Source organism: Ammodytes marinus (genome assembly GCF_949987685.1).
Source record: "Ammodytes marinus genome assembly, chromosome: 1".
Classification (NCBI taxonomy): domain Eukaryota; kingdom Metazoa; phylum Chordata; class Actinopteri; order Uranoscopiformes; family Ammodytidae; genus Ammodytes; species Ammodytes marinus.
In genome coordinates this window covers 16,514,828-16,584,436 of record NC_137230.1, presented here as the reverse complement: position 1 = coordinate 16,584,436, position 69,609 = coordinate 16,514,828, and the positions used below count along the sequence as shown (strand labels likewise).

Genomic DNA, 69,609 nt, shown 5'->3' with positions numbered 1-69,609 from the left:
TATAAGACTGAAGCGCTGGAATTAAATTGCTTTAATGTTAAATTATGACAAAACGTACTGTGTAACGTGTGATTTATTATCTAATAAATTAGCATATCTGCATATTTTATTTATACAAGCCAGAGGAGAAAAATGCAATTATGCAAGTCAGTGTTTTTTATGTGCTTTGACGTTAAATTTGCAACAAATGGCAAAGGATTCATTGCAGATAAAGGGGAATATATCATATTCAGGTATAAGAAAACTGAAACTTTAAGCTAGCTTTTATACAATGTATATATTTAAAACGACTCCATAACTGAGGTTTGCTTAAACACTGCTACAGTTAATCAATGATACATGCAAAGAAAAAATGGAAATACTCCTCACATGGTAACCAGCCCAACTCTTACCTAGTTCTCAATAAAGAGCTACTTGGCACATTTTCAGCTGCTTAATAGTAGAAGCAATTCCTGAAGGCATCAATATCAATATAAAACGAACATTATATTTATACTTTGTTTGGCCACCTGATGTCTGCTTCAAAGTTACTCTTTATGCTGACTTCTGAGTGCGTGTGTGCATTATATTATACTGTGCTGCAGGACACAAGGAAGGATGTAGGGAGAGTAGGGTAAAGGAGATCTCGTAGGAGTACCAATCTTTTGACGTTGAATTAATCAACATAAATGTTTAGCAGGAATCTATTTATTTAATGAGAAAGAAAAAAAGGGCATGTAGGCCTCCATTGATGTCTTTGTCTGCACGTGCCTGGTGTGAAACCATTTTGGACTGTGACCTGACAAACAAGACAAATAAAAACTGCTTCATAGAGGAGGTTAAACAACTCCACACATAACTTCTTAACAGAATAATAAAATAGGTAAAGCCAACTAATTGCAATGTCATTATTGTGAAAATCTCTTGTAAACTAAATTTGTAATAATCTTGTTGTCTTTTTATAGGTTCAACTTCATCTATAACTAACCTGGGTGAGCAGAAGTGCATCTAGCTGTCTCTGTGAGTGCAGCCCGGTCTGAGAGAAGACAAGAGACAACGTGGTGAAAAAATACGTCTCACCCTTAGCTCAACTTTCAAAAAAAGAAAAGCTTGTAATGTCAAGTATATTGACAGTTCACAGGGGTGTTTATACTCTTAGTAAAATTGTCATATGTTTGTTTTGTTTAGTCTGTTTTGATTTTTTTTAAACTTGTGAAACTGCTCATTTTTGTAGTATGACAGTCTGTATTCCAGTGTGCTAAGATCTGATTTTATTTCGTCTCGGAGAAGAACGATGTTTGATTAAACAAACTACATCATTGAGTCTCCTGTTGTTTTAACCTGTAACAATGCTGTGGGTTTTTTGTTTTCTTTTTAATAAAGCAGTCTTTTGAGTATGTTTTTATAAATCTCGGAGAGCAAGTGAGTGGCTGAATGACACTTAAGAAGTTCAAATGTAACTTTAAAACTCTTATCTGGCAAGTTGCTTTTGAATTGTCTTTTTTCTTTTTTTTCTTTTAATTTCTTATTTATTAAAATGTTGAACTGTTGTAACATAAAAAAGGAAAAAAAAGGTCTTATGTAACATGGTGATCAAACATCCAGTGCATATGCATCAAGTGAATGTGAAAACCAAACTATTTCTGCTTAAATTACCACTGAAAAACAAAAAGTATTATTTTGTGGATGTAGTCGCAGATGGGGAACATTTAATTGCATCGCTCAAACTGCAGTATAAATGATTAAAAAAATTAAGGAACCTGCAAGCAAAAAGTTGCTTCACAAAATACAATCCTACATAAAATAGGTGCAAAGATAGCAATTCAAACAAGCATTTAAAAGGATATCGTATAGAGAAAATGAATAAGAAACAGGGAAAATTCATGAGAAATGCAATACAACAGTAGCTATCTATTTTTTTTCCCGTTTTCACCTGTCATTTTAAAAATCCATTTCTATCTTGTGTTATTTGTGAGAAGATATCACAAGAAATTAGAGGTAAATTATGGAGACACAAAAATAATATGCATAGTAGTTGAATGTGAATGTTTGAATTTGAATTTAATCCTAATGTTAATATGAAACAAATTATTATTTTGTACTGTCATTTGCACAAATTGTATTTTGATGCATTGGCACAATTTTTTTGTTGTTGAACTTTTCATGCAAATAAAGTAATTTGGATTATAAGAAAAGCGGTTACACAGATGTCTTTGTTAGATAAATAAGGTTTGGAGGAAAGGGGATGAGGGCCCCATGTGCCTTTGTTTGCCTTTGGAACCAACTAACTAAATCCGCCACTGGTAGTATGTGTCACGCTTTAACCATTTTTATTTACAGTGCTTTAGCCAGGTCCAAATAATGACAACTTTTTTGCCTGACAGTCTCAGCTCAGGGCAAAAAAATTAGGTCATACTTCCTTAACGTCATTTCCACGCGTCGAGCGTGCTACTACACACGTTACTGAAAGTGTAGTCAAAGCCATAGCTCTCATGTTTTTCAGGTGATACATTCTCACAATGTCCTCTAAACGACGACCAGGGGAGAGCGTGAAACCGGAGAAGAGGAAGAAAAAGAGGAAGAGCGAGGAAACTGCTGAACTGTGCTCGGTTATAGGAGACGAGCACGTGAAACGGGCAGTGACGGAGGCGTGGAGCCGGAAGAGCGCATGTAGCCATGGTCAGTGTAACATCTGGGTTCAGTGTTGATTGTGACACATTGACATTTGGAGAAATCATAAACATGAACAGCAAAGCAAATAAAAAGGAAACGCATAACTTGTTGATGTATTTCTTTTAACTTGAAATTATCTCATCGATCCATCACTGTATTTGAATGATGTGAATGTGTGTCGCTCCTGTCTAACAAAATAATTTTTGACACATTTTTGACTTTTGTTGGTGTTCAGAGTTTGTTAACCGACCGTCCAGTTATCTTTAGGTTTTGTTGCCACAGTTGAGATCATGTTGTTTAATTGTTCCATACAGTGCCGGCGCTAGCCAGGGGCCCAAATGTTTTTTTTTTTTTTTTTTTTTAGGTGGAAGTCCAGGCCCACTATCGGACGGGCCTGTTAATTCGCTGTCCAAGAAAATGTCAAATAAAATTCAGACAATTAATTAATACTAAAGAATATACTATTACCATGCATTGCTTCTAATTGTATTATTGGGTGGGCAGGACAGCCTGCCTCCAAGTTACCCACCCGCTTATAGTGGTCACTGGTCAGCAGAGCCGGCCCGAGGCATAAGCGAATGAGCGGTTGCTTTTTTTAAGTTTGTGTGTTTGATATCAACATCATATTATGTAAATGTAAATTATCATACAATAAAAGGAATGCAATGTTTTGGTAGATAGTTAATAGCTTAATAATTGAATCAGTTCATCTGGGAGGTAATCCGAGGTTAACTGATCATGTCACGTTCACATCCATGGCATGCACAGTGTGTATTGAGTTTATTTAAAAATATTTTAAAATGGGGCTGCCCTCAGTTGCCCATGCACTGTGTATAGTCTATAGCTTATTTCAGCCTCGTCTGTGGAAAAAAAGATAACTGGACAACAGAGTTCTTCTGCTTCGTTCCTCTCACTGCATTTAAATGTACTCACTATATTACAGAAAAATATGTCCTGTAAAAGAAAAAGAGCACCAAGCCCATCCCAGAGGACCCTGCCTAATATTTTATTTCAAATTTATATTTCTGTGGAAAATGTATGTGTCTTTCTTCAATAGCTTCTAATTCATCCGACCCAGTGTGTCCAAATTATTTGTTCACACAAAATTCCTCAGATTTAGCCTCTTAATTTTCCTCTCAAAGTGCACCAGATTCATGCATTTCACTTTAAAAAGGTAAAAAAAAATCTCCCGGGGGAGGGGGGGGGGGGGGCATACCCCCGGACTCCCCTAGAAGGGTCGTGACCTCGGCTGGCTACTATTTTCACCCAGCTGGACCTCGGAGGCAATAGTGGATACACTACAGTTAATACTGCGATAAAAAAAAGATACATTATGTTGTATATAATATGTAATTCATAAACATTTTGGAAAAAAAACATGAAGAATCAAATCTCCCACACAGCAACACTCAAAGTTTATTTGCATATTGTGTTCTACACAATTAACAGTAAATGTGCCAAAAAGCAGACGCAGAGATCTTACAAGGGCAAAAAAATTTGGCTCGCGCGCTCTGCGCACGCTCGCATCTTCGGTCTCTCTGCCCAGTGTGCCCACCTAAAATTTCTACAGGCCCACCCTAATCTGACTGTCTAGAACCGGGCCTGGTTCCATATCTTTTTAGAAACAATCATCTTTTAGTTTTTTTCTGTGCAGGGGATCTTGAGCTGGACTGCCACCCGTTTCCCCACTGCATCATCAGGAACTTCCTAAGCAGCGAGGCCTTCGTAGAGAACCTGCAAAGGGAGCTGCTGGCGCTCAACTTCCACGAGAAGTCAAACGATCTGTACAAATTTAAACAGGTGTCTATGCACTCGATGTTCTCTCACTGTCCTGTTCCTGTGGGTTTATGTTGCCGCTTTATAATCCTCACTTTTTTTTGTCGTTTCCAAACAGTCGGACGACTTGAAGAAGAGAACAGAGCCACATATCGCAGGACTGAGGTGAAACATTGTGTTCTTTTTGTACATATCCTTAAAATCTTAAAATGCAGTAAATTCATTCATCTTTAATAAGGCGGTAATTGGTGTTAAAATGTCAGCACGGCCTGATCTGATATGTTCACATTGGGACATTTAAGTGACACATCATTATTAATTTTGGCTTTTTAGTTGTTTTATTTGAATGATCTAAAATAAAATAATGAAAAACCAAATTTAAAAGCATATTTTTCAACACTTGAAGTAGATCTCATCACTTGACAAAATATGTCAAGTGTTTTGTATAAATTGTCCCTAAAAACCAAAGTGAGTGTTGTTGTTTTTCTCTGTCATTTTTCTCTGCTGTCATTCCCTCATACTCTTTTTTTAATTCTTAAAATACTCATGCAGGAGACGCACAAGTCCTGTATTCGTTGTCTGTGTCTCATTGTTACGCAGTCAGCAGCATCGAAAATCTCAAGGGTGAAATGCTGAAGTGGTAGCCAGCATTTTGGGGTTGTATTTATCAGCTCCACCAGGTGGAGTCAGAGATTACATCTGCCTCCTAATTATATTTCCTCCATTCTGTGCTGCTGTTTCTGAAAGGTAGTGTTGACATTTGGCAGGGTTCAGCTGTTGTTAATCACCTGTGAGCACGGGGTGATGCTTATTAAAGCAGAGAGGCTGCATCTCATTCAGTCTGGTGACAGAGCTGAGTTTATTACAGCAGTGAATACGTCAGGGCTTTTAAACAAATGACTAGAAACAAAGCTGTTATTGCAGAATTATGGAGCTGTAAGAGCTGCCAAAACTTGCTCAGACGTCCAGTGTTTGAACCCAGTCCAAGAGACATTGGATTTGTATAAATCAAGACCGGAATGAGCTGTACACATTGAGACTCATACATTATGCATATTGTACTAACCGTTCCTTTATGTAGTATATAATAATGTGCAGCTTAAAAATACAATCACAAATATGACGAGCTGTGTTTACAGTGGAGAAACATGCTATATCTTTTTAAATACATATTTGTGATTATACAGTGCTACACCTACATAAGAAATAGAGCCCAGGAGAATAAATACCATAATAAGATGCACAATAACGGCCTCCTCTTGTGATCATCTATTATTTATGTCACAACAAAATGTCATGGAAGGTTTGAGCAGTCCAACAATCTCACTGTGTATGGTTTAAGCCTATAAGAGGTTAAAGGTGCTGCTTTATTGTCAACACGATACAGGATTTCTTAGTAAAGTTGACATTTTTCTGTTTTTAGGGCGGCGCTGTTTGGTCGTTTCAATTCCTGGCTTGGGGAAGTGTTGGGGGTTGTACTGGAGCCCACAGTGGATATTTCTTGTGCCAAATATGAATACACAGGTGAGCTTTGTTTTAAAGGACTGATAAATATATGTAGACATACACTCACTGGCCACTATATTAGATTCACCTTGTTAGTACTGGTCGGACCCTTTTCTGCCTACTACATTCATTGTTTGGGGCATAGATTCAACTTGGTGTCTAAAATATTCCTGAGATATTGGCCCAATTTTACATGATTAGGCAGTTGCTGCAGATTTGTCAGCTGCACAATCTTGATACAAATCTCCCATTTTACCACATCCCAAAGCTGCCCTATTGGATTGAGATCCTCCACAGTCACTGTGTGGAGGCCATCTGAGTCCAGTGAACTCATTGTCGTGTTCAAGACAGTTTGTGGCGTTTAAACAATGCTCACTTAGTGCTAAAGTGCTCAAAGTGTTCATCCACCACCAGCCTCTGGATCCATCCTCCTATTCTCTAGTCTCAGTTTCCTGTTCTTAGCTGAAAGGAGTGGCAACTGGTTTGGTCTCCTGCTGCTGTACTCCATCTGCTTTGAGGTTTGATGTGATGTGCGTTCAGATATGCTTTTCTGCAAACCTTGGTTGCTTGAGTTACTGTTCCTTTATTCTCCTCTTATGTCTGCCATCAACCAGGAATTTTCTTTTTATCAGACCATACCCTGTCATGTGATTGGCTAATTAGATATTTGTGTTAACAAGCAGTTGAATAGATGTACAACAAAGTGTCCAGCGAGTCTGTGTTTGTACATACAGTCAAGCCTGAAATTATTCATACCCTTGGCAAATTTTATATATTTTTTTCATTTTTAAGGGACAACAAGAACATACACAAAAAACAGCTGCCTCCAAGCTCAAACAAAATCAAAATACATCACACAAAAAACAACAAGCTTTCACACAAAAATGCGTACAGACATGAAAAATTCCAACAAAATAAAAACAAGCAGCGACTAAATAACACAAATAAACAGTTAAAAGAAAATAAATAAAAAAAGGGGGGGAGGGTTTCAGTCTTGGGCCAGGGTTGATAAAGAATTGAAAGAAGTTATAAAAGAATCCCATTTTTTTGTGAATTTATTAGCACAGCCTTTCACTGTTAATTTTTTAAAAGAACATAACGTCTTTGAGCCAGATTTGAATTGATGGGGGATTAGGGGATTTCCACATAAGTAAAATACGGCGTCTTGCCAGGAGGGAAGTGAAGGCAAATTTTTCTGATTGTAAGGCTGTAATATGGGGTTGTTGAGATGGGGTTCCAAATATTGCAATGAAGGGGTCTGTTTTAATTTGGGCTCCTAGAACCTTTGTCATGATCATAAAAAAAGTCATTCCAGAATCTGTATATTCTGGGACAATAAGAAAACATATGACTCAAGTTACAAGAGGAGGCGTGGCATCTGTCACATTGGTCCACAACATTTGGATACATTTCAGATAGTTTAGCTTTGGTGAAATGGACTCAATGTAACACTTTAAACTGTATAAGCTGCAGCCTGGCACAAGGAGAAGATGAGCGTATACTATGCACAGCCTTATCCCACCATTGATCTGTCAAATCTACCCCAAGCTCATGCTCCCAAGCATTTTTGCTTTTGACAGCGGAATTGTTTTCCAGAGCCATGAGTTTGTCATAAATCTTAGATATTAGTGATTTCTGCTGGGGTTTTAAGGTCAGAAGGTCTTCCCATAGTTGGTTAGAATACAATTATTCATACCCTTCTCAATAATCAATAGAAAAAGCCGTTATTGGCTATTACAGCAATCAAACGCTTCCTATAATTGCTGACCATCTTTTTGCATGTCTCCACTAGTATTTTTGCCCATTCATCTTTAGCAATGAGCTCCAACCCTTTCAGGTTTGATGGTCTCACTGCCATCACCCTGATCTTTAGCTCCCTCCACAGATTCTCGATTGAATTCAAGTCAGGACTCTGGCTGGGTCACTGTAAAACGTTAATGTATGTATGTTCGCTAACGATTTCTTCACAACTTTTGCTGTGTGTTTTGGGTCATTGATTTTTTTATTAAAAATACATTTCTGCATGGTGGGAAATCTCAGAGGACGTGGTCGGAAGCCAAAAGCTACACCTGTACTGGCCAGGCGGATAGTGAGAGAGGTGAAAAAAAAATCCCAGGATCACCACCAAAGCCATCCTGGTTAATCTTGGCTCTGCTGGAGGCAACGTCTCATGGCAGACAAGCCAACAGACACTGCACACTGCTGGGTTCCTTGGACGCAGACCAAGGAGGATGCCACATCTCCAGATAAGGCACACAAAAGCCCGCTTGGCCTATGCAAATGCTCATCTCGACAAGAAGAAGACTTCTGGTCTTCTGTTTTATGGACAGAGGAAACTAAATTGAATTGTTTGGCCACAATGATGTATCCTTCATTTGGCATAAAAAAGGAGAAACCTTCAACCCTAAGAACACCATCCCCACTGTCGAACATGGAGGTGGGAACCTAATGCTTTGGGGGGTGTTTTTCAGTCAATTGACCAGGGAACCTAATCACAGTAAACGGCACCATGAATAAAGAGCAATACATCAAAAAAATTCGAGAGTTGGAGAGAAACTCGGCCTTGGGCACCAGTGGACATTGTAGTAGGACAACGACCCAAAACGCACAGCAATACTGGTGAAGAAATGGTTAGTGGACAAACACATTAATGTTTTACAGTGGCCCAGCCAGAGTCCTGACTTGAATCCAATTGAGAATCTGTGGAGGGAGCTAAAGATCAGGGTGATGGCAGTGAGACCCTCCAAACTGAAAGAGTTGGAGCTCATTGCTAAAGATGAATGGGAAAAAATACCACCGTGGAGACATGCAAAAAGCTGGCCAGCAATTATAGGAAACGTTTGATTGCTGTTATAGCCAATAAGGGCGTTTCTATTGATTATTGAGAAGAGTATGAATAATGTTGGACATGTAATAACAAAAAACGTGTTCTTTAGCCGGATATGTAAAGGAAAAATACCATGAAAAAGGTTTAAAGTTCGGGCCTGTATTTGCAAGGCCTTAGTTTTATTTAAGGTAAATCGACAAGGCAAGATGATGTGTACAGCATCAAAGTACATCAATAATATTGGATAATGTATTTTTCTAACACATGCCACTTTTTTTCAAATGTAAATAAAAGCTGAAAAATATATTGTACATCGTCTTATTATTTTCTGGGTGTTATTTCCAATCAAGAAAAAGCTTGCTGGGGGTGCCCTTAGCTCAGTTGGTAGGGAGTCCCCCCCCCCATGGGCCTCGGCCAGCAGCGGACCCGGGTTCGATTCCAGCCCGCGGTTGTTCTCTGCATGTCACTCCCCTCAGCCCCATTTCAACTCTGTCTCTACACTATCAATAAAGCATAAAAATGCCCAAAAAATATCTTGGAAAAAAAAAAAAAAAAAGGTTAAATAAAAGTAACTTTAAGTCAAAATTTGCCAGGGGTATGAATAATTTCGGGCTTGACTGTATGTCTTTATCAGATTTTATTATGACACTCCTGTAAATTTTCCTTATTTATATATTTGGAGATTTATCTCTTGTTTCTAGATGTTCTCCTGTGTCACGATGATGAGTTGGAGGGGAGGCGCGTCGCTTTCATCCTGTATCTCGTTCCTCCGTGGCAGAACAGCGATGGAGGAACTCTCGACCTTTTCACAACAGACAGTAAGTATCCGACTGTGTGTGTGTGTCTTTATTTCTGCGCTGTCAGAAAACAGAATTAATAACTTATATTTGTGTTTGTCATCAGGTAATTTCCAACCGCAGAGCATTGTGAAGTCGCTCGTACCCTCTTTGAACACGCTCGTCCTGTTCGAAGTGTCTCCGATCTCCTTTCACCAGGTGTCAGAGGTCTTGACACAGGACAAGTGTCGTCTGTCACTGAGCGGCTGGTTTCATGGACCGTCTTTAGAGCGTCCCCCTCGCCACATCGAGGCCCCCGTCCCACGGAACCCTCACTTACCGAGAGATGTGAGTTTGGTCAAATTTTCACAAAGATGTATACGATTTCTTTTAACTATCTCAATTGGAATAGTTTGAAATTTTTGGGAAGGACACATAGTTCAATATAGTTTTTACATTCAAAGCTTTGACCAGCAGCAGCCATTTAGCGTAGCATAATGAATGGAAACATAGGGAGGAAACAGCTATGTTCAAAGGCAACAAGATCCACCTATCAGCCCCTCTAAATCTCACTAATTAACACGTTATATGTTCTATTCCCAAACTGTGCTGAAACCGAATTGTAAAAACAATATGTGTCAGTTTTAAGGGGGTAACGTGACTATTTCTGAGCAGCAATTGAACCTCAGCTAAAAACCTCCTTCAATCGTCATCTGACTCGGCAAGAAAGGGAATATTTGGGGCGCTCCGGTGGTGTGGTGGAGGGAGCGTGTGCCGTGTTGGCTCCGGCCTTCGTTGCAGTGGTCGCGGGTTCGAGTCCGGCCCGTGACCTTTGCTGCGGGTCATCCCCCCTCTCTCTCTGTCTCCCCATTTCGGCTCTGTGCTGTCTAATAAAGCTTGAAAATGCCAAAAAAAAAATCTTAAAAACAAAAGAAAAAGAAAGGGAATATTTGAATTTCCCACCATATCAAACTATGCCTTTAACAGACAGCCCACGTTCCTTGTGACATGTGTTTTGTTTTGTTTTATCACAGGAGACGTTGCTGCTGGAGTGGGTCAATCCTGTGTACCTGGACATTTCTTATCAGGAGCAAATTCAGCAGGAGTTTGAGGACAACTCTGAAATTCAGCTCAAAGATTTTCTCAAGGTAACTTCTGACTATTTTCTGTTTTTCACGTGTCTAAGTTTTTCCTGTTTTACTGATTATCAGTCTTGTCCTCAGGAGGAAAAGTTCAGGGAGGTGAGCGAAGCGCTGCGTCTCACTCAGATTCAGTGGACAAAGAGGAGTCCTCCCAATAAGAGGTGGAGGTTGTTTCACAGCTCATTTCACTTGTTTTATCTTAGCATTAAAAGAAGAATGTGATTACATGAAGTGTGTCTGTTTGTGTGTAGATGCTATGAGCGGGCTTCTCTGGATACCCTGCCGCAGTGTGTGAGTGCTTGTTGGGAGCTGCTTCATTCAGAGGCTTTCTTCCTGATTCTCTCCAACTTCACGGGCCTTCGATTGCACTACCTGTGTCCTGCTGATGATGACGAGGAAGAGGACAAAGAACAAGAGGAGGAGGGGGGGAAGGAGAAGCAAGAGGACGTACGGGATGGAGAAGCCACGGGGTCTTCCACAGAATCACCCTCAGCAAATACAAGCGGAGAGAAAGGTATGAAATGGTTTCTTCAGCCACAACTCTGTTTGTGTGTGTATGATTTGTTTTATCATAGAATGTATAGTTTAGACCTGTGTTTGTTTTCTAGAGCTGAGCACACCTGTATGTTGTGGTGAACTGCGGCGATGGTCTCACGGCGGTTATACTCTGTTACATGATGGCGAAGCTGCGCGAGCAGAGTTCGCTCTGGACCTCGTGTTGCCTTTTGGCTGTGCAGGTGATCACACACACGCACACACACACACACACAATTTAAACGTTTCTGCTATGAGAAAAAAACATTTTAAAATCTCAAAATTTTTCTTCCACAGACTGGCAGCAGGAGTTTGGCGGCTTCACTTGTTATGTTGCTAATGAAGAGGATGAGGAGGTGAGTGAGTGTTGATCGCAGTATAAAGTCTCATTGAACCCGTGTGGGCCATTTCTTAAAGGGATTGTTACCATAATTTGCTTATGGTTTACTTCTCATTGCAGCTACTGACAGTGTATCCAGAGGACAATTCCCTCGCCCTCGTCTACAGAGACAAAGAAACCCTCAAGTTTGTTAAACACGTCAACAACAAAAGTGCCGCTGGTTCTTCAAACACTTCCAACTGCAGAACATTTTATGACTTCTCCTTTGTGTACCATGAATAAATATATTTATCTAACTATTGTGTGGGTGTCTTGTCATTTTACTTTCATCTTCTTAAAGTGTTGTGTCTCTCTCACAATTAATTCTCAAAGGTGTGATTGTCTGTTGTATGTATCTGCATATACCCGAGGAATCCCAATTGGCATCATAAATATATAATAAATTATAACATGTTCAGCACTCAAATATGTGCAGACATAAAATCGTTTTTTTACTTTCAAAGTAAAATTTCTATGATCAAGGTTTTATGATTATTGTGGCTGAACAATTATAGACAAGTTTGAAAACATTTGACATGTTTTAGTGCTTTTGTATGCTACACTATGAGTCTATACAGTTAGCACGATGTTAGCCCTAAACTGCTGCATCATTCTAATTTTTCCAAAATGCTGGGGTTGGGGTGATTTGTGCCAGTGGCATGGCTGGTCACCAAAAATAAAGTGATTGTCTACAGTAGCGCAGAAGAGACTGACATCTCCATTCCATTTAACAACACCACTGATGAGAGTTCAGATGGCCAGAAAGATAATGATGAGTCTGACTCTGCTGGTGACTTTGTCATTGTGAGCTTTGCAGGTAAAACCACCTAGACCTGCTAGGCCTTGTTTAAGAAAATTGATGTTCAATCTTTGTAAAATATTTACTTTAAATAAACCTTATATGAATAATCTTCCAATGGATTTATCTTGCTTTTATATAGTATTACAGTTTATGAGCTATATATCAATGGCACAATTTACCCCAACGTATTCGCTCCAAATGCACAACTTGCCCCTGGTGCGGGGTAAGTTGTGCTATATTTCTTAAACAGTTTATTTCAGGTCCAAAGTATTGTTGCCAGGGATGCACCACATCCTGAAATATACGCACATATTCAAGTTGGAGACATTACTGTCGAGGCCTAACTTTAAAGTCACTTTGAGTAAAAAGTTGTACAACTCACCCCACTCTCCCCTAAGTGATGTTGATATCCTTTGACACTGGTGAAATCAGTTTGATCTGACAGAAATTAACAATGAATGGATGTGCCAGAATTGGTCGTACTGAAGACTTATATTAAAAAAATAAGAAATGAGAAAAAAACGTTAAAAAGTTTGTTAAAAAATGTTAAAAAAAAACACTTAGGCTACCATAGCAAGACTTAATACACTTTAGGCCTGTTGGTATATCACAGGAAATATGAATATGCCCATGTTAAAGATAAGTAGCTAACATATTTTGCCCTACATTATTGACTTATTCATGAGAGAGAGAGACTTTCTTTATATGTCCATGGAGAGAGCGAGAGAGAAAAAATCACTTCCTTCCTCTCATGATGCTTTCCCCTTTGGGCGGCTGTAATGATTTCCTCCAATCAGAACAGTCTCTTGTGTCCGCTCAGCCAATGGGATTGCAGGAAGTGATTACTGTGTCAGTGGGTGTGATCCCTCAGGAGGAAGCGTCACCGAACAATATAAAATAACTTTGAAGGTAAGTTTGCACTCAGTTTTACTAAAGGTTTACCTTAAAGTGAATCCAAAGACCAATAAGTTAGGAACCGTGTGTCCTTTGGCTGTCAGGTGAACACTGTATCAGTCTGTTAGGTCGAAGTTTTACGGCACTTTCGTCTACTGTAGTAAGTGAGGTTTTAGCAACCCTTAACTGTACTTTCACAATAAACCACCGAAGTCCTTTCTATGTATTTGGCTTTTTAACATTCACTTTTGTTGTTTAAAGTTGGTGGAATCAAACTCTATTGCTGCTGTGATCAAATAAACGTAAACAATAATTCACACCTGAGACAGGTAGCCTAGGTCAGGGTCGCTTAGCAACCACTTATTTAGCCAGGCCTGCTAGTTAGGCCCATAGATATAGAACACGGTTAGGCCTACATGTGTTTCCAACATTTATTACTTTGTCATTAAACCACGTGAAGTTATAGTAGCCTACAATCTGGCTAGTTAAAAAAAAATGAACTAAACATAAACATTTTGATCTCCTTTATATTTGAGCAACAATAATAACAATACTAATAATTAATATTAGTATTGTTATTATTATAATAATTATTGTTATAATCAGTTACTTAAGTATTGCACCTTCACAGAAATAATACTCAGAAAGTGCTTCACAAGAATAAAAGGTAAACATCCAAACAATAAAAATAAAGCAAAGAGGTATTAAGAGAGCCTAAAACAGGCAGCAATGGAATCCATATGAAACACACAAAATACCATTCAAAGGCAATCTTAAAGTGACACAAAGGCCAATCTGAAAAGATGTGTCTTTATATGCTTTTTAAAAGCTCCTTCGTGGACCACAGGCTGTGTGTCTGAAGGAAGAGAGTTGTAGCCAATATATTAAAGGTGCAACATATAAGTGACACATTTTTTTGTTTGTTTTCTTTTTAGTTGTGTATTTCGAATGACCTGAAATTTAATAATGACATACCAAATTAAATGACATCTTTTTCAATTTTTTTTTACTTGTTTATTGAACCAAAGAAGTCACGTTTTATGCAAAATTGTCCCCAACCCAAATTAATTTATATAATTTCCTTTACAGTTTTAGTTTTTGTGATATTGGTCTTTCATTTAATTCTGAGTGGCACTAAAAGTCTTTAAAAGTCTTGATTCCAACTTGCCATAAGTTGTAGAAAAAATATATAATTGAAAGTCCAAGTCCTTTTCGTCTGAGACTGTAAAATGTAGTCACCACGGAAACGTTCCAAAAGTCATCTCGAGACCAATTTCGTGTTACAACACTATTATGCAGTGATATACTTCATATACATTTCTAAATTATTTATTTTAAGGTTATACTTGGGGTGGCTTTTTTATTCTTTATTAGATACGATAGTCAGTTGACTATATAAAAAAATACAACACTAGATAGAGGTAAATATAATCTTATCTAGTTTACTCATTGTAATTCATCACTGTAATTTACCTTCAACGGTAAAGTGGATGGGTTTGACGTAATTTCAAAGTGTACTGTAATAAGTTTGTTAATGAGAAGTTACACATCTGTTTTGTTTCACAACTTGGATTTTCATGGGTTTGCTGTTAACGCTAGAAATGCGACATTAACCATTCTTAGGTTTTAATTTTCAACATAGCTGTGTTTACCAGAAATTGTGATGACAGAGTTATGATTTTTAAGCAATTTATTTGGTAAATTAAATTATTGATTTTGCTTTTGGACTGGTGGTCGAACAAAACCTCTGGGAGATTGTTATGGGCATTTTAACAGTTTTTCTCCCATTTTATAGACTAAACGATTCCTCATAAAATAATCTGCAGATTAATTGACGCTGAAAATGCTTGCTAGTGTTGATGCTGCGATGAGGTTAGTTTACATCTGGGGCTGTAACACACCAAAAGACAACGATACAAAACCACACATTTTTGGAAGCACATTAAATATTTCTTTCACCTAAATGTCAGACGAGCTGTCCAGGGAATACTAGAGGTTGCCTTTTGGCAGAAAAAAGCTAAATGATACATTTTAAGCTGTTGGTGATCACATAATCCTCATACAGCTGTTGAACAAATCTCACAGTGTACTTCCACAGTGCCGATTGATAGGACAGTATTATAATTACATACTGGCTAAATTGTGGAGATTCCTGTACACCCAGTTGCCAAGCATACTGTGTATTAGTGATATATGTGGTAAGATTATAATCCAGCTCAGAGGATGCTCTTTCCATGCAGAGCACTCGCTGTCCGGAGACAACACCAAGAGTGAGCCGGCAGGCTTCAGTGGTTCATTCAGAGTACAGGAGTTAGGGACTGGACTGGGGGAAGGGGAGCACTGAGATTAAACCTGTTTTTATATAATGAGGGTTTCAAAAGAAGAAAAAAAAAGGCTAAAGAGGAGTGAAGCTACAACAACCAGGGTCCACTGGAACAAAAGTGGTTTTACCTTGGCTGTTGCTGGTCCAGCTCATATGATTTATTCTGTGGTGCATGTAACTTTAGCAATCATGAATATTGTGAAAAGCTGCATCCCTAATCCTGTGGCAGTGTTGATCTTTTGTAGGTCTCATGATATCATCGGAAATGGTTGCATTTTAGCTTAATAGTTGTTTTGAATCACTTATATTAAAGTCAATTCTGTTGATTAATCCCGGAGGAAAACTATACAGCAGTCACGCGGAAGTTAGAAATATACACAGAGAACAAAATAATTACTTTGTCTATCCCCGGCAGCCCTTCACTGACTGCTGGATACACAATCAAATTGAAACAAAACAGAGACAGAGCTAAAAGCCAACTGCACTTATTCACATGACACCTTGAATCGGGAATCCACAGAAATCAGTGTGTTGGTGAAAAGGTTAAGTGGAGAGGAGGAACCTGGAGGATGATCTAGTTTTTTCATGGGGATAGTTGGAGGTTGTTATACTGTATATGATGTTAGGAAGAGGAAGTAAATAATTATTCTTGTTCCAGGATATTTCACAGTAACTCAAAACCCCTAATCTACCATACTTTTAGTTTCTCTGCACACTCTTCACCTTATTTGCTCACCGGTGAAACCATGTAACAAATGTGTCAAACTGTGTGCAGATAATGGCAGACAAGACTGTGGATCGTGGGCCATGGACAGGATGTGCGGTCATGTTTCTGCAGTCCCTCTGTCCCGGTGTGGACCTGCTCTCTCTCTACAAAGACCGGGAACAGGGAAAGTTCATTGTGTTCAAAATCATCAAGCTGACACTTATAGGTTAGTTGCTATCATTAGGATGTCTAGCATACAAATAAGACATTTATTAAAACAAAGAGGTATTTTTGGATGTATTAATCAGCATTTTTTCCGTGTTCCAGATTCTGCAGGAGGTCTGGCTGGTTATGAGATACTCAAAGTCCATGACGCCGATCCCTTCCTTGGGGTGGAGGTGAAATTTGTGGATGTAGCAGCATGTCGGCAGTTCCTGGAAAGCTACAGCTCTGGTGCGGTGCGTCAGTCGCTCTGCCAACACGCCTGCAGGCTTCTTGCTCTCTCCCAAGAGTTCACAGTGGAAACCCAGCTCAAGGCCAGCACACACATCCTGGATCTGTATCTGGACAAGCTAGACCTTTGCTTACAGCACATCCACCTGTCACAGGTAAGCTGGATAGTGCCATTTGTCTATTCCGTGGGCATTTGAGATGGAGCTCGATAGTTAGTCTCCATTGCCATTTAAACTCCAGCCTGAGCTTTTCATGTTAGCGGATTTCTTCATGTTTTTGGTTTCGCCCTAACTAATATCTAGTATTTTACATAATTTTTATTTTACTTAGAAGCATTTTTCATGTTGATCAAATAAATAATTCAATGTAAGAGTTATTCAGTCTTTAGGTTGTCTCAAAATAACCTGTATAGCTGCTTCAATCTCATTTATACCTGTTGCTATGTTACATGAATGTAGCTCTCAAGCGAGCGAATAGGACATCTTAATCCCATCTATTAAACTGTGATTGGTCAGACCTATTTGAATATCAGGCAGTAGTTGTGACATTTCGGGTATAAAAGGCACATTTCAAACATGTGCTATTTTGTTCCTGTGCTGCATTAACAAAAAAAAAAAAGATAGGACAAATAGCCCAAACCTGCACTGTGTCAGTTGAGTGTTTTTGACATCACTACTACAGATACTGTCAACACATTAAAGTCTAACACTCATTTCCATTGTGGTCCTTTGTGTTTTAAACAAGCAGCATAAAAAACTATTGTTACAAAAACATTCAATAGTAATGTCCTATTCACACAGAAATATAATAAAACAGAAAGACTTTTATGACTCATTTCACTTCTCGTACACAAGTTGTTGCACAATTTAACATTTTTCTCTTAATCACCTACAATACTGTAGTTTGGAAACCATGGGCCGTGCACACAAAGTAAAATAAGTTGCAGATGTTGGTGAGACAGTGACAGGGAAATATAATTTTAATTGTGCTTAAGATGGAGCTTTAGATAGATTTAGTTTTCTCCTAACTCCAAAAATATAGTAGTTTATAAAAAGAAATGAGACACAGATTCATTGTGTGAAATTATGTCTTCTTGGCAGATCGGATAAATAAATTTCTTAATGTTCTCATTCATTTTATTCACTTCACGGGATCTTTGTCATTTTGTGTCAGCCTGAGCGCCTGGTTGATGAGGAGATCGATCATCTGGAGCAGCAGCTGCACAGTCAGGCCCTGAGTTCGGCCCCGCAGTCGGCGGCCATCATATGTGAAGAGTCTGTTGTCCCCAGCAACTGCTTCAAGTTTCAGAACAGAGTCTTTGGTGAGTCAAGACGACCATTTCTACTTCTAGTGTAGTTTGTCATTCACAGATTTGGTGTCACAATAGAGATTAAAAAGCAAAAAAAGCATTTATATCAGATAAAGAGACCCTTTCTCTTCATTTTACTGTAGGGTTTTTGGGTGCAATTTAGCATATTCAATAGATCCAACTATACTGATTGAAGTCCTTGTGTGAGATTTTCTTTCAGCATAGGAATTTACTGCTGTCTGTTTGCTGTTTCTCTAATCCCACTTTTTATAAATCGATGGTCAGTCTATGGAAGGAGATTAGCGCCAGCAGATAATGTATTTGGATTGCATTGGTTTAAATTTGTTGACCTCATATTGGACTGTTAAACAACCATTAACCGATGAGGCACTGCAATGTCTTGAAAGTCAACTTGCGTCTCTGATTAAGTTCATTTAAGATTTGATTTCTTCTGTAAATGTATTTTTTTTTAATCTTTTAGATTATATTCAACTTTATTGCTATTGCAGTAAAAGTACTGAGACAACAAAATACAGTTAAGAATGTAACCAGAAGCAAAGGAATTACGCAGTCAAAAAGGTAATGCCCGAGCAAGGTTTCTGCGTTTTATTATTATTTATTTTCAACCAAGCAAGTAGATCTGGTAAAAAAAAAATCCTTGGCCCAACCAGGTGCATGCCTATATAACCTCAGGTGGACACAGTTTAACCCAAATAACAACAAAACAAAATACTAGTAATGCAAAACTACATATACTTATCATACATCAATTATAAATAACTAGCAAAAGAAATACAATCAAAATCTAATCTAAATTATTAATCAAGTAATCTTTCTTAAACTAACAACAAATAAATAGCTCCAACTCCTGTGTTGAAAACGTTACAAAGAAAGATTAAGGCCGTATAACGTATGGAAAAAGGACAGCAGATGTGTATGTTATACTGGGTAATGTAATGTTTACTGTTTAAATGTGTCTATAAACTGGAGTTTATGTAATCACAACACTTTACATTAATGTTTTCTCCTTCATCGATTATCCTTCGGCCCGTCAGAGGACCGAATGCTGACAGCGGCAGATGTCCAAAGTTTCTCCAACGGAGTGGGTCGTCAGTGGAAACATGTAGGGAGGGCCCTGGGGAAGAGCTGCCGGGCTCTGAAGGGTCCAGCCATAGACAACCTGGCCTACGAGTATGAGAGAGAAGGGCTGTATGAGCAAGCCTATCAGTTGCTCAGCCGCTTCATCCAGGCGGAGGGGAGAGCCGCCAAGCTGAGCCAGCTGGTCAAAGCACTGGAGGACTGCAAACTCACCAGCCTGGCTGAAAATATTCTGGACATACAGCCACGAGAGTAACTCTGAGTTGGTTTCTGCGTGTACGAGTCGAGAAAACTGAGGAAGACAGGTCCTCTTCCCTCTCTACGGCTGACTTTGTCCTGCCTGCTTTTTTATACAGTATGTTCGTTCCTGATTGACGTTCGTCTTCCTCATGTTACAAATCATTCCTGTAAGTCTGTGTGTGTGTGTGTGTGTGTGTGTGTGTGTGTGTGTGTGTGTGTGTGTGTGTGTGTGTGTGTGTGTGTGTGTGCCTGTGTGTGTTTCAGACAGGTTGATTCATATTTTGATTTGCTTTACGATTATTAGCTTGATTATGGTTTTCATGTAGATGAAATTATCTGTCATCACTGTTAAATGTCTTGAGTTTAATGCACTGTCTCCATCATGTACCTCCTTTTATTTCTGCTTTAAGTCCTAATACAGACAGGGCCTGTTGCCAATGAATGCACAACTAAGGGTTATTGATTGTTTGTTTTTTCTACAAAATGGGTTCATACATATTAAATGGTTGTAAAAAAAAAATTGTGTTTTGTTTGATGCATTAGTGTAATTTAACCTGAAAACGTGATTTTGTCCAAATTCCCTCAGGTATAATTAAGTGATAATCCTCCTCTCTCTCATTATTTGCTGTCACTCACACACACGTGCACATGCTCCAATGATTAAACTGTGCCGATTACGGTTGTTGTAGCTGCTTGTGTCACGTTGTGTGTAGCTTCAGGGCAGAGAGGTGGAGATTGCGGCTGAGATGTCTATGGAGGTTTTATGTCAGATTGGCTGACATAAAGGAAATTCACTGATGGATGAAGTCTCTTCAGGTCGAGCTCCTCTGCTGGTTTCATTCAGGGTCCGCTGCCATACAAAAGCCCAACCCCCCTTTTTACTCCACTTGACCATCCATCCAGATGTGATGTGTGGATTAGAAGCTTTTATCACACACACAAATGCTTATTACTAGTACATGGCACAACCCCCAACACACACACACACACACACACGCACACACACACACGCACACACACAATTGTTTAAGTTATGATAAACACACTATTACTCTGTCCTCAGTAATATTTCAGTGTAGGGTTTGTAACTTGGTTGTTGGCATTTTCTTTTGTATATTACATATTATAGCTGAGTAACAGGATACAGAAGAATACAAAGAAAATACTCAAGTTGTCTACAGTGACTAAAAATTGGAGCCTAGTAGGCCTACAGTAAATGATTAAATGTAGTCTATTCAATTGGTAGCCTACACACATCGCATTACAAAGTCAAAATCTTACTGAAATAAAAGAAGCCTACAAATGTATCAACCTCATACTGTATATCATAATTATCAAAAGTTAAACTGCCCACAATGTAACAGAATGACAAGAGTTGTTTTATTACACAATAAATTAGGTAGGCTATGAAATTCAAAGCAGTGCTAGATTAATATACCCAGCAATACAAACATTTATTTGAGTAAAGCATCCGAATACCTTTTCCACTGATTATCATACATGTTGTAGCTAATTTAAAATAAAATAAAAACATGTTGTTCTCCTCTTCCACCACCAGGACTGTGTGTGTTTTAGGCCTATTTATGTAAAGGTCGATATTTTCATTATAAAATAAAATACATTGACGTTGCCTTTATAATTGTACAACAACAACACATTTTCCACTAATACCACGAGCCAAGAGGGCAGCGTTTGTCATTTAAACGCCTCTTTCATTTGAATAATCTTTCATAGGACGTGATTTAAGCTCGGCTGCTCTGACGTAAGCGAGATTGTCCGCGTTTAGGTGAGTCTCGCGCAGCCTCCTCTTCCTCTCGCGCCCCTCCTGCCAGGGACACGGTGAAATCGCTCGCTGCTCGCTGTCATCACCACCATCAGCGCCGCCCTGTAAGAGAGAGAGAGAAAGGAGAGAGAGATAGAGAGATCCCCCCCTCCCCACCTAACAACAACCCCAGCCCCGCAGGCTCGAGCACAACGACCCCACCCCCCAATCCCCTCTGAGAGAGGAGACGGAGCGAGAGAGAGGCACCAACGGAGTCACGGAGAAAAGACGGTTTCGGGATCCCGGCTCTGTTTTGCCCTCAATCCGGGCCTAATGCTGTAGCAGACAGCGCAGGAGGAGAGCTCGAGTGAGAGACAACGCGCTGATTGAGAGTCGCTGAGGGACAGGGCGGACCGGGGAGAGACGACGGGATTGTTCATTCGCCTTGAAACATGGGATGTACACTGAGCGCCGAGGAGCGCGCTGCTCTGGACCGGAGCAAGGCCATCGAGAGAAACCTGAAAGAAGACGGGCAGGTCGCCGCCAAGGACGTCAAGCTGCTTCTGCTCGGTAAGAGAAAAGATCCAGTCCGGCCGTAGGGGCTGCTGCGCCTCGGCTCGGTTTGGTTGTGTGGTGGGACTGCATGGGGCGGAGGTGCTCTCCGTGGTACTGATTTCACTGCCAGATCTCACTCTGCCTTCCGTTCTTTACAGGCGGCGGAGAGTCCGGCAAAAGCACCATCGTCAAACAGATGAAGTAAGTGTCTTTGATTTTTTCATTCTCGTTTCGACCAAAATCAAATCAGAGTGAAAGGCCCGAGATTGCGCCTCCCTCTATCTGTGCTAAGGCAGGTTGAGCCGCCATGTTTCAAGAGGCCGTATAGCCCTGGAGGAGTGCCGGTGACTCGAGCACCTCCTGCAGACCGACAGTGAGGCTGCGGAGGCCGCAACGGTGCGTCCCAGGGTGCTGTTCACTGCCTGGGTGCTGAAATTTAGTTAACGAGAGGTTTTACTTGACTACAGGGAGTGTGCGACTGGGAATATGTGGGTGTTGTTCCTCTGTGCGTGCGTGTGCATGCGTGTGTATGTGTCTGTGCGTGCGTGCGCGCGCGTGTGTGTGTGTGTGTGTGTGCATGTGAGTGAGTGAATTACATTGAGGTCAGTACAGCTCCATTAGTGAATACCTCTGCTTTTAATCTTAATGGCTTTAAGTGCCCGATATCGCCGGGAGTACTTTGCCTATAAAGCGGATTTACGCTGAAATATGGCATCTAAAACCGCATCTAAACCTTCCCCTGTCTAAGCTAAATCACCCTTTGATGTTTTTTAAATCACTGTTGTTTGTTTTATCTGAAACCTCTTCGGCAAGTTACGAGACGTTTCAGTTCTGCAAAGGCGCGGTCTTTTTCTAATATTATGTCTTGTGAAGCATATCTCCCGGTGCTTGTGGGTAGCAGTGTGTCTCTTTCTTTACCAGCGTCCTGCTCAGCGCATCCCGGCCTGCATTGCACTGACTGCACCCTCCCTCCCTCCTTCCTTCCCTCCCTCCCTCCTTCCTTCCTTACCTACCTCCCTCCCTCCTTGCCCTGTTTCCTCTTCTTGCCTTCACCTCATTACCCTCCCTGTGGTTTCTGCTTGTCCACAACTCACTGCTCTGCCCTGAGCACAAGACAATGGGCCTGATAGTGTTTACAAACTCTTTTTCAGGGTTTGTTTTAGCCTCAGCATGCAGCAGATGGATTGTTTTTTTACTGCACACTGTGGGCCATAAAGTTTGTGTATTGGAGACTAAGTTCTGCACGGGCTCTAAATCCTATACAGTCTATGTGTATAATGAAACCTGGTGTATAGTTTCAGTCTCATTGCACTCATTCTGTGTTTGTTTGAGTCTCAGACACTCGTAGAAACATTGACTAAAAACCTCCAGACAGTCACACAATGTTCCCTATAATAATAGAGAACCACAGCTGAAAAGGGTTGCACAGTGAAGTATTGATTATATGAATTAAACAAGAAGCAACTTCATTGATGGCTGATGTGGTGTGGTGCTGTCGTGCTCGTCAGTTGCAGCTGCAGGATAGCGTCTATTTTTACACATAACACGGGCAGTGAAATTTCATCAGTCGCGCATACTGCAGATGGAGATGACACTATAATGTCCATTCCATTAAAAATGTATCTGCAACTATTTTGAACATCAATTTATAGTAAGTTTTAAAGCAAAAGTGGCAAAAAAATCCACCGCCTTGACTTATTAAATGCAAACAGTTCTCCTAGCCCTGTGTAAGGTTGGATTGGCTTTTTTATTGACCAAAACAATGAATTGGTTATCCCAGAAAATTATCTGCAAATATATTTAATCAAGAAGGTATTTACAACCTTAACTGTGCATTAACGTACACTTCTTTTATCCCCAATCACAGTCATTTCCACTAGCAATATATGGACTAAAAACATTTTTTTAATGGTTTTCCTCAATAAATTGTTCAGCAGAGGGGCTGAAAAGCTCAATTGATAAATCAATTAGTTGATTGACAGAAAATAATCAGCAACGATGACCGAATTAGTAAATTTTAGTGCTTCAGAAATTAGAATGTTTGAGACTTTTATTAATTTTACACAAGTGAGATCAATTTCGTACATTTGGGTTTCGACTGTTGAATATTTTTTAGCCAAAGTCATTTATCAGAAGATTGATAATTAAAGCTCATCATGAGTTTCAGTTTCAGTGGCCTTTGGTCTGTGAAACTGCACTTCCACCCCCTATCGCCTGAAGGTTAATACCAAATGACTTATATGATCTTACATCTTTGTTTCAGGGCATTAAACATTATGAAAAGTTATTATTTATTTATTGCTATTTATGTATTCTCCTCATCAAACATCAATCACTGATCACAGAAGAGGTAAAGATAAGCTGCTGAAGTTTAAATGTGGATATCAGAGTCCGTTTTAGGACGTTATGACATTTCATAGATTCATCTGGATGGGGGAGGGGGTCGTGCTAATGCATAATTTAATGATGACCAGATTATAAGGAGTTTAACTGTGTCGCACTCAATGTAACAGTAGAGTCCTGCATGGTGTGATTGATTAGTGCTCTGACTGACTCCACTCCATCGCACACCATACATTATAAATGGCTTAAATATCACATTACTGTCCAATTACAGATCACAGACTGAGAATGTGATCAATGCCCATCCCATTAGACACAGACACACTGAAAGATGCCTTGGTAGAAAGTGGGAAGAAAGAATTGTCTGATATGTGTGTTGTGTTTGATGCAAACAAGGTAGGAGTTTTTTATCATGGAAAGGAAAGTCAGTTGTTGTTGGTCTGCAGGGACATATGGATATGCAAAACTCTTTTCCTGTTTAGTCCATGCTTGTGTCTCTGTGCTAATATCTGTTCGCGCATGCAGGATTATCCATGAAGATGGCTTTTCTGGGGATGACGTGAAGCAGTATAAGCCTGTGGTCTACAGCAACACCATCCAGAGCTTGGCAGCCATCCTCCGAGCCATGGACTCCCTGGGCATCGAGTTCGGAGACAAGGATAGAAAAGTTAGTCTTCCATCTCTACCCTCCACCTGAAATGTTCACTAGCCATTCATTTTCACACATCCTTAAGAAATGAAGGGTTAAAATCTGTCTGCACCAACGCAGGACTGGGTTTTATATTGTCAATATAAAGCACGATCTGTGCGGGTTAAGACTTCTAGTTGACAGCCCTCACATGGGTGCTAGTCTAATGAATCCTACATTTGACTAAATCAGTTGAGAAATATAAGACTTTGTAGTGTTCATTTAAAGAAGTTGTACACCATTAAGTGTAAATTCCCGCAACATCTTTACAACATATGATACATAATAAATATACAGGTTATGGTTTTCTCCTCCTCCCCTGATGTTATGATATCTTGTTACAGGCGGATGCTAAGCTTGTTTGCGACGTGGTCACCCGTATGGAGGACACAGAGCCCTACTCTGCAGAGCTTCTCACAGCTATGAAGCGTGTTTGGACCGATGCCGGGACTCAGGAGTGCTTCAACCGTGCCCGGGAATACCAGCTCAACGACTCCGCTCAATAGTGAGTGCAGCAAATGGACTCTAAGAACTGCCACTTGAAGGAGCTCGTAGTCTAATCCACATTCTTCTCTCGTTCTCAGCTATCTGGACAGTCTAGACCGGATCGGAGCACCAGAATATCAGCCCACAGAGCAGGATATCCTGAGAACCAGAGTTAAGACCACCGGCATCGTCGAAACCCACTTCACCTTCAAAAACCTCCATTTCAGGTACATGAGTCACTCATGACAATTTAACAATTTGACAGTTTTGTCCAAGAGTAGGGTTCAGGAATGTATTACTCCGTACCTTAATTGACTTCCTGTGACTTTCTTTTCAGGCTGTTTGACGTGGGAGGTCAGAGGTCAGAGAGGAAGAAGTGGATCCACTGCTTTGAAGATGTGACGGCCATTATCTTCTGCGTTGCTATGAGCGGATACGACCAGGTGCTCCATGAAGATGAGACAACTGTAAGTATGACTCTGTTCATTCAGTCTGAATCTCTGTGGTGCATGAGTCCCTGTGGACCTTTAAGTGAAGTTTAACACTGATATTTGGGGTCTTAGAATTTCAAATATTTTTTTACACAATATATTTTACAAATAAAATAAAACCTAGGACAAAGCATACAGCATGCAAAACATTATATATTTATCAGCCATATTAAAAACCATAATATTAAGGGGATGTTAAAAACATTATTTTCTTCAAATTCCATAGAAAACGTTTAGAGAATTACAAGATTTCAGTGTGTATCCCTTTATTTTTAGAGCATAACTATGTTCTCATTCATACAACCCATTAAGTCCCAGAGGGCTTTACAATGTCTACCTCCATCCTCAGACCCTTTCATTTGAACTAAGAAAAAATGTCCCTTTCAACAAAAGGGGAGATATCACATGAACAGCAACAGAGGGACTGATTACTCTTCTAAAACATTGATTTATTCTGTTCCTCTCTTTAAACAGATGACCCTATAAAATCAGAATTTGTTCCCACAGTGATTTAAGTGATCAGTCAAACTTGGAGGTTGTTGACTAAGTGAGATATCTTTTCTCCTCCAGTATTTTGCTGTTTCCCTAAATCCTGAAGTTACTCTCCTCACTGTAACACCAAACCACACGTTTATTCTTCCTGCAGAACCGCATGCATGAGTCTCTCATGCTCTTCGACTCCATCTGTAACAACAAGTTCTTTATTGACACCTCCATCATCCTCTTCCTCAACAAGAAGGATCTGTTTGCTGAGAAGATCAAGAAGTCCCCGCTGACAATTTGTTTTCCCGAATACACAGGTGAGTCCCGTACCTTCAGCTCTGCTCCACAAAAGTGATGAACACTACACCAGTCCTTAACTTATTTTCTCTCTCTGCTCTCATCTCTTTGTCTCCAGGTGCTAACACTTACGACGATGCTACTGCATATATTCAGGTTCAGTTTGAGAGTAAGAACCGCTCTCCCAATAAGGAGATCTACTGTCACCTGACCTGTGCCACAGACACAGGAAACATCCAGGTAGTGTTTGATGCCGTCACTGACATCATTATTGCAAACAACCTTAGAGGGTGTGGCTTATACTGAGGCCTGGCCAAGCACAGAGGTTGTCATGGAGAGTATGAGGTGTTAATAATGATAATTTTGATGATACTTAAAACACATAAATATGTAATTCTACACGTCCAAATGGACCCAAAGAGCTGCCGTCAGACACCACACTGGATTATTGCCATGATTTGTTCCCTTCCTCCTGTTTTGATTTCCGTATCCAAACCCCAGTTTTGTCTTCTACAAAAATGTGATTTTTGAGCTGAATGTTTCATGTTTCGTTGATGAGTGTGTAAACACCTGGTGAGGTGAGAAGTGGCAGCACCGGGGGTATATTCAGCTTGAGAAAAAGCTCAACATGAGGAATGTGCAATGCCATCCCTAACCACAGCATGGACCATGGTCCCATTCTCTTTGACACTTTTACCATGGACGTCTCGAGGCACTATCTCGCTCTGAATATATCCTGTTGTGCTCCGTTCAGAAGAGCTGCTGTGTGTGTGTGTGTGTGTGTGTGTGTGTGTGTGTGTGTGTGTGTGTGTGTGCACGACTGTGTGTGTGTGAAGGTGGAGATGGTGATGTTGTTGGGGAGGTGCTGTACTCGTGGCTATGGGTCATGGCTGGGAAAGAGGCTATTTTAACTTTCAGAAGGGACAAAGCCCCCCCCCTCTCCTTCAGATCCACACATGACTGAGTAGCCTGCAGGTCTGTTCCACTCTCTGTTTTCTCTTTTACTTTGTAACATAATGAAAGAGAGGGTTTCTCTGTTCAGAGTGGCGGCCCATTGCCATTGGCCTCCTGTAGTGTGAGGAAATGCCTATCAGCCAATGAGATCTAAAAAAATTTAAAAAAAATAAAAAAATTTAAAAAAAACCCAGTCACATCGGTGCCAACCATCTGAGAATGACAGATAGGGGATTAGGACCAGAGAGCATAGCTCATACTATCAACTCATGATATTTAAGTAACAGATTTTAACATTTTTATCATCATCGAATGATTTATGTATTTAAACCTCATGCCCTACATGCCTCCTCCTACCTCCTGAAATCCCGTGCCACATATTTATTTCCTGACCTGACAAACCTAGGGTACAGCGCTACCTGTCTGCGGTTCAGAGGGGAGAAAGCAGCCCTCCAATGACATCGTGTTCTCTGTGTGGGGCTTTACCCTTTCAATGTGAACCTGTGTAGAAGTAGGAGACCGCACGAGGAGAACGGTATCATTTGAGGCAGCCTCTGTCTTTGGGAGGAGTCAGGGTTTTTCCCCAAACCCTCTTCTTCCCTGGTCAGTGCACAGGGACGCATTACCCTCCTGACAACCCCCCCCCCCCTTCCCCTTCCTCGTCTGTCATGTTTCTCTTTTCAAAGAGAAAAAGTACAGCTCTCCATTTTCACCTGTGCACCCAGAAATTCATCTCCCCATCCCCGTATACTCTTTATCTATCACATATCAGTCCCGTACCCTATCTCCATTTTCACCTTAAAAAAGCACCGTACTGTATATATATATTATGATTATACCAGATTTTTTTTTACTGTGAATGTTTTTTGTGCTGCACCCCATCCTATTTGGTAGTTTATTGGTTGCTCTCATGTGGAATGTTTGTGCTGAGCCAATCGAATGTTGTGTTTACATTAAAGCCACACTTTTCCTAACTATTCCTGTGCTCGTGCTCCGAGTCTGATTATACCTGAAAAATGACAAGCTGTCCTCTCAGCAAAAATTTAAATACACACTGACCTGCTTTCACTCTGTGCAGAGAATTAAGGTTACACCGGGAAATTAGGCTGAACATTATGAGAATGGAGCATTTTTAATGCTTCAGTGCCCGTTGATCAAAGCTTTGTGTCACAAATATATATAAAAGATTGGCATGGCGATAGGGCAGCACTTGGTGAAATGTGGCGGATGGCAGAGGGATCAGAACAGTTGCATAGCGGCTCTATTAATTTATTAGGTTAAAAGTGTTCCATCATCACATACAGGGAGCTATTCATATATTGAATGACTGGGCTGGATCAGCTGTCTGACCTGCTTCTGTCAGTTTAATGGGTATGATGTTCATTACAGCTCTGTTTCACCAGCAGCCGCAGAGCTCCACTCCTCCCTTGTCCTCGTTTGTATCTGATCCAGTTACAGGTTAAAAGGTTGGAACTTTGGTTGGTGACACAATTACACTTTTTAATTACACATTTAGGAGAATTGATATTTTACAGATAATTTATATCATATAGTTCAACAACTCTTAAGCACAACACCATGACCATAAAAGCTGAAACTCAGAAGCAGACTGACATCAGCTGGATGCAGAGTCTGAAAACCCGACAGAAATCTCCGGGGAGGAGCAACAAACGTTTTCATTCCTGACAAAAAGAAATCCCAAGGCTATTTTCCCTGTGCAAGTCCATCTACACAAACGTGGATTCAACCTAGATGAGCTCTTTGGTGAAAAGCATCACAAGGTGCACACCAGGGTGCAGGTTGGTGAGTTACAGTCGCAGTCTCTTGATATCTTCACTTCTGAAGTCGATGCGCAGCGCAAGAACCTGACGCACCTCAGCCGGGGTCAGCCGCCACGTCAGTGGCCCTGAGTTTGGGCCCCAGTAATCCAAGATCTCTGTTACCTGCAGCACAAATAGAGACATGTGAGCCTTTTGTAAACCAGGAAGGAAGGAAATTCAGATTGTTTAATGATACAAGTAAAAGAAGCAAAACCAGACTACCTTTTTTTTTTTTAGCAAAATCTACTTAAAATTGTTTGCAGAAAAATGCCCCTGTGAGTGTTATACTATTGTAGGGGAGAGTGGCCTAAGTTGTGCCACCCCTTGTTTCTAGAAAACCATAGAAGAAATTGGAAATGTGACCACATATTTAAGAAGAGCCATCCATTTAACTCATCCTGTAAAGAAGGGAGAAACATGGAATAAGATATAAGCACATTTAAGCTCAAAAAACAGTTTTTTGCCTCTAAAAGTTAAATTTCCATGATCAAGGTTTTTTGATTATTGTGTCTGAACAATTATAGACACGTTTGAAAACATTTGACACATGTTTTAGTGCTTCAGTATGCTACACTTTGTGTCCATATAGTGAGCACAATGTCAGCCCTAAACTGCTGCATCATGCTTATTATCCAAAATTCTGGGGTTGGGGTGATTTGTGCCAGAGGGCCTAGGTGAGTTATAAGTAAGTAAGTAAGTAAAATGTATTTATAAAAGCACATGTATAACAGTTTGCACTGTCAAAAGTGCTGTACATAGTGCATTCAGTAGGTAAACAATGAAATAACAATAACAAAAAAAAAAGACATAAAGCCCATACATCCACATATAAACAAAGATAGTAGTACAGAGGTAAGATAGTTAATGGGGAGGAAAAACCATGGTGTACAGATGGGTTTTGAGCCTTGATTTAAAGGCAGAAATGTAGGGGAAATGAAAAATGAAATATGCCAGGTGGCAGTTGGTTCTACAAGGGTGGAGCAGCTAGGGCAAAGTACATTTCTGAGAGTTGTGCCAGTGGCATGGCTGTTTACGCTGGTCACCAAAAGAAAGTTATTGTCTACAGTAGCTCAGAACAGACTGACATCTCCATTCCACTTAACGACACCACTGATGAGAGTTCAGATGGCCAGAAAGATGATGATGGTGACTTTGTCATTTTGAGCTTTGCAGGTAAAACCATTAGATCTGCTAGGCCTTGTTTAAGAAAATTGTCCTTCAATCTTTGTAAAATATTTACTTTAAATAAACCTTAAATAAGTAATTGTCTTATGGATTTGTCTTGCATTACAGTTTATGAGATATATATCAATGGCACAATTCACCCCATGGTATTCTCTCCAACGGCACAACTTACACCACACCGGGGGCAAGTTGTGCCACAAGACAACTTTTTTTCCGAAAGCTATATTTCTTCAACAGTTTATTCCAGATCCAAAGTTTTTATTGCCAGGGATGCACAACACCCTGAAATATATGTACATATTTGAGTTGGAGACTTTACTGTCAAGGCCTCACTTTAAAGTCACTTTGAGTAAAAAGTGGCACAACTTAGGCCACTCTCCCCTATATGACTTTACTAGACAGGTATTGTTTCTGCATTAATGTTTCATTAGCATTTCACTTTTGTAATTTCTTAAGATCTGCAGACCACAAACCACCTGGATGATCCATTTTACTGTTCTAGTTGGCTCATGGACTATATTTTCAGTTCTTATTTTATAGCAATGCATCATATTTTACCTATCTGGTGCCTAGATAGGTAGATAGAAAGGTAGATACAGGTGTGATCCAAATTACCCGTTCCAGGTTGAGGATTGTGGCCATTTGTGTGAGACGAGCAAACTTGTCCCTGATGGTCCAGGTGGTCACGGTGGTGAGGTACGCCACGAGAGACCGAAGCTCTTTATCGAACTGCAGTCCCCCAAGCTACAATACAACAATGAGAAAACAGTGAATAAAGAAAATATAGGACAATTCAACACACTGCTCCAAATAGGAAGATATTGTCGTGCCAGGAGGAAGCACCCTCTCCTGCTAGGCCTTTCTGCACTCATTAATAAATCAGTGCTCCAGGCCTTTTCACCACATGTGTGTCAGTGATGTGATGTGATGTGATGCGTAGTGTTGCACAGGATGCTCGGTGCCACCTTGTGGCTGAGTCCGGCTCCTCACCCTGCTAAACGAGCATTTGAGGACGGTCTTCTCCATTTCAATAGATATCAAGCTTGTCATCAGGCTGGTCAGCGTGTCGTAGATAATGGGAGAGAGCGCCATCTGGTGAGAAGACGCAGAAAAGTTAAAGCAATAGGGAAAAAAAGGAAAAGGAATAATATATTTTGAGTCATTGCTGAAATGTTGCTCAGACACCTTGAACTCTCCCATGATCTGCTCCAAGTTAACGATGAGCTGCTGCACCCAGGGGTCATTGGCTTCATAATCATTAAACTCCTCCTGTGGAAAACCAACAGCAGTTACAGCGACGATGCTTCGAGACCTCTGATTTATTTGTTTTTGTTCACTGCTCTGAGACCAGCATTACCTCCTCTATATTATGCGAGATGGAAAGGAAGCTGCTGATCCAGGGTTTGACCTGAGGCTTTATGGCTGTTGTGTTCAACTCAGTCAAACCCTCCTGTCAAGAATCACAACAGAGTGAGAAGAGTTTAGCACAAGTAGTTTCATTTACTTTCTATGAAAATGTAACTCAAAGTATGGCAAACTCAGTGATTTAAATAGCTTTCTCCACAGGTAGTTCCTACTGTAAATACAACAAACGAACAGGGAGTATTGTATGAGTGTGTCTCAGACCTGTAACAGATCCTTGAACTTGGCGGACGTGTTGACAAGGTCTGACAAACAGCTTTCAATCTTGGCTTGGTCGCCAGAGCCAGCACCCTGATTGAACAACTTGGAGCAGTCGTTCTGTGGGGAAAAGAAAAGACATTTGTAAGCCATGAGGTAAACTAAACATGACAAGTTGAAATGAAGAGATGCAGAGTTATAGCACAGATATGAAACTCACCTCAAGGTTCCTCTTGAGCGTTGTGATATTCTCACTGCACACCTCAACATTATTCAGAGTCGCCTGAAGTAGAAAGGAAATAATGAAAAAGGATCCAGTTCAGTGTATAAGAAAGCTCCAAATTATCAGTCTCTAGATTTACTATTTAAAAAGGTACATGTTTTGTTTTAATATATAGACTACTGATGACATTTGTGACAAATCCCAAATAAAAACACTGTTGTTTAGAGCATTTTCAAAAAATTTATGTAGGGATACCAATTTAAGAAACATTTGAGGGCTGTATAATCTGCACAAGACTTTATTTAGAAGCTGCTATGAGCATTTAGTGTTTCTTGATTCCAAATTACTTTTGACATACGGGTTAAAAGGTTTTTGAAGTAGTGCTTCCTCCTGCTATGAGAGCTTTAAAAAATTAAAGCACTACTTACCTAACTTAAATTAGAGGAAGTTATTCAAGCATTGGATTCCTCACTTAAAGCACAGCTGCTTGCTGTAAATGAGCCTTATACAAAAAACTTGAATGTTTAATTTTTGTTATAGTCCGAGTCTGCCCAACATTTTCTAAAACACTGCCAGAGTTGTGAGCTAAGTGTGTATTGGTCGTACCAGAAATGCAGCCTTGGCGTTCTCAGTGCTCTCGATGCCCAGTGTGTTGAACTTCCCCTGCTGCAAACTGCTCTGCATCAGACTGACCGCACTGCTGACGCCTCGCTGGATGTCCTGAAGCGTCGTAGCCGGGAATCCCTGCCGCAGCTTGTTAAACAGCACTTCCCTGTCAGGTGAAGAGGGACGCGTCAGAGCTTAAAACAGTGTAAGAGGATCGATTGTGTCGGCCGGAAAGTGAAGAGTGAGCACCTGAAGTCTGACTCCAGCACAGAGTTGGCGTGGTTGATCATGGCGCAGAGGCAGTCGATGCTGGAGCTGGACAGAGCTCGGCTGATGCATTTCTTTACTATGTAGAAACAGTCGTCCACCATGCTGGAGGTCAGCTGACCCTTTTCATATGTATCCATTATAACAGCCTGAGGAGGAAAATTCACTTGATTTAAACTGAATTTAATATGATCTGATCTGAAGAGAAAATATTCAATCTATTACAGTCTTATTTTCCTTTGAATTACTTCAACAGCACTGAAACAATGTCATAGACATATATTCATATATTCCTAAAATAATAAGACATGAATAGTCAAATAAAAACCCCAAGAATAATAGGCACTTTTTAGATCTACACAATGATGAGGACACTGCTGGTAGGGTGTGTACATGTTGCTGCCTAAAGCCTTATGGTAATAGGTCAAGTCTACATTTATTAGCATGTGCCACATAAATAAGTAAAGTAAATGCAAATGAGGGACCTGCAGCACATTCATGTTGCCACAGCTGATTGTGAATGATACATGGGTGATCGAATAATAACGAATTAATTGTTGTGTGACTTAAGGGTTGCAATTATAATGCCAATCTACCTTGTTGACAGACTCTCTCATGTAGTACTCCTCCATAGGAATGTAGTAACCAATCAGCTCCTGCATCGTCGTGCTCAGGAGGCAGTGTTTCAGCAGCTTCTCCACATTCTTCTGATGCTCTGGTTCCAAAATGTACAAAGCACAAACTCATGAATATTTTAGACTTTAGATGGAAGGGTAGAATTTGAGCTCCCTGTCTCCAAAAAAAAAAGGCCACTGTATATGCATCACTGAACACTACCTTGTGTGACGCTCTTAACATCGTCAACTTCGAAGTCGGCGAGCATGCGGCGGCGTAGAAAGCGAAGGTAGAGCTCGGCCCTTGCGTTCATCAGGGTCACCTCACTGAGGACGGGGTCCAGCTCCCTGTTGATGTGAGACACATGTATAAACAAAAACACTATGGAGACAAACAGAGGAGAGAAGGATGTTCCTGAGACAATTACTTGGGCTCGATCACCTCCCCCGGGACGCTCTTCATCATGCTGCTCTGGACGACCTGAAACTACAGGAGGGATAAAGCTCACAAAAGGTTCAGGTATGCAGTAAAAAAAAAAAAAAAAAAAAACATCATGTCCTGGAGTTCAGAGGGGTATACTATGAAGCTAGTTCAACAGAGCCTGGCTTTATTTGATTGAGCTTGCTGTAAATAATCTAAACCCTCGATCAGATATGACGGGTATCACTAAAGCGGTTATCGACTGTCAATCTACTGTGCAGCAGCTTTAGTGAACCTGCGAGTCTGCAGTGATGTACTTGTGTGAAAGCTGTCACATCCCAAACTTTGTATTCATAATTTCATCACCCTCATCTTTCCCTGATGTTCCAGTGATATTTGGATGTGATTTAGCCTACCTATAAAAATAACCTGAAGGACTGTAGCCTATAGCGCATTTCATATCATAAAAAAAGCCCACATTGAAATAATGTTGCAACCTGTGATTTTATAGAACACTTCATTAACAGCCAGTGTGTGTAAATGGCCACCTAAAATCATTTGAAGTGAGAGCAAGAACAACTTTGATTAGCGCTGCATACAGTAGGCTATTTAGCATTTTCGCATCAATAACTTAATGCATATAGTTGCCATAAAGCCGCAACACAATGTAATGTTCACTCTGCTATTAGCCCAATGTCACTGCTTCTTTCCCCGTTAATTAACGTACGGATCAATAAGTTTACTGATTTAACGAGGTCCCTCAGTGAGAATTTATCACTCAGACAATATTGTCAGGTCCATAGGATTTCCAAAAGAGTATTTCCAAAGGGCAGCGCTTTATGAGCTGATTTTAATGTGTAACTCTGAACAAAACCTGGTTGGTGCAGGTTTGCCGTGCAGCCTCCGTTACAATGGTGATCTAGCCAGGTAAAAAGAGAGCCACCCTTTGTGATACTGAACACTCTGGCTTTTGACTCAACAGATCTTGCTCACTAGTTAATCTTGCTTTGTAGTATACCCCTATGGTGTCACACACACCTTGTTGTGGTATCCTCTCTGCTGTATAAACTTATCGACGATTTTTTGGGCCTGTCTGTCACATTCCTGCTGCAGGTGAGTGATAAGTGTGTACAGATGGCCTGGACCGTAATATGTCTCTACTATCGGCTGATGAGTCTCAACGACACGAGCAATACCTGTAAACACACACACACACACACACACACACACACACACACACAAATTAGTGGAGTTCAGCAGAGGAATCCGAACACAGACACACACACACACACACACACACACACACACACACACACACACAGTGTACAACACCTGTCTTCTCACCTTCCAGCAGCAGCGTCAGAGTGTCTGCAAATACCAGCGGTGCTCTCTTCTCGCTCAGATCTCCTCCCGTAGCTAAGACCAGGTTCTCCTCGGCTTTGGAGGCAAGCTGTGTAAATATATATTTGTGAATAAACAACAGGGAAAAAGGAGATACCTGTGACTATTTCTGAACCAATAAACACAATGATGTATTTTGAGTAGGGTTGGGTATCATTCACATTTGAACCAATAACGCTAACTTTTTTTTCGGTACTTAACATTCACTGTAGTAACAAAATTGGAATTTCCATTGTAAAATAATAGTCCAAACTTCTCAATTTCATCATTGTTGTTTGTTAAGAAAATTTTGCGCACCACACACAATAAAAAGCTCTCCGTTCCTCCTTACCTGTCCATTGTTAGCCTCTGCAATGACTTGGCTTTCAGGCTATGGAACACACTACACGCTTTTAGAAATATTTTGTGCTTTGACCAGGTGTTTACTCAGGTTAGACATGTTGTCATGCCAATTTTGCATTCCAAACATTGCAGCAAGCATAGTCTGTGTCAAGGTTTGAGAAGTGTGAACAGACTTCGGACCTCTTTCGGATCAATACTGCCCTGACTGTCAAAAAAGCTGCAGGGGCCTTATACTCCAACCTTAACTTTCACTCTAATAGTCTATCTCTCTAAACCAGCAGATGGTGCCATAATTGGCAAAAATTAATTTATAAATTGGTCCACTCCACAGTACTACATAATCTTTGACAGATCCCTCAAATTACCAAGTTAATTTCCCAACCTATTGGATATATACTCATCAACCAGTCACTTATAATCAACCTGTCAATTACAGTCATATGAAAAAGTTTGGGAACCCCTCTCAGCCAGCATTATAATTGACTCTGCTTTCACAAAAAAAAAATAAAAGTGGTATGTCTTTAATTTACCAGGAACAGCTAAGTACTGGGATGTTTTCCAAACAAAGATTTTTTGAAAAGCAGTATTTGGTTGTATGAAATAAAATAAAAGGTGAAAAACTGGCTGTGCAAAAATATAGGAACCCTTGTGGTTTTGTTGATTTTAATGCCTGTAACAGCATGTAAAACTGATGACTTTAAACACAAAGTTGGTTGGATTATGTTGTTAAGCCTTGAACCTCATAGAAATGTCTGTTTAATCATGAGAAAATGTATTTTAGGTGCCTAAATGCAAGTTGCACTTCTCTTTGACTCTCTGCTGAAGTGAGACAGAATGGGATCATCAAAACAGCTCCCAAAAGATCTGAAAAACAAAGATTGTTCATTGTCATGGTTTAGGGGAAGGCTACAAGAAGCTTTCCCAAAGGTTTCAATTGTCAATTTCGACTGTAGGGAACGTTGTCAGGAAATGGAAGGACACAGGCATAGTGGCAGTTAAACCCAGGCATGGCAGACCAAGAAAAAAACAGGAGCGGCATAGGTGGAGGATTGTGAGAATGGTTGCACACAACCCACAGATCACCTCCAAAGGCCTGCAAGAACATCTGGCTGCAGATTGTGTATCTGTACATCGTTCAACAATTCAGCGCAATTTGCACCAAAACATCTGCTTTTTATAAAGACCAAATAACTTAATTTTTGTCTCATCAGTCCAAAGCATTTTCTTCCAATATGAAGCTGGCTTGTCTAAATGAGCTTTTGCATACTCCATGCAACTGTATCTGTGGCGTGGGCGCAGAAAGGGCTTCCTTCTCATCACCCGGCCATACAGATGTTTTGGTGCAAATTGCACTGAATTGTAGAACCATGTACAGATACACAATCTGCAGCCAGATGTTCTTGCAGGTCTTTGGAGGTGATCTTTGGGTTGTGTGCAACCATTCTCACAATCCGCCGCATATGCCGCTCTTGTACTTTTCTTGGTCTGCTAGACCTGGGTTTAACTGCAACTGTGCCCGTGTCCTTCCATTCCCTGACAACGTTCCTTACAGTAGAAATTGACAATTGAAACCTTTGGGAAAGCTTCTTGTAGCCTTCCCCTAAACCATGACAATGAATAATCTTTGTTTTTAAGATCTTTTGGGAGCTGTTTTGATGATCGCATTCTGTATCACTTCTGCAGAGAGTCAAAGAGAAGTAGAACTTGCATTTAGGCACCTAAAATACCTTTTATCATGATTAAACAGACCTTTATATGAGGTTCAAGGCTTAACAACATAATCCAACCAATTTTGTGTTTAAAGTCCTCAGTTTTACATGCTGTTACATGCATTAAAATCAGCAAGACCACAAGGGTTCCCATATTTTTGCACTGCCAGTTTTTCACATTTTATTTAATTTCATAAAACTAAATACTGCTTTTCAAAAAATCTTTGTTTGGAAAACATCCCAGTACTTAGCTGTTCCTGGTAAATTAAAGACATACCACTTTTATCTTTTTTATGTGAAAGCAGAGTCAATTATAATGCCGGCTGAGAGGGGTTCCCAAACTTTTTCATATGACTGTATATCATTCCACCACAATTCATTTAATATTTTTTAATAGATAAACTCAGACAGGACCAAAGACTAAACCTACCTGAGTGCAGAGGTATTGTCCAAAGCGGGCAAGGCCCTGCTGGTGGAGGCCCAACAGAGGGAAGATCTTGAAAAACCGTTCCACCTGTGCAAGGTCCACAGCTGCTACAGCTTCATCCAACTTCTCAGCAACTATGACCTTAAGTTTCTGCTCTGCCTCCTGCAGCATTACAAGACTGGCATCCACAGTGCTGCCTGTGCACACATGGGACATTGGAACAGCGTTACATTACAATTATATAATGTCTGTTTATGTTGATACTTAGCAGAGGGGAAAGCACAGTGTGAAAACACAAAACTTTAAATAAAATCACAGCACTTTTTGACTGCAGTATAAGACTGCATGCTGAGCTTAGGCACTAAGACGGAGAAATTGAGGCATCATACTTTCTTCCCCCTGCCTGCTCAGCTCAATAACTGACTGGTCCAGAGAGAGGTATCGATGGATGTGGGCAGCAGCCTGTTCAAAGTCTTCGTTACGCAGAGCTGTCTGCACACCGTCTGTGCAGAACTTCAAATCGAGGATGTCGTCGGCACGCTGGATGACATTATACAGCCGTGTCTGCAGAAATAAAATAAGATATAAACTTAGAGATCAGAATACGCATTCCAATTAAACAGTATTGCAATAGTTAAAAATTATAAGTTTGGCAGACATTTTTTTAGTTATCAATAATCACATGACACAACAAACCCCTTTATAAAAGTAAATTGTCTTTTGCGAATAAAGAGGTGAATAAAACTGAGTTTAAGTACATTAACATGGCATTGAAGAACCTTTTTGTTTACCTTTGCCAGGTCTAGCTGTCTGACTTTGCGGCTTACGTTCTCAGCCAGGCTACAGGTAAACGTGATCATGCCCGACAGCTGACTCGCGTCTTCTCCGATCAGCTGGAGGTTCGGCCTGTAGAGCACACAGATTCCATTTTGTACAACAGACTCTTCTTTGAAGAATACAGACGTTTTTTGTACCTCAAATGAACTATCATCAAATCTGTTTAAAACTGCACTAAACTGTTCAAACTGTACCCCATTCTCTGCAGAGCTAGCATCTTTGTGTGAATGGCTCCGTCCTGCCCCACCAATCTGTCCAGCTCAGCTTCCACTTCCTTCTGTATAAGAGAAGAAAACAAGGCGATTCAGCATACTATACACAATACGCATATTCTTCATGGCGCACAAAAACTTAATTTCATTTTAACATGTCAGATTTTTCTTCATCTAGTGAAAATATACCATCATAATTTCTTTCAATGCATAAATAAAATTGCCTTTGATGTGGTGCTTCATGATAATGGCAATTACAGTTGTCACTTACTTTCATGTACATAGATCTTTTTTTATATATTTTTGTTACAATTTCACTTTGCGTATTGTCACTTTTATACATTTCTGGTTGTAATGTACAGGCCTCTTTTATATTATATAGGCTACTCTTCCCTTTTGTAATGCTGGATAGGCCTCTTTTCCAGTAGGCATAGGCTACTTTCATTTTAGTGTAGTGGAGTGTTTAAACAATAAACTGTTCTGCAAACGTTACTGCCTTCTTTAGATGACAGTAAAACGTATCTGTAGCATATATACATGATTTGTTTAAAAGTAGAGCTATAGCTATCTGTCAGAAATGCTCATGCTGTTGTGGGCAGCATCCCGGAAGTTTACGTCAGTGACGACACAAAGCGGACACGTCAAACAAACTGACGTTACGGTCAGTAAATACGAACCTCCTGTGTGCAAAGCTGCTGATAAACCCGCTCCAGGTCCTCCAGTTCCGTCAGGCCGGAGATGGTCTCCATACTCACGGAGCACACAGAGCCGGAGTCGAATCTCTTCGCTGCCAGAGAGCTGCTGTCCGCCATTCCGCCACCGTACTCACGAGAACGTCAATGTGATACGTATACCCTGGGTTCAGCCTGTCAGACAGCACTACAGAGAAAACAGGCTGCCAATGTGTATTAAAATCAGGTGAATACATCAAAAAACTTCTCCAAAACATTGTCCGTGGCCATCTTTGACACACACTAGCTTTTGTCGGTTGTGGCGGCACACAAGAAGTATACTACCTGAGAAGTCAAATTCTGGGTAACCAAACCTATACGTTAACGCATGCGCATTACATTATTGAGGTAATTTACTATCTATGGTGGCAACCATGGTGGCAACAGAGAACAATGTTGTCTTATTCAAAAGGGTTACTTCATCCAAATAGTGAGAGTTCACTAAACTATTAATAGTATGACTAAATTAGACAAATGTTCACTGTCTAAATTAGACATTCAAATATTTTCAAACAGAGCCGGATCAAGCAACCCGGTTATGTGAACCACATAAACATATAGATAACAATAACGCTATTACACTTTTATTTAAGGCCCGCTTATTTCAAAGGCGGTCAATTTATTTCCGCTCTTGAGTGATGCATATAACCAAGCACATTCTAAATGAATGAAAAATCAGGCATTTTCTCACACAGGTATGTCACCTACTGCTTTGTTATCAAGTTTTGTTTTTATTTTTTATTTAAAGTATCTGCCTGATTACTTCTTCCTAGAAACGAATAAAGTGCATGGGGATCAAATTAGATTTAAATTGCTTAATGCATCAACAATTGAAAAACTAAATAGTATTTGTATTTGCCAGGAAAAATATCCCAGAGGCTCAGGATAAATCTGAAGACTAAAACGTTGTTAGCATTTTCCTCATGGAGACTCCTTTACTATAGCCTACATTATTAATGTTCAAATAGGAAGGAACATGAAGGACTTAAATGTTATTGATGTATTGATTTTGTGTGAATGTCGATAGTTAGTTATCGGTGTATGAATGGTAACGTGGGAAAGGAAAACAGGTCTCCCTTAAAAGAGTCTTCAGTCTCAATGGGATATACCTGTATAAATAAAGGTTAAAAAAAAATTAATAAAAGTAAAATGTTAATGCAGTTACCTATGTGTACATAGATGATGAATAGACATATGAATAGATGAGCCCATATTACTGTAGTGGGACAATAAAAAAACTATTCTTAACTAAATTAAATACTTTTTTGCCCTTTTTACAAGACCACAATGGTTTACACTTACACAAAAGATCAATTTTAACATGTCTTTCCTAAACAGAATATGATGCTTTCAAAATTTAATTTTATCAAGGGCAGCGGGGCCGAACTCCGCATAGATATCATTTTACCTGCACAGATGCTGCTGCTTTTATGATTGAATTTACATTCTCTACTAAGAGACTTAAAGGCCCTTGCAACTCAAATGCAGTAGATACTTTTAACAATGTTATTTGGGGAGTAATCTGAATGCTAGTATGGATCTGAAAAGAGTTAGGCATATTTGTCAATCCATAGTAAAAATATTGTCATTTCAGTTTGATGACAGTAATAGAAATTCTGTTTTAGAGGGCGGGACTATCGGTCTTCACATATGACACATTATGAACCTGAACCAATCACAGCAGTTCTCTGTTGAAACATTCCATAAAAATTCCATGACTGAGTGACTGTTACCATAGACCATTTGATACATGCGCCTGGGAGCCAAGCCCACACAGTCCTGGGAAATATTTTATATAGTTTTATAATATTTCTGAACATAAGATTTTTGTACCCTTGTTGGTTTAGTTACAGTAAACTTAAATTAACTGAAGGCTAAGAAAAAAAATGCTTAATGTTAAAACTGTATTTATTAAAAAGGAAATATCTGAAGCAGATGAACCAAAAGCCAAATTACCAATTAAAACAACACCAAATCTAAACATGATAAATATTACAGCTTTTAAACAGAAAATTCACAGGCCGAAAACACAAACACTGAACAACGGGAAACTTTCTCCGCACCAAGACATACAAAGTCAGATCACAGTTAAATACAAACAGTCTTCCTTATACAGGCGAATGTAAAATTAATTGTTGCAGTAAGCCGGCTGGTTCAAGCACCACGCTGCATATTAAATATGTGGCATTTTAATCAGTTATCAGTGCAAAACAAACAAAAACATCTGTCATCAAGGTGAAAACTAGTTGGAATGTTATTTAAAAGGCAATGGGTTGTGGAACATCCTGCAGGCAAATGTGATGTTCTATAAATACACTTAATGTAAAACCTGATGTCTTGTTTTAGTAAAGCACTACAGGTATAGTGTGAGGTAAGCGAGCGTGCAACGTGGATTTTATCCTTACCAGACAAGTCCAATCAGATCAGTACACCTCCTGTCTCTGCATTAAGAGCGCTGAGGCCCGATAATTTTTAGGATATTCAGCAGTACTGAGATCAGATGCAGTGAGAGACTACAACAACGTAAACTGTTTTTAAACTTCCTTCTCTTGGTCTGAGCGTGTCAGAGAAGGACACATTTATACTCACACGCACGTCAAATCCAGTGGTTCAACTCCCAAAAAAAGATAAGTAAGGTTTCGTGGATGTATGGTGGCCCCTCACGTTGTAAAAAAAACTTAAAAATTACTTTGATGGCTAACACACACATTTGTTAACTTGTTTAGTTGTCAAATAGCCTCACGCTTTTCTCTAAAACTTTAATAGTCCAAACACTAATCTAATAACATGTAATTTTCTAGGACAAGCCTGTTTTCTGCTAATGTAAAATGTAATTTGATACTCCACATTAAATCAATTGAGCCCCACCGTTGTAAACTCAACAAGTGGCTGTTATAAGTTAGTTGTTTCCTTCTTCACAGTCACTTTCAGTGGTTAATTTCATTAATATTGGTGAAAAGTTTTCAGTGGAAAACAGGAACAATAAATCCTCATAAATCCTCCTTTCTTCATTTCTGTCCATCTGTATGTTCTGTTTCTCCCAAGTCAACATTGCCCCAACATAAAGACCCCCCTTGCGCTTCTTGGAGTAGTTTTTATAGTATTTATCTGGAAGTAGTTCATTTTGATGAAATGACACTGAGCATATGGATGATGGTACACAAGGAGTTTTTGCTGCTATGAAATCATGTGAAACTGAAATCCATAGCTAAAGCTGCTCAGTCTGTGATGAAGGAAACAACGTCTCGTACTTTTCCGCCTGCAAAGTGTAGGTGGTGCTCAAAAGAAAGATTAAAGTATCACTTTAAGAATTCGGCATTATGAGGGGCATAACTACAAATTAAGACTTATTATTGTGTTTTCGACATAGCTTATTTTACTCAATCCCTGGTTTCTTATTCACGCTACCGCATGTCATAACATAAAAACCTACAAGCCCTCCTTAAAATCTTACCTCTTTCTTAATGTTTGTTTCCTATTACACACTCAAAAACAAGTTAAATAAATAAATAAATAAACCTAAACTCTGCACGGCTCCATTATTCTGAGATTTAGAGGTTGAGCTCCAGTGGAGCATCAATTAAATGCTGCTAGTCGCCAAACTACAGACATGGAAAGTATTTTGTTAGTCAAATCATCCGCATGCTTTGATCTTCACATTCACGTCCGAGATAAACACTTCCTTTCAAAATGAGGTGCTGTTGTGTGTACACTAAAATTCATCATCATCAGGACTATTTTCCCCTCACACACAGTTGGTTTTTAATTGGAGACAAATTATTAAATTCTAGACTTGTTTGGGACTCAATTGTCAAGCAAGTGATAATTTAATAACTGACAAAGTAAAAAACCTTGTGGTTGTTGAATTATGTCCTATACCACTGTCCTCTTGTCCAATCACAAGGACAAGGTAAATGCTTACGCTATCTATCTGTAATTGTCAGTCAAATACAACAACCTGCTTTTTTTTCTATAACCAAGTAAGCTACGTGGTAAGGTAAGGATTAAGAGCAAAGGAATGGTCAGACGTCCACTGGAAAGTTTTTTTTTTACTCCACATTTCTTTTGCTCTTGGCCAATATTTGACAGAGGTGTGGTGCTTAATTGACATGTATAAACATTATTGAGCAGGAGATTTGTTGTCAAATGTTGTCCATGATGGATGTTGACACTTAAAGTAAATAAAAAGCTACTGTAATCAGAATAATGGAGCTGTGGTTAAACATTTAGTGTACATGTAAATCACAACTGTCGGTTGCGACTCAGTTATGTTTTCTTAGCCATAATAGTCTGCTCAAAATGTGAAAATGCATAAAGTTGTCATGAAGTGAATTAAAGGACAAACATTCAGAGCCCAGTTTAGTCAGACGTGTAGTAGAGTTGCACCGGGTGAATAAATATCTCTAGTTCTTGTTTCTCTGCAGAGCCTCACACAGGTTGTGATTGGGATCTGGCTCCTGACTCATGATCTCCACACACTCCCATTCTCCGCTGCAGCTGGACCGCTTCACGGCCTCCACCACTGTCTGCACGTACAGACCATCCTCAAACGTTGGCGCCATGGCGACCGGCTCTCGCGCCCATGACCTGCGCTCGGCGTGAGCCTGGAACGACTGCCTCAGCGACTTGACCATGGAGCTCAGCCCCTGCAGGTGAGGCAGCGGCATCTCTTTCACCTCTGGCCCAGCCCACCCACTGTCACCTAGCAATAACTCCTCACCTTTACTCCCATTGCGTTGACCATACAGTTCTGTCCCCCTTGCAACCAGCCTCCCAGTGGATCCAACCACCATGACTTCGTGCACGAATGACCCCGGCATGTTAAAGTTCAAGGTCACAGTGCAACACACGCCCCCAGAGCTGGAACCAGCTCCACCCATTAACATCTGGAAGAAACAAAAGTCATCGCTGGTGACGCGGCGGATTCCTCGTATCAAACCGTTCTGTTGCACAAATGTCCGCAGTAAGCCGTGAACACGATTGGCTCGAGCACCCGTTAGGAAACTTAAAAGGTCAATGATGGCAGAGCCGACGGTGTGCAGGCCGCCCCCTCCCATCAGTTCCTCACACGTCCAGCCGTACGACTGATCCAGCAGGCTCGGGCCGTAGACTCGGACATCGCACACCTGCATTTCACCAACGTATCTCTCCACCAGCATTTGGCGCATTGCAACAAAGGCTGGCAGGAAGCGCAGGGTGTTACCCATGATGCTGAGCAGCTGGGGGTAGTATCTGGCTGCAGTCACCATCTTGAATGAGTCCACAGCTGTTGCAGCTTTCTCACACAACACATTTTTACCAATACCTGCAGAGAGAGGGAAAGAAAGGGTTTGTTATAAATCAGATACAACTGAATTCAATGATCTCAGAGATAAAGGCAAACCCAAAATTTAAATCTTCAAAAGACACAGTCTTGGTGGTGAATCTGTGTCCGTCTCAAAAATGGCTCTGTTTTGCTTACAGCTTCAGAGGCCGAGACACCGATTGTAGATTGTGTACCCAAGGGGAAACAACAATATTTGTATTGAATTTTAAGTATACAAACTCAGACATTGTAAGGTTTGAGAAGAACTTTCTGAGTTGTATTTATTAAGTCTCAAATTGAATCTAAAATAAATCTAAAAATAAAAGTGTGGAGACTTTTGAGGGATTCTGACTTTCTCTTAACCTCCTTTTACTTGATTTTTTTTTACCTCATTTCATCTTACGTTTTTGTCAAGTGTTTTATTTTTTTCGTTTACTTTTCGTTTTCATGTTAATTCAATTTTAACATGAAACATTCATTACTGCATGTAATTTCTATATTGTAAAGCACTCAGATAGCTCTATTTCTTGTGTGAAAGGTGCTAGACAAGTAAAAATTAATATGATTAAAAGTGTTTTTTAAATCTCCCCCTCCCCCAAACCTTTGTAGGATATTAATTTGGTAGGCTTCCTTTAATTAGAAATAAAGTTTTACATACAAATTTATGTTGTAAATATACTCTATTGATATTCATAAAGGTTACGTTTTAGAATTAGAAGTAGACAACTCAGAATAACGTGATACAATTCAACAACATAATAAAAAACAAGTTGCAGCCTAAAAGTGAACATAAAGCTGATTCAAGGCTTCTCTAAAACAGTTTGAACAAAACAAATTTGGATTTATAGGGCTGCATCTCTTTTAGCAGAGTGTACAGTATATTAAATATGATAAGAAGCAGTAGGGTGGACACTGGGGAGTTGATGGCCTTACATGGCATTACTGTACTGTTCCTGGGAATCGGTTTGAATAAACAAAAAGTAATGGTTCTCATGCCTCCACATGTGATAGCACAGAGGGCGTGCATGGTTTTTATACATGGAGATCAGTGGCCTTCATGCCCCTTGGAGGTGGTGCTGTGGATAAGGCCTTTGGTGGGGACACACTCAGGAAGTTTCAACTATAACAGGAAGCTGAGGTCAACGCTCTGGAATTCCATCAGATACAGTAAGTTAACTTTAAAGATCTACTCTCCTCTGATACGATGATGTGTTCAGTGTTTGCTACGATGTGTTATTAAAACATGTGTCTTGTGGGGAAATTACTATTTTTATCTGTTAAGTTCTGTTTTGGGGTTTTCTCCCTTCAAATGACTTTGTGGTGATCATGGCTATGATCACCAATAATCACATCTCTGGATAAACCTTAAGAAACATGATACAGAAAATGCAGCCATTTTCAGTCCATGCATCTATTGATGAGGACAGTCACTACAGTCAAAAAAATATTCAAATCTTTCCCAGAGCTGACCTGCCACGCCCAGCTGGTTTAGCTCACCTTGTACTGTATAACAGACACTTATGGTTTAAGTGGAAACTTGAATGTGAGCTCAGCTCTGAATCTGGTGTTTAGAAGAAAATCTGAGATAATGTAGTGGCATCATTCATGTGATATCAAAATTCAATACAGTGTTGTGTAAAAGAAACAAGATTTTTTTTTAAACCCACCAATAATGGTATGTTTCAAGCATAATTTCAGTAAAATTGTTTGTGTGTTTATGACCTCTTACCCAGTGCTTTGACAGCGATCTGCCTTGTCATTGAAGGTGGAATATAGATGCAAACAAGGTCGACATCTTGGTGCAGCAGCACGTCATCAGATCGGCTGGTGTGAAATGGGATGCCCAACTCCTTCGCCAAGCAACGCGCCTCTTCTTCACTTCGCCCCCAGAGTGCATGAACCTCAAAGCCCTCAGCCTTTAACAACGGGACCAGCACCCGGGCTGTGCTCCCTGTGCCAAACACGCCAACTCCGGGCAACATGGCAGTGCCACTCTCCGCGACCTTACGTCTTTACCATGGCCATCGTCACAAAGATCCCAACAGCATGCAAATCACGTGTCTGTTGGGCTGTACCTTTAAAATGAAAATAACAGACTAATGAAGCTAGGTGAAATAGTCAATATCACACATGTTTTAATGCAGTTTCCACTCTTGAGGTGATACTTAAACTTAGTGAGCAATAATAACTACAGTATGTATGTACAAGCAGTCAATGTGCATTCAGCAGAAGTTCAACAAGTTCAGATTATCAATTACAGATATTCGATCTATCACAATGTTACAGTAACTGCCTCCACAGAGAAAAAGTTATGTCATCTCCCAGCTCAATGACTGTACCAAAAAACAGGATAAACATGTTTGATGGCGGTCTAGACCAGTTTTCTTACTCATAAGCACTCTGACAGCTACCTACATTGTGTCCTGCTGCATAGTTAACATGCCATTCCTCAGATGTTCCACACCCACAAAAAGTGAACTCTACCGCTGAAGCAAGTACAATGTGTGTCTGTGTGTGTTTGACCTCGTCCAGGTTAAAAACGTATTTAGTGACATATGTGCAAACAACAGGCACATAACTGACTTCATCCACAACTCGGTAAAATATGAAACAGTGTAGCTGAGCTCACGCTAAGGTGATTTCCTAACTGTTATTGTGTGTGTGTGTGTGTGTGTGTGTGTGTGTGTGTGTGTGTGTGTGTGTGTGTGTGTGTGTGGATTTCAGTTGTTGATTTAATTCTTGTTAAGTCTATATGACGAGTGTATGTGGTGGGCACACCTGCTCACAGTATTACTTAGTTTCAAGGAGAAGGGTGGGATGAGCAGCTCTTGGGTTGACTCAATATTATATTGTGAATATGTATTTAATTATCAGAGTTCCTACAGTTTAAGGCAAGTTAGAGTTAAGGCTTTTAAAATGCCACTCAGAATGTAATTAAAGACCAATTTTACAACAACAACAAAAAACAGAGAAAAACATCATGAATTACTAAATTTCGCCAAAAACATGACTTCCTTGGTCCAGTGAAAAAGTAATACTTCAAATGTTGTTTTTAACTTGGAATGTCATTATTTTAGGCCATTCAAAAAAACTAAAAAGGAAATATTATGAATGTGTCACTGACCATATCAGATCATGTCATGCTGATCTGAATTATGTAAATGCTAGAGGAAATTGTAATTTATCAAAATAAAAGTAAATAAATTGAAAAAAGATTCTACCAATTATTTTATAAATTCAATGTCTCTCCCAGAAGCCAGGGAGTGTGTAAGTGTGTGCCGGTGCATCTGCATTAAATGTGTTGCCTTTGAAAAGGAAACTTCCCTTTTCTTACAGTGCCTCACATCGTGACCAAACAATGTATATTTATAGACTGGCAGCAGGTGAAACAAATATATTTACAGACTGTGCAGGTGATGCCTTTTTATCCAGTCCCTGGAAACTAACCGAGCTGTGGTTAACAAAGCCATTACACACGAAACGGTAATCGTTGATAAATAATACTTGGGGCAGCAGCCATAGTTTTTACGACACCAAAAGCCAGAAGAAAGGGGCTTCTACTTTAAATTGTATATGCGCACATTATGATCCGGATATCAAAGGTTCACACACACTGAGCTGGTTAGTGATAACGTTAGCACGTGCAGCTAGTCGGCCAGACAGCCGCAAAACAACTTCAAACAGCTCCCGATAACCGTGGGAACTTCACACAATTTACACCTTGAGTTTATCTACCTGATAGTTTTAAAACGTGGTGTGAAAATCAACAATTATTGCTAAAATGTAACATTGGCTACCTACTGTATTTTCCAACAGCGGTTGAAGGTTCTCCGCCGGGCGCTGCCCAGTTGCTAATGGTAACTTCACTCACTGAGAGGCGGACCAAAGAGGCTGAAGGAGGCCGGAGATGTGTCATCACTCAGCAACGGATTCACAAAGCGAAACACTCTGGAAGGCCAACAGTGAGAACATTCTTCCTTACTTTAACACACTTCACGGTTAAAACTGCATAAAACGCGGTAAAGTAACGCAAATAATGGGCGAATTGAGGAACTTATATCTCCACAAAACACTGACGCCGCCTTGGCTAGAATGTGATGATCAGAGAGGCAGAAGGAGGCCGGAGATGGATCACCAGAGGCGGATACACTAAGCGGAAACTGCCGCCTCTTGCTGGATTCCAACGGCGCGTAAACACTAAAAAGTAGCCTACTTGTGTAGAAGAAGTTTGCAGATAAAGCTAGGAGCTGGTAAAACCATTTTATTGAAAGACCTCCAGAAGTTTTTTTTTCTAGTTTTTAACTATACTGTATATGTATAGCTGTAGCCTACTCTCCTACTTTTCTGTATTTGTTTCTTTTATTTATGTCCCTGCTGCCTCAACACCGAACTCTCCGCTTTGCGTAGATCAATAAAGGAATATTTTATTCTATCATATCTTAAAATTTAAATACACTACAATATTTATAAAAGGCCTATACAGTGATATACAATGTGAAAGTACATTGTAAAGGCTATTGATATGTTGGATTGGTTTGTCCAATGTATCAGTAGTAGGTATACAGGCCTACATTGTTGGAATTGCATAGAAGAATGATTAGCAATTATGCCTTCAACAAATCATCCATTTGGTCATTGCCGTTGGTTTAAATTTGAACTAAGTGCGTTTGTAGAATGAGTCAAAGAGTTTAATACCGCAGATGGTCCGTCCTCCCTCCGGTAGATGTCGCTGCAAAGCGGTCGGTCCACCGCCAAACAAGCCGGTGTGTGACGGAGTGAGGAAGCATCTAACTGAAAGTATTGAACATCCATCCTGTGGGAAAGTACGCTTACTTAGGCCCTTTTGCTAAAGGTAATTATGTATTACTTATTAATATTCTATTACATACCCCATTGTGATTAATTAAACATTTATTTAAGATTATAAGTACAGTTGGAGTGTGTCTTGTTGGAATACTTCCTTTTCAACTAGCTAGCATGCTAACGAACTAGCACCCTCAGATATTGCAGATTCATTCTGTTCAGCAGCAGTTAGCTTAGCTTAGTTAAGCTATAGCCTTCAGGTGCTGATGGTATTGAGCCACCGAGAAAACAGTTTTTGTAAACGAAGCATAGGCTTCTGTTGTGTGTAAACGTGTGTACACATACATGAGCAGATATTTACTTGAATGATTTATGTGTGTCACGTTGTTGAGAATGACTATGCCATAACTGAGATTAAAATGAAATCAATACAAATGTTTTCTTTCTGCTAGCTGCCCAATCACCTTATAACTGTTGTTGTTTTTGCAGGACAGTGACAGGAAGGGGGAAAAATGGTAGGTATCTTTTTTACATGTTAAACATACTAATTAATGTTTTCCCAGAGCTGTATATGGTGCTGTTAGTTTACAATTAATATATTTCCCCCCTCCCCCTGTGTTAAGTCTCGCAGATATGATTCCCGAACAACCATATTTTCTCCTGAGGGTAAGTGCAATTCCCCATCAATCTAGTATTAAGCATGGTGAATATTTTAATATTTGGACATTTGTGTGTCAAAGAAACTTAAGTCTTGACTCCTGTTTACAGTACTGTTGGTAGAAAAGTACTTAGGGTCTGTGAAGACATAAGGTTAAGGTGAACTTATTTGCCTAGTGAGTTATTTTTTGACCTTGGTAACAGCTGTTTGACATTCTGTTGAAAGCACTGGTAAAAACTTGAAAATGGATCCGAGTTACCACCATTATGTTGGACTACTTCTTCAGCTGGCCGGTGCGATTTCCATATACTAGTCTTTACGATTTAAGTTGTCTCTAGCCCAGTATAGTTAAACCATATGACTGTGTTTTACAGGACGCCTCTATCAGGTGGAGTACGCAATGGAGGCGATTGGTCATGCCGGCACATGTCTCGGGATTCTAGCAAAAGACGGAGTGCTGTTGGCAGCAGAGCGACGCAACATTCACAAACTGCTTGACGAGGTTTTCTTCTCCGAGAAGATCTACAAGCTCAATGAGTGAGTTAAGTGACTACTTAAGGATCAAGTACTTGACCCGATCTTTGTCTTGTCTTTTCTTAGGCCCTGTTCTCACGGCAACACGAAACGGTGCAAACGCGGAAAAATTCCCGCGGTTGCACTATAACATGTACATGAAAACAGCAAACGCAGGCATGAAACCGCAAGTTTTTGAGATCTACTCCCAGGGAGGATTTTTTGGAAAACACAACGGTTTTGGTTTCTTGTAAACACCGAAACCATTTCCCCTGATAACGCTGATGTCACGGCTCCACTTCACGTATGCATAGTCTATAACATTTGCTGTCAAAATACCCACACGCGAGTTATAAAGTTAGAAGACAACATAACATGCACAGTGTCTCCGCGGCACCATCACTGTGATCAGCGGAGAGTGTCGTGCAGGGCTCAAATATAACACTCGCCAATTTAGTCTATAGTCTATTAGTAAGTTATTGATACCATGCAACCGCCTCTTTGTCTGGAGAAAGATTTGTGCTCTGCCGGTTTTTCTAGCAAAATAAACGTGTGTAGCTTCTATATGCCAGGGACACGGCTCTCTCTACATTAAAAAACACTATCCATAGTTCGCAGCGGTTAAGTTACTGTTCAACAAAAGGAGCATTAAGGCTACGGCTTCACAGTAAAAGCATGTCACTGGCTAAACATAGCATTTCACTGGACAAACGTGAGTTAACTTTTATTTTGAAGTACGCCTAACAGGAAAGATAGCCGCTCACAAAGCTCCTTCACTAAGTATGTCTTCTATTTTCACGAGTTCAATGGGTGAAATAAGAGGACAGAAAGCTTGTCATTTACAATACTTGTAACCCCAAGCTTACACCAACCGCTTTATGAACGTTAGTGGCATTAATTTTCGGTTACAGTAAGGTTTTATGCATCAAATTGTACCGGAAAAGCTATCTACTACTACCTTGTACTGCCAACTGCTGGCATGGCATGCTTACTACAGCGATTTCGTCCCGTTTCCTCTGAAAACATGTGTACGAGTGAAGATGTCAGATAAATTGTGTCTGAACGGGTTTTTTTTTTAAACCAAAAACGGGAAAACTGTCACGTTTTCACCGTGAGAACAGGGCCTTAGTCTTGTGTGTGATCATCTTTTTCAGAGACTTGGCGTGCAGTGTTGCTGGAATCACATCAGATGCTAATGTACTGACAAATGAGCTGCGGCTAATTGCACAGAGGTGAGTGTTTAAGAAGAACCTGGCATACAAATTCTAGGGCGGTTCCATAAACCGCCTAGGTTGTGGATGTTCTCCCTACTTTACAGGCAGATGTTATGTTTTCAAAGTAAGTTATCCAGCAGGGGATATGTAACGGAAATGTAACAATATTTACAAGCTGTAGGTGGTCGGTTGTGAATGCACTACCATTCATTTAAGAAGCTCTGTAGGTAAAAGCTTAAGATTTTTAGAGCTTCTTAGGACTGATATTATGCCCAACTACCAGCCTGTTGATTGGAATCTGAATTTGCAGATATTCAATAACTATCTGTAAATGGTTGTGCTTAACTTTCTACCCATGTATCACATTTAAGCAATAGCTCACAACAGGCAGTGGAATGTGCTCATTATACCACAGTTAGAGGACGGCGACCCCTTATACGCCCATTATACAACAGTTAGGAACCAATCAGATCGCTGGATTTAAGCCACCCGTTTAATAAATCAACACAAACCGTTGACCAGTTTCATTTCTCTCCAGATATTTATTGCAGTACCAGGAGCCAATCCCCTGTGAGCAGCTGGTGACAGCCCTGTGTGACATCAAACAGGCGTACACACAGTTTGGAGGTACAGTGCACAGTAGTCTCCCTGTCTAGTAGTTTGCTCTTATATCTTCATTATAGTGAGGGATTCATGGGAATAATTATACATCTGTTTTAGGTTTCATCTTTTTGATACTGCACATTTAAAAAGTGAATAATCACAATGTCTGCCTAAAAGCCTTGAATCAGACGGCATCAAATGTAATATTGGTGAACAATTAAGCAATAGCTCACGACAGGCTGTGGAATGTGCTCATTATACCACAGTTAGAGGGCGTTGTTCCGCCCGACGGGAAGCAGAGGGACGGCGACCCCTTTAGCTGGGATAATATAATGACAGAGTTTTCTCATCTTTGGGGGTTTTGGCATTCTGGAACAGCTGTGTGCTTTGTGTTTACAGGTAAGAGGCCGTTTGGGGTTTCTCTGCTGTACATGGGCTGGGATAAACACTATGGCTTCCAGTTGTACCAGAGTGACCCAAGCGGCAACTACGGAGGCTGGAAGGCAACCTGTATCGGCAACAACAGTGCTGTAAGTCTTAAATTCTTGAAAATTAGTGGGATGATCTCAACAGATACACCAGAGGGGTATACACGAAGCAAACTCAACAGAGCCTTGCTCTCTTTTCTTGATCTGGTTCAACATAACACATACCCTCGCTCAGAGCTTACCGGTATCACAAAGGCGGTTATCAACCTCTTACGGCCACCACACACATCCTGCGTCTACCTCTGGAGCGCGTCGCGTTACCTTACTGCTGCCTCTCTCGGACTTTTCTCGGACACACATGCAACGTCTCAGCAGCTGCTGCAGCGCTGCTTCTAAAAGCCCTATCTTTCTACATAGAGTTTTCATAGATAATTCCCATTAAAAATGAAGTTCTTTCATGTCATCTATGATGCATATGATTTATATTGAGTCTGGACAGTAATCCGTGCGCCCCATTGCCATTTTTTTATTTTTTTTGCCATATTTTCGCTTGTTGGAAGTTTTATTTTGAAGGGGACACACCAGGAAATGGTGAAACTACAGCGAAAGCTGCCAGTATGAAGTCAATATGACTCTCAGCAGAGTATTTCAAAAATCACTTTACTGATTTATACGGGAGAGAGAGAGGGGGGTGTGGTCGGGGAAGAAGAAGGCCGTAGACACAGATAGAGCAACGGAAAACTGTTGCGCTCATCATGATCTTTTTTATTTCTTCACTATATTGGATGTCTATATGTGTCATTTATCCAAAAATGAAATGCCAGAACTAATTGAAAATTAGGTTTTAAATCCCTCGGATTTTGATTGCACAATTAAATCGTGAAATAAAGGGATTATTCGCGTATACGACTGAGGGATGTTTTATTTTGAAATAAACACACCGGGTAAACGTGTAACTAGAGTGAATGCTGCTGGTATGACTGTCAGCAGAGTATTTCTCTATCAGTTAAAGCACAGAGACGCGAGAGAGACGCGCTGCTCTCAGAAAAAAAATAGGCGAGCCTCCTGAGGTGAAGGGGAGCGTCGCTGCAGACGTGCCTCCGACGCGCCTCAGCAGTGCGTCTGAGGTTGGATGTGTGCTCGCTCTACGTTGATTTCACAGTCTGTGACAAAAAGTTAGATGCAGACGCGAGGTAGACACGCAGTAGAGGTAGGATGTGTGTGGGGGCCGTTATGTTGAACGAGGGTTTCAGCTTCAGGCTCTGTGCGCGTCCCCATGAAAGGGGGCGTTTGGCCCGTCATTTGACTCTGCTTCCGCACAAAATGGACTGATCTTGTGCCGCTAACTTTACACAAACAAACTGATTGCGAGCAGCTGAGAAAAAAAAAGTGTGTCGCTGACATCATTCAAGAGGAAGAGTTTGTCAGTCTGAATTATTACAGAACAGCAGAAAACAGAGAGCCGAAAAAAACTCTTACTGCAAATAAGGAAAGTGTAATGCTGCCAGCATGGAAATTATTTATTTATCTTGCCGATCGTTCTCGCAGTGCGTAACGTGACATTATAAAACAATGAAACGTTGAACTCGGATTTAAACACTATACCATTTAGCCTAATATATTTATATGCTACTTTGCTATATTTATAGCACTACGCCTATAGTCCCACACTTAAAGCCACTACGAGTAACATGGCACGTTGGCGTCCCCTTTGGACAAAAGCGGTAGTATTTTTACGACGCACGCTGTCGCAAAGCTGTTTCCTAGCGCGTGCCAGGCGCGCGAGTGTGAACTGAGAAGGGAGCAATATAGTGCATGTCCGTGTGTTGAAAGTGTGAGGACTCTTTTCGGCTCCGTGAGAGTGGTTTTGACACTGCATCAACTAATGCCAGTCACAGCCACACACACCTGATTGCAATGAGTTGCAGCAGTGTCACCTAACTACTCTCTCTCTCACGGAGCTGAAAGATCGTGTGTCCGACTCCTCACAGAAAGCGAATGAACGAGAGACGGCAGTTAGTATGGATCACGATGAGGTAATGTGTTTATGTTGTTGTAAATAATGACTATTTCAGATAATGGTTATCTGATGATGGTGAAGCAAAGCAAACTTTGTTAGTACCAACCGCTCATTCATTTAGGAGTAAACACTGCAGTCTAGTTTCGCTCTCGTGAAATTGTATACACGTTGCTTGGCAACGCCCTGGTCCCGCGCGTAGCCTATATCACTCTCCCTTTTAGCTTTTCTTCATTGCATTTTTTCTTTGATGGTTCAGCCCCGTTATTAGTCATTATGACGACAAATAACTGTCTCAAACAAGGCTCCCGCTCCCCTTCCCTCACCTGGAGGGATAGGCTTCTCAATTCACGTTGCTGCGCCACTCTGAAATCTGCGACCAATACGGATATGTGACCATAGAGCCTGCACGAGCGAACCGAAAATCGGACTGGGTGTGCGACCAGACCAAAAGCAGTAATAAAAACTATTTAAAAATGTCTTTCTTTGCACTGATGGTCTCGTTTGCTGTTAAAGGTAATTTATGATTATCAGAGGAAACATGAGGTTGTTTAAAAGATATTTAAATGTTACTCGTAGGCGCTTTAAGAATGTAAATTAAATCTGACACTGTCCCCAAATGAATAGCTTATGTGGAAAATCACTTTAGTTTTGGGCAACATCAAAATGAAGACTATTTTGATTTAGGCTAATAGCATTTTATTTGAATCTTACAAATACCAATACATTAAAAAACCTGTAGTCTCTATTTTTCGGACAAATATGAATCTACTGTGCAGAAGCTTAACCTGCGATGTCCGAACTGTGACAGCTGTCACCTGTCACATCCCAACTGTATTAATTATTTCATCGCCCTCATCTTCCCCTGATGTTCCAGTGATAGCCTACTGTATTCAAAGCTCCTTTTCATATTGTAAACGTCATACACTACTGATGAAAAGAAAGAAGCCCACAGTGAAATAATGTTGCAACCTGTGATTTTATAGAACGCTTCATTAAGAGCCAGTGTGTGTAGATCGCCAGGTAAAATCATTTGAGGTGAGAGCATAGAGTGGCGCTGCATATAGTAGCCTATAGAGCTGTTAAGCGGAAGTGGCGGAATTACGGGGCATGGGACCTCTCGGCTGAAAAAAAATGAATGAGAGTCTATGGAAAGTAATCTACTATTTTCTGGTCCCAGTCATTAAATGCCTTGGATTACATATATGTTTTGTATGGGTCTAAATGATCATTTTTCATGTGAAGAGTTTGACGGTATGTTGTATGATTATTCGTCTAACGGCTTTTGAACAACTACAAGTCTGGTCGCCTCTGTGACGTCACCTCAACACATTCCCTCCACTTCTCGACTGACAGTGCTAATGCTAATGCTAATGGCTGGCGTGGACAACGCCAACAATCTCCCCACTCGAGAAATTGAAACTCTCCACATGTCCACTTGTGTAGTGGTTTTCGCCACGCTGAAGACTTTTGTCTTGTCATTGAAAGAAGGCGGTAAAGTGCATTAAAGACACAGCCATGTTTCTGAGCTAAGCGGTGCGAGTGGTGGTGACGTATATCACAAGTGTCAAGAGCAGCGAAGAGCTGTAGTCCACAAAAGCGCTCTGCACAAAACCTGACCGTATCCAGCTTCTACTCGCTAAATTGTTCCATTCTTTGCACGAAAAAATACCATCTAAATCCATACAAAACATATGTGTAATCGAAGGCATTTCATGACTGGGACCAGAAAATAATACATTTCTTTCCATTGACTACCGTTGTAATTTTTCGAGCCTAGAGGTCCCGTGTCCCGGAAGTAAGCCACTTCCGCTTAACAGCTCTATAGGCGTAGGCTATTTTACATTGTCTGCATCAATAACTGTATGCATGTGGTAAAAAGCCGCAGCGCAATGTTACAGTTCACTCTGCTGTAAGCCTAATGTCACGGCTTCATTTTGTTCATTAACTTACGGATCAATACGTTTAGATGTAACAGTTTCCTAAGTGAGAATGTAGCTCTCAGACAATATTGTCAGGTCCGCGGGATTTCCAAATGTGTAGTTTCCTTAAAGAGGACCTATGATACTTTTCGACTTTTATGACCTATAAACGTTGTTATAATGATTTATAGTCATGTTTAACCATACTAGAATATCAAATAATTACGTACATGCATTTCGACGTATTCCCTGCTGACCGTCTGGGGTGGCTGTGCAGAGCACTAAAAACTATGGCAGCCGGTCGAGCCGAACTTGTTCAAATATCCGGGTAGTTTCTGTCACGCTCGGGTAGTTTCTGTCATGTTTCCATGTATGGTAATGCTGCTCAGGCAAGCTCCGGCTGCATGCCCCCACCTTCCTGAAAATCTCCCGCTGCTGGGAGGAAGGTAACCAATCACAACGGAGTGGGGTTTGCAGCAGGGGGGAGGGGCGGAGAAGCTCAAAGCAGTGTGTAGAGAGAAGCCCCTTTTACACAGAGATTGCGGCATATTGACGGAACAACATCACTCCAATATGCCGGCTTTGCTTGCTTCTGTGTTATTTACACAGAACCAAGCAACGCCGGCCTGCTGGCGCATCAGTAGTCCCTTTTACACAGCGCTCCGGAATGAAAGAGGTGCTTGTAAACAGCGTCAGGTGTGACGTAAACATTTAGCGCCGCGCCGGTCAGCTGCTTTACAACAACAACAATGGCCGGTGAATTGAGAGCAGAAGTGCTGGAGCTTGCAGTAAGAGGGCCGTATTTTACTGTCCCCACGATGTGCCAGTTGATCTCGCTACGCGCTGAGTCCAACATCACTGGGACAGTTAACCAAACTGACTAAATCAATCCGACCGCTTCACCTCTGTGTGTGTGTGTGACAGGTTGGTTGTGAGCGAGTCTCTTTGTGAGGGCAGCGATCTGCCAATCAGACATACACATACACATACACATACACACAGTGTGTGAAGTCACGTTACTGTAGACAGAAATAAAGTGTGGATATACGCTCAGACTTAGGATAATAATAGCGGCGGCGGAATGTGTTAGCAAAACAGTAGCTCTGTGGCTAACAGCTGAGCCGGAGCCTTCAGTCAGCTGAAGCAGACAGTCTAGCGGGGCGAGCAGACTATTCCCCCGTTACTAGGTCGACCTTCAAGCTGAACAAGAGCCCTCCGCTGCGCGTCGGGCTCCTGCTTCAGCTTGTCGGTCTTTATTTCTAGCAAGTGACCCGTTCGCTATACTTTATCCCTTACTTAGCCTAGCCTAGCTTTCCATTGTACAACTTCTCCTGGGCAGAAATAGACTCATACACTCTGCAAAATGAAGCGCGGGGGTTTGGATTGAGCAACGGACCTTATGATCAGCTAGATTATACACCGTTCCTTTTATTTGGTGATTTTTACGGGACATCAGGCCGCCGTGGTTAATGTTAAACACACGTCCTTCAACTGCTAACATGGTCGCATGTTTAGAACGTAGACTATGGAACGTCAAACGCCCCCCTGTTCCGCAACAACAAGCTGGAGCATTTAAACAGAGAGGCGGAACTGATCGTGTCGGGAATCTTACTACCCCCCGAGGTAGTAAAAGTCCCGGAACGATCACTCGCACCTTTCTTCCCTCGTTCCGCAACTGTCGCATTTATACAGCAGGGCGGAGGGCCGAAAGGCCGGCATATTCCCGGCTTTCACTGGCTGTGTAAAAGGGGCTAGAGACTGCTGTGCTCGCTAGGGTAAGAGGAAGAGTGTCCCGAAAATCTACATAGTTTTTTGTGATGTGATTCGTGTCAGGTTGCTCTATAGCAGTTTTTTAACAAGAAATTAAGACCAGAAAAGTAGTATAATAGGATCTCTTTAAAGGGCAGCGCTCTAAGAGCCAAATTTAAGCTAAAACTCTGGAACAAAAACTGGTAGGAGCAGGTTAGCCGTGCAGCCTCTGTTACCACGGTGATCTAGCCAGGTAGAAAGAGAGCTACCTTTCGTGATACTGAAAATTCTGGCTTTAGGCTCAACAGACCTCGCTCAGCCCTTAATCTCGCTTCATTGTATACCCCTCAGGCAGTGTCATTTAGAAGTGATCATAGCGGTCCTGAATATGAATAGAACATTATACATTATAATGTGTTTTCTTTAATTTTTTTTTTTGGCTTTGACTTTTTTTGAGCTGGTAGCAACAGGCTTTTTTTATAACACATTTCTCTTTAGATTGTGCAAAGAGTGATATAAAACTACTCATACGCCTACACAATTGACAGTGAAAATGTAAAGATGTATCCATATATAATTTTGTTACATTATTCCTTTGAGTGGTATTTGATGAGCTGACTTCTTTTGTCTCAGGCTGCAGTGTCCATGTTGAAGCAGGACTACAAAGAGGGAGAGATGTCTCTGTCCTCTGCTCTGGCTTTGGCTGTCAAAGTTCTCAACAAAACAATGGATGTCAGCAAACTCTCAGCAGAGAAAGGTGAACTTTAAAAGTACTTTGTATTTTTTTTGCTTCTTATTCTAGTATATTTCTTGCAAAATTAACCTTTTGTAGTAAATAAACCAACTACTGCCTGCCTTGTTACTAAACATCTCTTGGTGGAACAGCTGGATATTTACTAAAACACAATGTTTTTTCACATTGACTGTTTCAGTGGAGATTGCCACCTTGACACGAGAAGACGGGAAAACAAAAATCAAAGTGCTGAAACAGAAAGAAGTTGAAGTTCTAATCAAGCGGCACGAGGCCGAGGAGGCCAAAGCTGAAAAGGAGAAGAAGGATAAGGAGCAGAGGGAGAAAGACAAATGAGCTCAATAATTATTTTGTCACCATGTCCTGTGTTGTTTTGTCTTTTACATTAAAAGTTTTGAACCGGATAGATGCGTTGTGTGTATTTCTGTCTCAAAATAAAAGGACATTCAGTATTATTATAATATTCAATATTCCAATAAAAAGCCAAGTGACATTAATACTAATGTGGTGGACAAATGAATACATTGTATACAAATCAACAGCAACATGAACTACACCCTCAACTTGTATTACTATATTTACTGATCCTACAAGTTTTATATTATTGGTTGCACACATGTTCACCATTTTTCATGATGCAGATTCTCACCATATCTTTTCTTTCTGTCTGGTATATATACAGGTCCTTCTCATATAATTAGCATATTGTGATAAAGTTCAATATTTTCTGTAATGTACTGATAAACATTAGACTTTCATATATTTTAGATTCATTACACACAACTGAAGTAGTTCAAGCCTTTTATTGTTTTAATATTGATGATTTTGGCAAAAAATTTAAGAAAAAACAAAAATCCCTATCAAACAATTAGCATATTTCATCCGACCAATAAAAGAAGTGTTTTTAATACAAAAAAGTCAACCTTCAAATAATTATGTTCAGTTATGCACTCAATACTTGGTCGGGAATCCTTTCGCAGAAATGACTGCTTCAATGCGGCGTGGCATGGAGGCAATCGGCCTGTGGCACTGCTGAGGTGTTATGGAGGCCCAGGATGCTTCGATAGCGGCCTTAAAGGCCTACTTCACCGGTTTGAATATGAAGGTGTATTGAATTCTGAGATCCTATGTAGTATAAATGTGCAAAAAAAAATGAAATTGGTTCATCCTAGCCTGAGAAAAGGCAGAAAGAGTGTTTTTTTTAACCCTATATTAATCTTACTGTGACATCACAGTAAGATAAATATAGGGTTAAAAAAAAAACCTTACTTTGTAAATATTACTGTGATTTCTCCTACTGTGACATCACAGTAATATTTACAAAGTAATTTTTTTTTTAACCCTATATTTATCTTACTGTGATGTCACAGTAAGATTAATATAGGGTTAAAAAAAAAACTCTTTCTGCCTTTTCTCAGGCTAGGATGAACCAATTTAAAAAAAATTTGCACATTTATACTACATAGGATCTCAGAATTCAATACACCTTCATATTCAAACCGGTGAAGTAGGCCTTTAAGCTCGTCCACAGTCAGTGTGTTTACATGCAGACTCATAATCGGGTAACTAAACGAATAAGACTTCAACAGGACTTTTAAACTGCATGTAAACACCTTTATCCGATCTACTTCGCACACAAATCGGCACAATAACGGACAAGAGATGTCGGATAAGAACACCTAGATAAGTCGTTCGTTGTCGGCATTCTCTCTGCATGTATACAGGGATCGGACATCGCTTATCGGACTTCTCGTTCTGTGCTTGTGTGCCTGCGCGTGATAGGCTACACCATGGGTTATTGACGGAAGAGAACCGGACGTGGCTCTTTCAACACTTGTTGAAAGCATGGTTGAAAGGGCTACAGCGCCACCTAGCATAGTGGAGACAGCCATGCATTGGACATTTATCCGATATCTGAAAGGCCATGTAAACTCAGACAAGTGACACGGTCCGTTCGAGTGTCTAGTTCGATATATGTGATAATCTAATCTAGTTGTGCCATGGAAACGCACTGACTGTTGGGTCTGGTGTCTCTCAACTTCCTCTTCACAATATCCCACAGATTCTCTATGGGGTTCAGGTCAGGAGAGTTGGCAGGCCAATTGAGCACAGTAATACCATGGTCAGTAAACCATTTACCAGTGGTTTTGGCACTGTGAGCAGGTGCCAGGTCTTGTTGAAAAATTAAATCTTCATCTCCATAAAGCTTTTCAGCAGATGGAAGCATGAAGTGCTCCAAAATCTCCTGATAGCTAGCTGCATTGACCCTGCCTTTGATAAAACACAGTGGACCAACACCAGCAGCTGACATGGCACCCCAGACCATCACTGACTGTGGGTACTTGACACTGGACTTCAGGCATTTTGGCATTTCCTTCTCCCCAGTCTTCCTCCAGACTGGCACCTTGATTTCCGAATGACATGCAAAATTTGCTTTCATCCGAAAAAAGTACTTTGGACCACTGAGCAACAGTCCAGTGCTGCTTCTCTGTAGCCCAGGTCAGGCGCTTCTGCCGCTGTTTCTGGTTCAAAAGTGGCTTGACCTGGGGAATGCGGCACCTGTAGCCCATTTCCTGCACACGCCTGTGCACGGTGGCTCTGGATGTTTCTACTCCAGACTCAGTCCACTGCTTCCGCAGGTCCCCCAAGGTCTGGAATCGGCCCTTCTCCACAATCCTCCTCAGGGTCATGTCACCTCTTCTGGTTGTGCAGCGTTTTCTGCCACACTTTTTCCTTCCCACAGACTTCCCACTGAGGTGCCTTGATACAGCACTCTGGGAATAGCCTATTCGCTCAGAAATTTATTTCTGTGTCTTACCCTCTTGCTTGAGGGTGTCAATGATGGCCTTCTGGACAGCAGTCAGGTCGGCAGTCTTACCCATGATTGCGGTTTTGAGTAATGAACCAGGCTGGGAGTTTTTAAAAGCCTCAGGAATCTTTTGCAGGTGTTTAGAGTTAATTAGTTGATTCAGATGATTAGGTTAAGAGCTCGTTTAGAGTACCTTTTCATGATATGCTAATTTTTTGAGATAGGAATTTGGGGTTTTCATGAGCTGTATGCCAAAATCATCAGTATTAAAACAACAAAAGACCTGAAATATTTCAGTTGGTGTGCAATGAATCTAAAATATATGAAAGTTCAATTATTATCATTACATTATGGAAAATAATCAACTTTATCACAATATGCTAATTATATGAGAAGGACCTGTATATAGCATGTCTTGTTCAGACTAGCTCCGTACTTTGAAGTAAAGTTTTTTTTTATCACCACATGATAGAGCTATTATTCCAACGAGTGCATCTTTACAGGAATACTTCAGTATTTTTGAAATTGGGCTGTATAGGATCATGGACCTATACAGAAATATAGTATAGGATACGCCTCGTTTCCACATACATACAATCTACGTATAGTCTCAAAAACTCCTCCCCTCCGTTATATTTCTGTCCGGTATGGCTGTAATATACATTCAAATAATTTAACTTTTTACGTGGATTACGGAGAGACCGTATGGAAGTTTTGCTAGGTTATGTATGTTAGGCTTCATGAGTCAGATAATAAACAATTCCTTGCATTTACAGGCTCAGTCAGCACCACATCCTTCAGTCTTCCATTTGTCCCTTTTTAAGTGCCACTTGTTACTTACCACTTGATGGCGATAGTGTTCACAGTTTAAATATTGTGAGGTTTTTGTTCTCCAGAAAAAAGGGCTGTTAGCTGTATGAGATATTATATCTGCAGATAGGCTTACTGCACAGCTAGCAACCGGAATGATGTGGAATAGAAAGTGCATTTTGTATCAACATCGGATCCAACCAATTAACAAGAATAGCTATACTGAACATTACAGATGGTCAAAGACAAGACAAATCTAAAAAAAAAAAATTACCACTTGGATTCAATTTATTGTCTATGAAATATGTATTTTTCTTTAAATCACATACATTTGTACAACATATTACCCACAGTATGTGACAAAATGGTTATTATGTCATGGGGTATGATTGGATGATCAACATTTTGCATATTCTAACAGTCTAGTGGTGTTGGCAGTGGCACTTGGCGATAGTGAGTTATATGTCATCTGTTGAGTTTTGAGCAGGTGGTGAAAGGGTCGGCCACTGAGTGTCTTTTCTTTGGTGTGTGATCTGTAATTGGTACTCAGTTACACACCATGTAGGTGGTCATGACTGGATTGAAACCAGCTGTTGTTAATGCTGTTGTACACGTGCTGTAAGACATGGTCACTAAAAGGTTAGGTACGAAAAGGTTTTGCTTAAAGCTCAGATAAAGGCATTTTAAATGTTGTGTTTTCTCATGTATCAACAAATAATAATAGGCAACAAACTTAGTATGTGCTCCATCAAGGGCTTTATATTCCCATGCTTGGCTGATTGGTTGATATTTGACTCTACAGCTTCAGCAGACAGGATTTTATCAATAATAAATACAAATTCCACCCTCACAATCCCCACCGATTAAAAGTTCAAATTTGTATATATTTAGTTGACTGTTAGTGACTGAGAATAATTGTATCTCCTTTACACAGTGATGTTTCAAAGCCTTTTTGCCACCAACATGTTGTCCAACAATTAGCCTACATGAATCCTTTGTAAAAAATCTTCACTTTTAATTTATTTGTGTTTTAACGTATAAAGCCCACACTAACATAATGATAATCCGTGTCGCCCACATTTTTCCTGTTGTAAGTATGAGAAGTGATACAATAATAGCCTATGTTTAGTCACACATTTTTGTTTGCAGCCTACATTATGTCATTAATTTAGGCTATTAAAGTGGTAAAACTTTCCTCTCATTGGAAAATAAATGTGATTCATTGATGAATTCAATGTATGAATTATTAGCCTATAGTAACTAGGAAATAAGTAAATAAATGTATAGACTAGTTGTCAAATAAACCCAATAACAACAGTATTAGGCCTGCCTATCCGTATGGATCAACATAAAGTCCTCATAAGAAGCACAATACTGTTGTTATTTAACACATACACACATTCCATAAAAGCTAAAAGAATAGTATACTGTGGATAGCCTAACAGTTCCAATATTGCATTAGCAACACATTGGACACAGACAACAAGAGCAGATATAAATTGTCTTTCTATATTTGCTCGTCACAGATTTGACAAAATGGTGGCCGTGGCACAAATAGGAGTTGTTATGGCAGCAGCATGTAGGCCTTCAACTGTAACCTACCACTCGTGGCAAAAATGTCTTCCTTTACATAAACTAATAAGAAGAAGAAGAAGAAATATTTTGTTTAAACACTTGTCCTTGCCAAGTTTCTATTAGCAGACTGTGTGTTAGTGACATTGCCCCATTTCATTGACATATTTGAGTCCCATCTGTTAAGTTGCATGTTATCTACTGCGCGTGCGCGGCAAGCGTTGTAGCTGTTCTCTGACTGTGAATAATGGCGACGGCCATGGTTGTGCATGTGATATGCTAACGTTCAGTAAAAGTCTAAACTCGAACAACTGTCGTTGTGGTTATTGGATTAACATTGGTAGCAGAGGATGGCCGCTGCTGTGAATTACAAAATTCCGCCACCGTTTGACGAGAAGACGTCATACGAAAGCTGGAAAAATGAGATCGAAATATGGAGACTCGTCACCGAACTGGATAAAAAGAAGCAAGCCTTGGCGGTTACCTTGTCGCTAAAGGGGAGAGCCAAGGCTAGCGCTCTGGAAATTGCTGCTGGCGACTTAAATTCCGACACGGGAATGACTGCACTTCTGACTAAATTGGACTCGGTGTTTTTGAAAGAAGAAAAGGACCGGCAGTACGAGGCGTACACACAGTTCGACCGGATCGCTAGAGGAAGCAGTACTTCAATGGTGGATTACATCATCGAATTTGAACATCGCTACAACAAGCTACGTAAGTTTAAAATGGAGCTTCCAGATGCAGTGTTAGCCTTCAAGCTACTGGATACTGCGGGACTTAATGTGAAAGATAAACAGTTAGCGCTTACAGCTTGCCCAAGCGTCTCTTACGTCGACATGAAATCAGCCTTGAAGAGAATTTTTGGCGATAACGTTACACCACCGCAAGAGGGCAGCAGTGCGCTGCGAATGAGTGAAGATTCTAGTGATGCTGCCTACTACACAAGATACACAGGCAGACGGGAGAGTAGGTCAAACTTGCAACAGTTACAAACGGTGGTTCAGGGCACAAACCCACTCGACAAACATGGGAGGAGATCTAGATGTGCAATATGTCAGAGCACTTATCACTGGGCAAAGGATTGTCCAAACAAAAAGGAACATGTAAAACTTACAACAGATGAAGGGATAAAAAATGATGTTGAAGAATGCAACATTACTTTGTTTTCAAACGTTTTGTCTGACACAGAAGTCTTCATGGTGGAGGCGTTGGGATCAGCTGTGATTGACACAGCCTGTACAAGAACTGTATGTGGAGAAAAATGGCTTGATGATTACATCCGTGAACTGCCACAGAGTGAGTTACAAAAAGTTAATGACAAACAGAGTGCTAGACCTTTCAGATTTGGTGATGGGAAAGTGGTCCACTCCACGAGGAAAGTGATTATTCCAGCGAAGATAGGACAGACTAAATGCAAAATTGAAACAGAAGTTGTCCCTGCAGATATACCCATGCTTTTAAGCAAGACTTCGTTGAAAAGAGCAAGTGCCGTTTTGGACATTGCGCATGACAAAGCGACAATGTTTGAACAACCCGTTAAGCTTGAGCTGACATCTTCAGGACATTATTGTGTGAACTTGAGAGATGACAGTGATGCAGAGGAAAGTGAGACCCAAAAAGATGAGGATGAAGTTCTCACTGTGACAGAAAACATGACAACAAAGGAAAAAAAGACAGTCCTGGTGAAACTGCATAAACAATTTGGACATGCTTCAGTTGAAAGACTACAAAAACTACTGGCCTGTGCAGGTAATAATGATGAGGAAAGCAACACAATACTCAGAGACATTGTAAAAAACTGTGAAACATGCATCAGGTACAGCAAACCAAAACGCAAGCCAGTGGTGGGTTTGCCAATGGCCTCAACTTACAATGAAACTGTTGCTGTGGACTTGCATGAGCTTGAACCGGGAGTTTGGTATCTCCATGCTATCGACCACTTCACACGCTTCAGCGCAGGAAGTGTTATCACCACGAAAAAACCCAGGGAAATAGTGAAGCAATTTATTCACTGCTGGATAAGTATCCATGGTCCTCCGCGCAGGTTATTCAGTGATAATGGAGGTGAATTCAACAACGAAGAAATGAGGGACATGGCTGAAAAATTTAACATTGAAGTGAAAACCACTGCAGCATACAGCCCATGGAGCAACGGCCTACTGGAAAGGCATAATCAAACTCTGACTGACATTTTGCTGAAGGTGAAGAAAGACAACCAATGTGACTGGAAGACAGCCCTAGATTGGGCCTTGATGGCAAAAAACTCGATGCACAATGTACATGGTTACAGCCCCTACCAGCTAGTGTTTGGGCAGAACCCAAATTTGCCTTCAATCCTTACCGATAAGCCTCCAGCTCTGGAAACAAGTTTGAATACTTGGGTAGCCCAACACATCACGACATTACATGCTACGAGGAGAGCGTTTACAGAAGCTGAAAGCTCTGAGAGGATCCGAAGAGCCCTTCGCAAACAACTACGGCCCAATGATGACAGATACGAAACAGGGGACAAAGTATACTATAAGAGAGTAGACTGTAACGAGTGGAAAGGTCCAGGTGTAGTCATCGGCCAAGATGGTGTGGTGATTTTCGTCAGACATGGGGGAACCTACATTCGAGTGCACCAGTCTAGGCTCAGAAAAGTGGATCACCCAGAGCTGGAAGAAAATAAAAAGGGAGATCAAATAATTGAAAATGAAAAACGTACAGTGACACCAGCAGTTGGACTCAATGATCATAACTATGACAGTGACAATGAATTACAGGAAGCGGAACCTACAATTGATGAACACCTTGATGCTGAGGATAACACTGAACCCCCTCATGCATCAGTACAGCCTGGAGGGAGTGATCTTGATCAACCTGTCACGTCGCGGATAAACTCAACCGCGACTTGTGAAGGCTTGAGGCTGAAAGCTGGACAGTTGGTTCAATACACAGACAATGAAAGTGGCCAAACCCACACTGGAACAATTCTCAGCCGGGCAGGAAAGGCCACTGGAAAACACAAACACTGTTATAATGTGCAGTACAGTGAGCCCGAGGAAACTGAAGGCACAACAAGGTCAGTTGACTTAGGACAAATAAAAGATCTTCATGTTATTCAGTCTGAGCATGCCAAGGTATGTACTGATTACACTGAGGATGACATACTGATAGTGGATGATGACGCCTTTATACCTGCCAAACACAATGAACTCAGCAACTGGAGAAAAAATGATGTGTTTGAAGAGGTGAAAGATGAGGGTCAGAAATGCATCTCAACAAGATGGGTGTGCACACTTAAGGAAACACCTGATGGCATTGTACCTAAAGCCAGACTAGTTGCGAGAGGCTTTGAAGAAAGAAACACACAAGACCTTCCCAAAGACTCGCCTACATGTGCTTCAGAATCTCTAAAGATGATCATGGCTGTCATATGTCAAAATAAATGGCAGCTGAACTCCATGGACATTAAAGCAGCCTTTTTACAAGGTAAAGAGTTAACCCGAAATGTCCACATTCGCCCACCCCAAGAAGCACAGAGCAAAGGAACTGTATGGAAGTTAAAGAAGTGTGTTTATGGCCTTACAGATGCCTCTTTGTACTGGTACAATAGAGTGAAAGACACTATGCAGCAGTTGGGAGCTACTGTGTCAAAAGTTGATCCAGCAGTATTCTACTGGCTGGATGATTCCTGTAATGTAATGGGGGTCCTTGCAGCTCATGTGGATGACTTTATCTGGGGTGGTTCACATGCGTTCTCCACAGCTGTCATCCCCCAATTGAAAGATGCTTTTCAAGTTGGGCGTGAAGAACACCACAGCTTCAGCTACATTGGAATGCAGGTTCATTCCCTGAAGGATGAGATACAAGTCCAACAAAGTACATACATAAAAAGTCTTCAACCTATTCCTGTGGACCCCACCAGAGCAACACAGCGTGAGGCTCCTTTAACAGAAATCGAGCTCGACATGCTTAAATCAAAGATTGGCCAGATATTGTGGGTAGCAAGACAGAGCAGACCCGACATTATGTGTGACATATCCATCTTGGCATCTAACACAAAGCATGCCACTGTCCAAACCCTGCACTGTGCAAACAAACTCATCAGAAAACTAAAATCAGAAGAGGTGACCTTGAGGTTTCAGTACTTGGGAGAAAACTGTTCCCTCAAACTAGTCGTGTTCAGTGATTCCTCAATGGGGAACCTCGCGGATGGAGGAACACAGGGTGGACATTTTATTATGCTTATGGGAGAAGATGGGAAGTTCTCACCAATATGCTGGCAGTCAAAACGCATCAGGAGAGTGGTACGGAGTACGTTAGCAGGAGAGACATTGGCACTTGCAGATGGGATTGACAGTGCAGTTTTTCTAGCTACTATCTACTCAGAGCTTACTACTGGGGACTGCACACACAGCAACTTGCCCATTGTGTGTGTAACGGATAATCATTCCCTTCTCGATGCTGTCAAGTCTACAAAATCTGTCACGGAAAAGAGACTCCGCCTCGAAATCAGCAGTATTAAGGAGCTCATGCACTCTGGAGCTGTTCAGCAGATCATGTGGTCACCTACCAAGGA

General features: G+C 40.6%; 7 protein-coding genes across 9 annotated transcripts in view; 5 read left to right on the top strand and 2 right to left on the bottom strand.

The window, feature by feature from the left end:
* Positions 1-1,397, top strand: part of nudt21 (nudix hydrolase 21) — a 4,047-nt gene extending 2,650 nt beyond the window's left edge. Inside the window, exon 7 of the mRNA XM_080025347.1 lies at positions 945-1,397. Coding sequence (XP_079881473.1) covers positions 945-966 — 22 coding nt within the window. The 3' untranslated portion in view covers positions 967-1,397. The remainder of the gene's footprint in view (positions 1-944) is intronic.
* A 1,026-nt stretch (positions 1,398-2,423) lies between these two features.
* On the top strand, positions 2,424-12,289 carry ogfod1 (2-oxoglutarate and iron-dependent oxygenase domain containing 1). Its single transcript, XM_080024755.1, has 12 exons — positions 2,424-2,658; positions 4,307-4,452; positions 4,547-4,593; positions 5,852-5,952; positions 9,463-9,579; positions 9,665-9,885; positions 10,572-10,685; positions 10,761-10,840; positions 10,931-11,193; positions 11,288-11,416; positions 11,511-11,569; positions 11,674-12,289. The coding sequence occupies exons 1-12, from the start codon at positions 2,499-2,501 to the stop codon at positions 11,833-11,835; spliced, it is 1,599 nt and encodes a 532-aa protein (XP_079880881.1). The 5' UTR covers positions 2,424-2,498; the 3' UTR covers positions 11,836-12,289.
* Positions 12,290-13,255: 966 nt separating this feature from the next.
* On the top strand, positions 13,256-19,924 carry tradd (tnfrsf1a-associated via death domain). Its single transcript, XM_080027722.1, has 5 exons — positions 13,256-13,303; positions 16,387-16,543; positions 16,645-16,925; positions 17,944-18,091; positions 19,135-19,924. The coding sequence occupies exons 2-5, from the start codon at positions 16,390-16,392 to the stop codon at positions 19,431-19,433; spliced, it is 882 nt and encodes a 293-aa protein (XP_079883848.1). The 5' UTR covers positions 13,256-13,303; positions 16,387-16,389; the 3' UTR covers positions 19,434-19,924.
* Positions 19,925-21,464: 1,540 nt separating this feature from the next.
* gnao1b (guanine nucleotide binding protein (G protein), alpha activating activity polypeptide O, b) lies at positions 21,465-26,889 on the top strand. The gene is made up of 8 exons (XM_080027413.1): positions 21,465-21,749; positions 21,893-21,935; positions 24,603-24,744; positions 25,110-25,270; positions 25,350-25,478; positions 25,589-25,718; positions 26,389-26,542; positions 26,641-26,889. The coding sequence occupies exons 1-8, from the start codon at positions 21,632-21,634 to the stop codon at positions 26,826-26,828; spliced, it is 1,065 nt and encodes a 354-aa protein (XP_079883539.1). The 5' UTR covers positions 21,465-21,631; the 3' UTR covers positions 26,829-26,889.
* A 1,878-nt stretch (positions 26,890-28,767) lies between these two features.
* cog4 (component of oligomeric golgi complex 4) lies at positions 28,768-39,976 on the bottom strand. 2 transcript variants are annotated; one of them, XM_080032942.1, is made up of 19 exons: positions 39,838-39,976; positions 39,143-39,225; positions 38,903-39,017; positions 38,501-38,675; positions 38,115-38,308; positions 35,577-35,682; positions 35,271-35,428; positions 34,240-34,298; positions 34,035-34,159; positions 33,794-33,912; positions 33,180-33,346; positions 32,931-33,096; positions 32,322-32,384; positions 32,108-32,221; positions 31,839-31,931; positions 31,667-31,750; positions 31,472-31,573; positions 31,097-31,225; positions 28,768-29,419 (listed from the first exon to the last, which is right to left on the bottom strand). In XM_080032942.1, the coding sequence occupies exons 1-19, from the start codon at positions 39,970-39,972 to the stop codon at positions 29,285-29,287; spliced, it is 2,322 nt and encodes a 773-aa protein (XP_079889068.1). In that variant the 5' UTR covers positions 39,973-39,976; the 3' UTR covers positions 28,768-29,284. The 2 variants fall into 2 exon arrangements, with proteins under 2 accessions (XP_079889068.1, XP_079889067.1); XM_080032941.1 differs by having other exon boundaries at positions 31,472-31,750.
* Positions 39,977-41,787: 1,811 nt separating this feature from the next.
* gfod2 (glucose-fructose oxidoreductase domain containing 2) lies at positions 41,788-49,209 on the bottom strand. 2 transcript variants are annotated; one of them, XM_080047562.1, is made up of 3 exons: positions 48,994-49,209; positions 46,926-47,271; positions 41,788-45,196 (listed from the first exon to the last, which is right to left on the bottom strand). In XM_080047562.1, the coding sequence occupies exons 2-3, from the start codon at positions 47,176-47,178 to the stop codon at positions 44,295-44,297; spliced, it is 1,155 nt and encodes a 384-aa protein (XP_079903688.1). In that variant the 5' UTR covers positions 47,179-47,271; positions 48,994-49,209; the 3' UTR covers positions 41,788-44,294. The 2 variants fall into 2 exon arrangements, with proteins under 2 accessions (XP_079903688.1, XP_079903687.1); XM_080047561.1 differs by having other exon boundaries at positions 48,998-49,209.
* A 729-nt stretch (positions 49,210-49,938) lies between these two features.
* LOC307250617 (proteasome subunit alpha type-4-like) lies at positions 49,939-60,258 on the top strand. The gene is made up of 9 exons (XM_080027733.1): positions 49,939-50,048; positions 50,489-50,514; positions 50,623-50,665; positions 51,032-51,194; positions 52,325-52,402; positions 52,923-53,011; positions 53,387-53,517; positions 59,737-59,860; positions 60,036-60,258. The coding sequence occupies exons 2-9, from the start codon at positions 50,512-50,514 to the stop codon at positions 60,188-60,190; spliced, it is 786 nt and encodes a 261-aa protein (XP_079883859.1). The 5' UTR covers positions 49,939-50,048; positions 50,489-50,511; the 3' UTR covers positions 60,191-60,258.
* Positions 60,259-69,609: the final 9,351 nt, after the last annotated feature.

Bases quoted from the DNA above. Each gene is read 5' to 3' on its own strand.
- tradd (XM_080027722.1), top strand. From the start codon at position 16,390: ATGGCAGACAAGACTGTGGATCGTGGGCCATGGACAGGATGTGCGGTC. The intron at 16,926-17,943 runs GTAAGCTGGATA...ATTTTGTGTCAG, and splicing joins AGCACATCCACCTGTCACAG to CCTGAGCGCCTGGTTGATGA. The intron at 18,092-19,134 runs GTGAGTCAAGAC...TCGGCCCGTCAG, and splicing joins GTTTCAGAACAGAGTCTTTG to AGGACCGAATGCTGACAGCG.
- cog4 (XM_080032941.1), bottom strand. From the start codon at position 39,972: ATGGCGGACAGCAGCTCTCTGGCAGCGAAGAGATTCGACTCCGGCTCT. The intron at 38,309-38,500 runs GTATGATGCCTC...ATGTGTGCACAG, and splicing joins GAGCAGGCAGGGGGAAGAAA to GCAGCACTGTGGATGCCAGT. The intron at 32,222-32,321 runs GTGAGTTTCATA...TTTTCCCCACAG, and splicing joins CGCTCAAGAGGAACCTTGAG to AACGACTGCTCCAAGTTGTT.
- gnao1b (XM_080027413.1), top strand. From the start codon at position 21,632: ATGGGATGTACACTGAGCGCCGAGGAGCGCGCTGCTCTGGACCGGAGC. The intron at 25,271-25,349 runs GTGAGTGCAGCA...TCTCGTTCTCAG, and splicing joins CTCAACGACTCCGCTCAATA to CTATCTGGACAGTCTAGACC. The intron at 26,543-26,640 runs GTGAGTCCCGTA...CTTTGTCTCCAG, and splicing joins TTGTTTTCCCGAATACACAG to GTGCTAACACTTACGACGAT.
- gfod2 (XM_080047562.1), bottom strand. From the start codon at position 47,178: ATGTTGCCCGGAGTTGGCGTGTTTGGCACAGGGAGCACAGCCCGGGTG. The intron at 45,197-46,925 runs GTAAGAGGTCAT...CTCTCTCTGCAG, and splicing joins GATCGCTGTCAAAGCACTGG to GTATTGGTAAAAATGTGTTG.
- ogfod1 (XM_080024755.1), top strand. From the start codon at position 2,499: ATGTCCTCTAAACGACGACCAGGGGAGAGCGTGAAACCGGAGAAGAGG. The intron at 4,453-4,546 runs GTGTCTATGCAC...GTTTCCAAACAG, and splicing joins ATCTGTACAAATTTAAACAG to TCGGACGACTTGAAGAAGAG. The intron at 10,841-10,930 runs GTGGAGGTTGTT...GTTTGTGTGTAG, and splicing joins AGGAGTCCTCCCAATAAGAG to ATGCTATGAGCGGGCTTCTC.
- LOC307250617 (XM_080027733.1), top strand. The intron at 51,195-52,324 runs GTGAGTTAAGTG...CATCTTTTTCAG, and splicing joins AAGATCTACAAGCTCAATGA to AGACTTGGCGTGCAGTGTTG. The intron at 53,518-59,736 runs GTAAGTCTTAAA...CTTTTGTCTCAG, and splicing joins GTATCGGCAACAACAGTGCT to GCTGCAGTGTCCATGTTGAA.